We start from the raw sequence: 67,265 nt of genomic DNA, 5'->3' as shown, positions 1-67,265 counted from the left end.
TTTCATCTCAGGCTGGGAGTTCATGAATTACACCGGCATCTGCTTTCTTTGTCATCCGCTCGCTGGCTTGCCGGGCCTCCAGCAGAAATGAGGTTTGAAGCCTGGCACCGGCGTCGGTGCATCCAGAGCCACGGGCCACCGCTGAGAAGCTCTGCAGATATTTGAGATGCTCCGAAAAATCGCTCGTCAAGGTTGAAAAATAGGCTTCTATGTGGCACTTGACTCTTCTCGAGCTGCGAGGAATTTCTGGGATACCTTAACAGAAAAAAATATGCAAAAAGGGAGGAAAAAAAGAAAGGGAGCAAGAGGACATTTTTACTGTCTGATTTCTGGTTTAAGGGGGCACACCACAAGTTTTCCACATCAAAGTTTTGTGAAAACATCCCGGGGCTCTGGAGGAACATTAGTCAAGTCACAGAGAGTAACCGTAATGATGTCACTGTGAAAATGTTTCTGCACGGTGACCCGGGAGGACCAGAAGGCTGGTGACACATGAGATAGATGGCAGTAGAGGCTTCGGAGCATGCAGTCACCGCGAGCTGACACGCCTGTCTTACACCACAGCACACATTACATCCTTCTTTTCTTTATATTGTTTACTCACCTCTGGCATTTTGTTCTCAGAGCTGCACGTCACATAAGTTAATAACCCCTGCAGATAAATAATACCTGAATGTATTTCCCGAGCAGGGGTCTGGGTGCAGGGTTATCCCTCTGCACTTTGCTGTGAGATTGTCGCTGATTCATTTCCGTGCATCATCAGGTTCTGGAGCGAGGACAAGAAGTCCGTCAGAATTTCTCACACCGAGAAAATCTGTGGCGTCTGGGAGGGTTGCACATGCAGGATTCAAGACATCATCCAAGAAGTACTTCATCGGTAGGCCTGTGTTGAAAAAATCGATTCTCCAAATTGAAATCAATTCTCATATTAATTCCTAAAAATCGATTTGTATGTCTAAAGATCCATTTTTTTTTTTCATCATTACATTACAACTTTTGGTATTTTTGTGTTTATGCCCAAAAAAGAAATGTTTTGTTGGACATGATATTTTTGCCTTTAAATATGTTTATAGGTTTGAAAACATTAAAGTTTTCAGTTATAATTGCATAAATTATCTATATTACATTACTTTATATACTGTCTTGGGGTTACAGTTGCATAAAATGCTCAAAACCAAATTCTCAAAAATTAAAAACCCGAAAAAGAATGAAAATGGAAAAAAATAAAACCGGAATGTGGGAAAAAATAAAACCGATTTCATATCCCTCTCTCTGTTTGCTGCCCTGGATCTGTTTGGTAATTCTGCCCCACAAGATGTTTCTGAAAGCAGTTCTATCAGCATTCTGGGAGCTGATTGGTCCTTACAGCATCATTATCTGCCAATACTTGCTGTTGAATCTCAATATAATACTAGTATTAATATGTTGCATAACTACAGTCATATAATTCATGCAACAGCTGAAAAAACTGTTTTAATAACACTAACCCAAATCAATATCGGAATCGAATCGGATCATATTGAACCAAATCTTGATAATCGATTCTGAATCTTAAGAATCTGAATCAAATCGATTCTTGACATTTGAATGGATCCCCAGCTCTGGTCATCAGAGGTGCAGGGTTCTGTTTACAACCAGCTGAGATGGTGGATCCATTCAGTTTACTTTTTATGATGTATGGCATCAATATTGTATCACGATGTGGGATATATCTAATATAATATCAACAATAGAAGGGTAAACTAATATGTGTCGTACAGCACGGGCGCTCGTACTCGTGTCTGTAGGATTTTCCCTCACGCCTACTGGAGTTTATCTGCATGTGAGTTTGATCCAGCTTTACCAGAGGGGCGATCATTGTGAAACTTTTATTTCCTTACACTCATAAAACATTTTTTTTCTCTCCATAAACTTTCAATTCATCCCTGATTCCTTTAAAGAAAACACACATTGCTCAGAGGCAATCAAATGTTTCTGCTTTCTAACAAAATCACTGCAGCTAAAAAAAAAAAAAAAAAGGCTGCAGAGAGCCCGGCGTGAAGACGTGCACCTCACGGCTCCAAGAACCTCCGAATCCTCATTTGTGGTCGTTAATGTAAAACTGAAAAGCAGACATCCGTAACACGCCGTGGCTCCAGCCGGGAACACCCTGTTTGGGTTCATCATTTAGTGAGAATTAAAGGATCTGGCTGTGGAAGGTCGCCCTCATCTGAAATCAATGTTTGCTTAAGGTAGACGCATTACGCCATCACTATCCAAATGATTTTTTAAAAACTCCATCCGTCCCCACAATCTGCCTCTCGTTGAGGATGATGTTTTCACTCCAGTCTGGACCTAATTGCTCCGTGTAAACCGAGTCTGAATTACACGCTGTGGCACACAGGCTACTTGTAAAGCCACAGACGTATTCGTCAAATAGTTTGCCAACTTTTGTGGAAAGTGTGACTGAGGAGATTTTTTTTTTTTTTTTTTTTTTGTCTTCAGGTTATTTGAATGACCCAATTACTGTTTCAGAGGGGTTTCAAACATTTGGGACACCGGAGCAATCAAGAGTCACGACTGAGCATCATTAGCGGCGACTGGAATGGGCCCCCGAGCTACAGTGGGGAATAAGTGCGACATTACGTTTAGTTTTTTTTTCTCTTTTGTATCTGTAAATATGGTTTTACAATCATGCACGACAGGCTTGGAGAGATGCACGGACTACCAAGCAGGGAGAAGGAGTCTCTTCAGCATCCAGCCCGCATGCAGCTGATGGATACGGCTGTCAACCAACATGCTTTCGCTGTGAACCATAAGATTTTCTTGCATTTTCGATCCAAGTTGAATTAAAAAATCGTGCTTTTTGGTGCACAGATCCTTGCCAAAAGTCCTCGTTCATGTTGGAATAATAAAGAGGCATGTTTGACTTGGTCATTTATCCTGCGAGTGTGAAAACCTAAGTGAAATTTCTCAGTTATCCGTGTGTCATCGCCTCTGAAAATCCTGCTCCTGCTATCTTTAGCTGTTGAGTCTCCGGGACTTTTTTTCTCCGTCTTCGCGAACAGATGCTTGAAAAGCTCTGAAGTATTTGGGAATGCTTGGGCAGACTGACAGACAGCAGCGAGCTAGACTGGAATAACGGTTATTTATGCATCGCGCAGAAGGGAAGGACATTTATTTAAGTCAGATTTAAAGCAGCAAAAAACATATTGGAGTTAAAAAGTCAAATAGCAGGGGAAGCCAGGTCAGAGAGATACGACACCACATGGGATCAAAAATGTAAAAAAAACCCCACTCCTGATGCTTTCTTAATTGAATATTTTTTCTTATACCACACTAAATCAGTGCAGAAATCCAAACCAGCAGTGTCGAGTGCAGTTTTATACTTTGTGCTGATGTCTCAAAGAGCACAATCAGTTCCAGATAAATAGGATGCTCCATAATGCCCTGCTGATGATTTGTTGATTTGGTGCTATTCCCTTCAGTTACATGTCTTCCCCCCAGGTCCCGCGCGCTGATCACTTGATGAAAAGATCCTGATGAAAACCCTGGGATAATATCATTTTTGGTGGGGTGCCATATGGAGCTCTCAGGTTGGTTTCTGATCTAGCGAGAGAAACTCGGCCAGGCTTATAGTTCGCAGCTGTGCAGCCGCGAACGCGTGCCAATTCATCACTGTCTGCTGTGTGAGGAACTTGGCATTTTTGAGCATCTTTACCAGGCATTATCCTCCGACTGAAAATGAACATAACTGCCTGTTGGCTATCGCCGTCCTCTCCTTTCCAGTTCAGTGTAACAGCAAGAACAGAAGGCCCAGATGGGCTTCAGGTCACGCAGAAACTGCTGCGAATACAAAGCCGAAAAGTGGCCCGAGCATCATCCCATCACACTTTAGAGAAGCCCGCGGGGAGAGGCCGTAAATCAGCAGAGACGGAAAATAACTACAAACATGCTTCTTTTAAAAAGAAGTTGCAGTGACCCAATAAAGCCAATCAGCGTACTTCTTGTTCGGAGAGTCGTGCCGTCCAAGTTTCAGAATCTGAGCCGTGATCGCTAAGATTTCACAATTTCCTCAATTTCAAGGTGAGGTAAAGAAAAAAAGAATATTATCTGTTGATGTGGGAAGTGATAAGTGTGTACTAAACCCCAGAGCCTCCTTGTTTCACCTTAAACCGGCTACGGCACGCACGGAGACGACAGATCTGGTGAGTCGAGAGGATTTCATGGAAGATCCTCTAACGCTGCTCCAGGATGAATCCTCCTCCTCCATTCTGCTCTGCTTCATTCATGAGGATCACGGGCGTCAAATGACTGACCACACGAACCAAGGCTGCAGAAATAGATAGTTCCTACGAGTCTTGGACTTAAAAAGATAAAGAAAAGGCCAATGGTGGTTTGTGGCAGCTTATGTCAGTACTTTAACAAAGAGTCCCACATCGTGTGTGAGACCACTGGAAGACGTGCACAACGTGCACAACGTTGAGTTTCTTAGCTGGAACTCAAACTTCAAGAGTACAATTCAACTGGATAATTATTCCCAGCACACGGACACATTCGTCAGGAGATGGTTAAACAAAAAAAATAAATATTTATATACATATATATCCATCCATCCATCCATTATCTATACCCGCTTTATCCTTTGCAGGGTCACAGGGGTCTGCTGGAGCCTATCCCAGCTCATTTCAGGTGAGAGGCAGGAGTTACACCCTGGACAGGTCACCAGTCCATCACAGGGCCACAAATACAGACAAACAACCAGACACACTCACACTCACACCTAAGGGCAATTTAGAATCACCAATTTACCTACTACGTATGTTTTTGGACTGTGGGAGGAAACCGGGCCGGAGGAAACCCACGCAAGCACGGGGAGAACATGCAAACTCCAAACAGAAAGACCCTGCCGGACCTGGGAGTCAAACCAGGAACCTTCTTGCTGTGGGGCAACAGTGCTAACCACTAAGCTACCATGCTGCCTTATACATATTTATGTATATATCAAATAGGGAGCTATGGTCAAAGTTTTGGAAGACCATTCATTCATTTCAGTAAGCTGATGGCAGACAGATCAATAATTATTATTCAAGATGTCAATGAAATATTTCAGCTCAGAAACTCTGAAATCATAAGCAGCTCTTAGTTTTCCTTGGATTGATATTGAAAAGACTAATGTTTTGGTTTGATAGCTGCTCAGTTTTATTTTCTTGTTTCTCTTGAAGTCCATCTGCTGGCACAGTTTCCCTAGTATTTTTAACCATGACTGTGTAAACCGTGCAAAGAAAAAAGTTTTTTATTCTTCAATTTTAATGCCTATCAGGACATAAAACAATAAACTAAATAACCTCAATGAGGGATTTCTATTGGGGAACTACAACTGCAGATGTAAAACAGAGACATATGATACACAGTGCCATTATTCATTTTACAAAAACAAATGTAAAGAAGTAGTACAATAAAACCTCAGTGAACCTCTACTATTAAGTCAGATGAGACCAGCACAACAAACTACAACTACAATGGAGAACGATTATTGTGATGAGATACTTCAGAGTAATAAATGGGGGTTGATCTAAAGAAAGGGGGAGATAACAGAGAGCTCTGTTAGGAACATAAGGTACTATCAGGTCTTGCAAATATTGTGGAGCTAAGCCGTTTTGGGCTTTATACTTTATAAGTAATAACATTTTGAATTGGATTCTGAGTTTTACGGGAAGCCAATGGAGTGAGACTAACTGGTTGATTCCTGTCAGCACTCGCGCTGCTGCATGTTGGATCAGCTGGAGCCTATTCAGCAAATTACTAGGACATCCTGCTAATAACACATTACAGTAATCTAGTCTAGAAGATACAAACGCCTGAATTAGTTCTAAGAGAGGATTTTCCTAATCTTTGCGATATTACGGAGATGGAAGGCTTTTACAGACCTGATTAAAATATGGTTTAAACGACAAATCCTGATCGAAAACAACACCAAGGTTTCTCACAGTTGCACTGGAAGCCATTGCAACACCATCTAATCCCTTCCTAAAATGCTTGGGAGCAAAAATAATAACCTCTGTTTTATCTGAATTCAGAAACAAAAATTTTCATCCAGTCCTTGATGTCCCTAAGACATGCCTGAAGTTTAACTAACGGTTCTGTCTCATCCGGCTTCATAGACAAGTAGAGCTGCGTATCATCAGCATAGCAATGAAAGTGTATGCCGTGATTCTGGATTATACTTCCCAATGGCTGCATGTATAAACTGAACAAGATTGGCCCTAGCACTGAACCCTGTGGAACACCATAACAGACCCTTGACTGTTCTGAAGAAACTTCATGTACATGAACAAACTGGAACCTGTCAGATAGATACGATTTAAACCAACGTAGAGCTGTCCCTTTAATCCCAACAACATGCTCTAACCTGTGCAGTAAAATGCCATGATCTATAGTGTCAAAAGCAGCACTGAGGTCCAGTAGAACCAGTATGGACACTAATCAATTATCACAGGCTATACGTTGTTTCTGTGCTATGAGGCGTTCTGAACCCCGACAGATTGTCACATAGCTGGCTTACAATTACTTTTTCCAGAATTTTAGAAATTGGTACATAATTCGCTAATATCTTTGGGTCAAGAAAGGTTTTTTGAGGTAACACAATGAAAACGCAAAGTAGCACGGTGTTGCCCAAAGTTCAGGTATCAAGCTTTTGAAATGCGTTGGCAGGAACTTAAGAGAGGCGTTCATTCACCAGTGAACACAAACATTGGCCCCAAAGTGATGTCAGAGACATCAGTTCTGATTTATGATGGGAGACCTGTACTGTCATTTCTCATGCTCCTTGAGCTGATCTTTTACACGTTGAGTCTGATGAATCCTGTCATTGTCACCTTGGAATATATCTGAAGAAATGCTATTGCTGTAAAAACTTGGTCATTCCACATATTCAGGCAGTTCTTAACTCCAGAGACCAGCCTATCTTTTTCTATATTTGCTTATATATGCTTCAGTTTTGAATGAACATCATGCAGGAATTAGTTTAAACTGCTCAAGCCACTCGTTCAAATACGCTGATGTCATAGGTACAGTACCAGTATGTTGTAACTGATACATTAGTGAACATTTACTGCTGCATATCTACAAAAGATAAGTGGTTTGAAATTATTATTATTATTAGTAGTAGTAGTATTAGTATTTGCAAAATAAATGACCATTCATGACATACTGAGGACAGAAAAAAGGCTTCTTTGTAGGCATTTAAATTATGTTTCATGGACAAATAGTTATCACGCAAAGAATAATTTAATTTAAGCTGAAATGTGAACCGTACTGTAAATTTGTGCACATGTTTGCCATTACTCAAAAACGCTGACAATGATACACTCTCACTGAGATATAGGAAATGCCTCTCTTACTTCCAGCTCTGCTGCTCTCGGGCCGTCAGACACTTGCTCCCAGTGTTTAAAAGGACTCTCTTAAGTACCTTTAACACTGTTTTGCAGAGAGAAATCTCAAATCTAGCAACTTTATCAACCCACCCTGAAAGACGGCAAACATTTTCTGATTAGTGCTATATGTGACTAAAGTTCTCTGTCAAAGCTTGACGGTTGTAATTAAGTTACACATGCACCCTGTGAGCCGCAGCTGTCACGACCAATGAGGGACTTATTAACATTTTTGAGACCTTTATGGAAACTACAAGCATGCCGTGTCAGGGCAGTTTGTTACTTGCCCTTCATGGTGGGGAGGGTCATGTCGAGATTCATTAGTGCACGCTCTTAAAAAGTGCTGCAAAGTGCAAGCAGGATGAGGGGACAGCGGCGGTGAGGGATCGGCAAACATGCAGAGAGGGTTCAGGCCGGTCTGAGAGGAGGAAGCAAACGCTCCGGCCGACCCGGTGGTGTGAGCGTGCTCTAATGATATAAAAGTTAATCTCAGACTAAGAAAAGGGGCTGTGTTCAGGCCGTCGGTCCTCTGCGGCCACAGAGAGCTGCTTTCTGCGTGGAGGAGTTCTGAGAGGCCGTTGTGCACACGCATGTTTATGGTGGCAGCATCACAAGCAAACCACGCTGCTGCTGCCACTGTGCAACAGTCTGGGAGTTTATATATTAAAAAAAAATATTCTTTAGACACTGGAGGGGACGGAAAAGCCACTTCTAATATTTGGAAAGAACTTTTACTGCTCATTAGCTGCTTTTATGAAATATTGCACAAGAAGGCCTGGGGACATGTGGGATCTTTTAAAAAGAGGACTTCTAAGGAGCAGAAGCTTTTTAAAACAATTGAGTTAATATCTCCATGCACGACGTGCTCTCAAAAGGGCTGCATGGCCATAAAAGTAAGCGATTTATATTTATTGCTCTTTCAACCCCAAAATGTAGACAGACACATTTCACAATTGCGCAAATGATATTTCCACACATAAGTCTTGTGTGGTTGCATCCTTCTCTCTCGGCCGTGGGAATGTCTGGCCGAGCGCGGACAGGGTTAAGGTGAGATCAAGTGCAGCAGTGTGCAGGGACGCAACGGCCGTCTAAACAGGAGGGGCAGGATACCACCAGCAATCCTTCTGCAATATTTCCATCACTTTCATAAAGCAATGAAAAGTGTGGGATCTTGAATAGTGACCAGAAAAGCTGAATTCGGACGTAATTGCCGACTCCTGGTAAGGCGTGGAGGCACAACCTCTAATTTCCCTTGAGTAATGTCCCTGTGTCAGATGGAAAAAAAAAATAAAAAAAGTGTCCGTGTCCTTTTCTCAGAGGGTTTGCGGCACAACTAATACACTCAACTGTGGCTTTATGACCAATGAGCTTAAGGGCAAGGCCCTCCACTTCATCTTACTGCTTCCTCCCGGCCTCAGCCCTCGGCTCCGCGAGGTTCAGCGTCAGGATGAGAAAGGAGAGGGAAGCTGCACTTATTTGTTTTTTTTTTTTTCAAAGGTACTTTAGGCCTCCTGGGATCTGAAAACAACATGTCTCTTTCTTATGCTCACCTTATGCCCCGTTTGCTTTGGCAAAGAGAGCAGCAGGGGTTTAACGTTAATTTTCTAGCTGAAAGGTATTTCTCCAAAGCCTGGAGGTACAGCCACATGGAAGTGAAGTACGCTCTCTCTCTCAATTTTAAGGCTCATTTATTAAAAACAAACAGAAAACATCTAAAAGCGGAAGCAGCATGTGGAAGAACCAAGCACGCATCATCATTCAGTTGCTCGTTGAACCACCTTGAGCAGAAAGGTTTTTTTGTCTGATGACATGGAGGGATTTTGGCTTGTTCTTCCTGGCAGCATCAGTACAGCTTGTGAGGGTTTATTAATGCACAGCTGTCTAAATGTCCCGCTGCAACAATTCAGTCAGGTCGGGTCTAACACGTTGATTATTCTGGTTTTGGGTTATAGATGTGCAGGTGTGTTTGCCATCGTTGACTACGTTTACATGCAGTCAAAATTGGGGTTAAGGACAATATTCCGGTTACTGAAATATTGGGAATAATCTGTTTCCATGCGTGAGCAAACAGGGTTATCCCTGTTTACATGGTAATTGTAATATTTTGGGATATCTGGATCAAACCAGCGACGCACGGAGAACGTGATGATGCAATTCCCGTCATTTCTGCTTCTTCTTCCTGTATCCAAATCCAAAACAAATCCTGCTTCGCGCAACTTTTCGCTCACCGTTTTGTAAATCTGGCTATCCCGGTACTTTCTACCGTCTACAAATGCAGAAATGTTCATATCCTTCATTACATTTATGAAGTGATTAGTCTCCTCCTGGTCTTGTGTTTCTCCGTGTTTATAAGAACTTCCTGGACTCAAAAGACCAAGATTCCTTGTGAACAGAGCATGTGCAGAAAACAAATTTATGTTCCTTTTGATGAGGAAATCCCGTTTGACGTTTACATGACCCAATATTCGGGTTAGAAAAGGAGTAACCCAGGGGTCATATTCGGGTTTTTAAAAACTGGAATATGAGTAAATTCCGGTTATTCAAAGGGGTAATTGGTGTTTACATGGCCGTGCGCAACAGGGTTATTGCTAATATTCCGGTTAGAAAAGGGTTATTGACTGCATGGAAACGTAGTCACTTACCCAAATTTTGTTATTCAATGTTCATACAAAAGAGCTTATGGTCAACTCAATGACTCTGGGTGCTAAACAAGGCCAAATAATCACACCTCCACCCCCGTGCTTCACAGCTGGCATTACGTGTTGATGTGTTTGTATTTAGTTTCATCAATGTGATTCTTTACATTATGGCCCATCATCACCACCTGAGTCTCATCTGTTCACAGGACAATGTTGCAAAACTCTTGTTTCTTCAGATGCAACTTTATAAATCCAACAACTTACTTTTTCTTTTCAACACACTTGTTCTTTGCATGCGAGTCGACCAGAAAGCCAATCTCACTATCTCTGACCTGGGTTTGACTCCACCTACGGTCATTTTCTCCTTGAGATTTGAATATTTACAAAACTAAAAACTACATTAAGAATATTGTTCCTATAGATTGTATTAAAGATTAAACACATGAATTATCTATTCTTTCAAAGATCCTGGAGAAAACCGTCTATAGTTAGTTAATGGCCTTCATGGAGGTTTTCCAGTCAGCTTTTAAAACATCTCACTGTACCGATTTATACATTTTTAGCTACTGATTCTGGAGACTGTGTTATTTTTGTGCTTTTAGATTTAACTTCTGCATTTGACACAGAGGATCATGAACATTTACTTTCACATGTTCACCAGTGGGTGAGTATAGCAAACTGCATCAGTCTTGGTGCATATTTATCTTCCTGTGCTCCGTTTTCATTTGGGGCCTCACAGGGCTCAGTCTTAGGCCCCCTTATCTTTTACTTTTACTCTTTTATTGATTCTTACTAAGGGAGCATGGCATTTCTTTGCATTGTCATGCGGATGACAGTTTAGATTGTTTAGATGTTCTGCTTAAAAAGATTTAGGCCACTTCTTTTACACTGCTGCTCAAGTAGATGACATACAGGCCCAGATGATTTTTGGTGATGATTTTTCGCAGCACAACTGTAGACCTGGGTTTTTTGACCCTGTATACTGTATGACAGTGGAATAATATAATCTAGATTTTTTTTTTTTTTTAATGAGGCAAGTAGCCAAAAATAAAGCCATTTTTAGCAAGGAAGAATTTTGAAAAAGCAATCCCCACTTTCGCCAACCTTTATATGGGTTTAGTAGTTCCTTTATCACTTACTCTCAAATGGTTTAGAATGCAGTTGCAACTTGTACTGTAACTGTTTTTAGCCACAGCCTGTTGGTTGCCTCTACATTTTATTATTAATTAAAACAAACCCTAGGAGGAGGTCAGGTGATCAACTACTCTTGGAAATCCAACAAAACTTAGCTTTTCATTGTGTATTAGTTTTCCTGTATCCTTTTACCGTATTTAGTTTTATCTGATTTTATTGTTGTTTATTACCTGGTGTATTTTTATGAGCTGTTCTTTATAGGAGCTGGGTCCACTGAGGTTCTTTTAAAGTGCTTTATAAGTGAAGTTGGATTGGACATTTTATAGATATAGTTTGCACAATCAGAAAGTCTTCAAAATTTAAATATATGATATAATGTCTTCTGTGTTTTCATACTTGACTATTTTCTCAAGAACCATATTCCACTGGGTGAAATATAATCCGTAATTTACAGTAAAGTGCCATGAATACGAAGCTCTTTGTCTTTGTGTGCCTACATGTTGCAGCTCCCAGTGAAACATGTGGAACATGTTTCACGCTATTAAAGCACTTTAAACTTTAAATCAAAGTATTTTGTTTTTTCATATGAAATAAATACATTTCCATGCAGTTTAAAAGTTTTGGGGATGTCTCTTTATTTTTGGCGCCTGCGCTGCTGAAATCGGGGCGTCCCTTATTTCTATTTCTGAAAGGTGGTGGCCCTACCTGACAGTTTGGTGTCTGAGAACAGCATTACACCTTCTGTTGTAGGACAGAGTTAAAATAAGCACTCTTCCATGGAGGGAAAGTGTGAACATTTCTGTCTTCCGTTAGTTATGATGTGAAAGTCTTGGTAAACCAGAGTTGTGCATGCAGAAGTACTTGAAGATGGAGAAGGCGACATGTCAACAAACAAGACAATTCCTTGATTGCTTTTCTTGAGTTTTACAAATTAATCATTTCCTGTGTTGACCGTACAACTTCAGGAACAGATGTAAGAATGATATGAACCAGAATACTTTTAGGAGAAATGAGAAAAATGTGACGGAGCCGAGGATGTGGGTCAGAGTGATGGGAAGCCTCAGCAGCCACACGAAAAGAAAATGTTTTTCCTTTTTCTTTTGACATAGTAAATACTTTTCTTGACAACAGATCATGAAGCTTGTTTGGTGGCTTTAAACATTCAGAAGAAGGTTGCATCTTCACATTAACGAGCGTGTTCGGCGGCGTTTCCAGCGACCTCCGCAAGCAGCTGCTTTTGCTTAAACTGATTTTTAACCACATATTTTCAGTGTTTTTGTTAATTTTCATCTTTGCACGTGCCTGGTATTAATGCTGAAAGTCCCGGGAGATTTTGTGGCAGCTCCAGCGGTGGAGCGCTGAGCGTCGGAGCTAACTGGGACCAGGACGGCGGGATCAGGGGCCCAGACGTACGTGACGGAAGCCAAGCGTCTTCTGCTGAAAGGCTGCTGAGCCTGTTTATCATAAACAGAAGCAGAAGACAAAAACGACGAGACAAACCCAAATCAGCTGCAATGAGCGGCTCTCACACTTCATTATCAGTGCAAGGTGAACAGAAGGCAGGAGCGGGGAAGCTGTTCAGCAGCAGGACGCTCGAAGAAAGCAGAGCAACGTGCTGTTTCCAGCCCCAAATCCTTCATTAGGATGTTTTATAGTTGGTGTTTTGGTACGGAGACGGTCCCAGCAGGCCAAACATCTACAATATTGTAGGTTTTACTGACTAAAATAATGAGCTCGTTTATAAAATACATTTTACTATTTATAATAAATATCCCAACAAAATCCGAATCACTGTAAGCAAACTGTGGAAAATCTGGGTTTCAATTTATTCTTGCTTGCAGAGACACAACACACTATTGTCCTGCACATATTTCTTATCCTCTTATGCTAACAGTGCTTGAATTTATGGGTTATTATTATTGTATGGTATTTATACAAAAGATTTGTGCAGACTCGGTCTATACGGCTGTTTATCTACATGTTGCACTGCAGGTTGTGTGTTTCTCTGAGTTTGGATATGTTCAAATAACTCCACATGTATACAAAACATGTTGCACTGCAGGTTGTGTGTTTTTCTGAGTTTGGATATGTTCAAATAACTCCACATGTATACAAATTGTATCACAGGAGGCCGAACAGCAGAAACAGATGTGGCTGATGTTTAGATGTTGTGGTCTCTGTTGGGTTTCGTTAGAAATTCAGAAGAGGTGGCTCGCTCGACGCTTTTCACTCTGGACGACATTTGGGATCTTGGGCAAGAGAACAGACGCAAAACAAAACTTCTTTTTTTATTTCTGTCACCATGACTTCCAGGTTCTGGCTGTCGGGGAACGAGAAGAGGCTTTCCCCGAGTGTTTGTGTGAACTTGTGATGTAAATAATGAATTAAGGATGAAAGTTTCCGGCTTAGATTGAAGCAGAAGGACAAATAAATACAGCATCATTAATCAGGATAAAGAATTTTATTTGAATCCCTTCTCAGATGGTGATGAGACATGCTGAAGCAGTTGCGGTAGTTATTTGTAATGTTTTTTCTCACGGCTCTATCAGGGGAATCTTCTCAATACTATTATGGAGGGAAAACAGAGTCATTTCTGACTGGAAATTTGTTGTTATAGTTTCAACCTCCAGACAATTCAAATGTCTGAGCATACCGCCACATCTGGTAATTGTAAACAGTAGATGCGGATCTACAGTAGGTTAAGAAAAGAGAAGAGGAACGTGAACAAGGTCACGGTGAAGCCATCGCCGTTTGAACGGGCCTTCCAGGATTTCCAGGGCTGCCGTCGGGATCAGTATCTGCCCGGTTGTAGGATGTTGCACACACAGCTGGCAGCAGCTTCCTGGAACTCCTTCACATCAGAGCCCATGATGTGGATCAGTGGCTGTGGAAGTGCACAGAACAAAGGTTATATAGCTGGCAGCTGGAACTAATTCCCAAAGCATCAGCGCTTTCCAATCAACATTTGCAAAAAGCATTCGTCGACACACGATTAAAAATGTTTCTGCACATGTTGCTGTGTCACCGTCACACACCTCTGCCCACTGCCACCAGCCTGCGAGACGTGAACACACACACACACACACACACACACACACACACACACACACACACACACACACACACACACACTGCCTAGGAACGCCTGCAGACTGCCCTGGCACACATGTGCCTGTTTGTAAGCATGTGTGTATTCAGCAGAGGTGGTAGTAACGAGTTACATTTACTCCGTAAGTTTTGGGAAATGTTGTACTTTTAGGAGTAGTTTTGGATCACTATACTTTTGACTTTTACTTGAGTAGATTTATGAAGAAGAAACTGTTCCTCTTCCTCCGCTACATTAGGCTACGTTGAGCTGTTACTTTTCTTTTATCCCTTTTATCCGCGTACGCGTCAATCTCATGACATCACTGGGTGATTCTTTGGGAAAAATGTTTGTTTTTGCATGTTTTGTTACATAAACACAGACTCAAACACACACAGAGTTTCTATGAGTTCATGGGCTTGTTCTAGTTCTGCCTGGTTAAAAAAGAAAAGTACAAAGGCTTGAAATTTTGTGCTACTTGTGCTTAATTTATTTTTTTATTCTGTTATTATTTATTTATTTTATTATTTATTAAAGTACTTGAATTCACTTTAAGATTATTTTAATTTAAGCTATTTTTAATTTTTTATTCATTTTAATTTATTGTATTGATTTAATTTGCCTGAAGATGATTATTTTGTCTGTTTGAATGGTTGTGTTAAAAAAATAAATCAGACGTTACTCAACAGTTACTCAGTACGTGAGTAGTTTTTTCACAAAGTACTTTTTTACTTTTACTCAAGTAATTATTTGGATGACTACTTTTTACTTCTACTTGAGTCATATTATTCTCAAGTAACAGTACTTTTACTTGAGTACAATTTTTGGCTACTCTACCCAGCTCTGGTATTCAGTGTGTGTGTGTGTGTGTGTGTGTGTGTGTCATTTCCAAACCATCCCTCTGCAAAGGGGTTACAGCTGCATGCTCGTGCGCCTGTAAGTTTGCTCAGATGAAAGTGGTGCAGTGGGCAGGCTCGGCATTAAAAACCTGAGCATGAACCACACCACTCCACAGCTTTTCCGCCGCTCCAAAGGTCAGATTGTATCCGACTATTAGTGGCTTGTGTAATGGATCTCGTTAGATCGTATTGCAAGAACATAAGTTCGGAGCTTTTCAGAGATCTGCAGCTTTGTAAGTTTATTTTCTGGTTGTGTAAAATGCAAAAAAGTCGTTCCTGTTTTCAAAGAGTTGGACATGACATGGAGCCGAGCGGAGAGGCTCAGCCTGGATGTATGTATGGATACCGCTGAGTGGCATATGGTTCTGGGCTCAACTTCTTTTTTTTTTAATCTCCAGCAAAATTACTGCATTATGTTTGTGGGCGGCTGCGAGGAGAGATCAAAATAAAAGTAAATGTAAGCATAAATACTCGGGGGCAATTGATGATTCTAAATTTGTTCAATGTGTGCTGTGGTGAAATCACAATGGTGTGCCACAGAGGTTTCCAAAGCCACACTTGCAATTATTTTGGATAGTTTTGTTTATATCCATAATGAAGCAACGGCAACATTACATCCCTCAACCAAGCACTTGAAGCCTCCTGCTCCTAAAAATAATGAAGCTTTGATAAATCCACCGTTAAGATGACTGAGGCTCTTTTTAGCTGCGTTTATTAAAACCTTGTTGTTGTTCAGAAAATCAAAATGGATCTTTTATCTTTTATTTTTATTGCGATCTTTATAACAAACAGCATGTTGTTGCAGGCTCACCAGAGATGTCAAAAGTATTCACATTCATTACTCAGGTAGAAGTATAGATACTAGAGTTTAAAAATACTCCTGTAGAAGTTGAAGTATCAACTCAAGTTTTTTACTCAAGTAAAAGTATAAAAGTACTGGTTTCAAAACTACTTAAAGTATAAAAGTAAAAGTAATGTAAGGGAGAAAAAAGCCATTAAGGACAAAAGCCATTGAAAATGAATGTATCTTTGTATAATGCAAATATATTAAAGAACCATATATGTGTACTATTGAGCATTAACATGTGTTTCAGAGAGCAGGAGATATGATGACTAGTTGCCTATAAGTATTGTAATGGTGCAAAAAGTCAAACTTCAGAGGCATGTTATCATTTATCCTAACCTTTATTGGAATGTACATCCAAGTTTAGTTGCAGGAATCTGAGGGAACGGATGTAAGAACAAAACTGGACAAGAACATCTGAAACAACCACAACCAAATTCAATCTATCCGGATGGAGCAATTTAACTGGATAGTTTTTTTTTAAAGGCCGAAATGAAATAGAGTAACGAGGCTGTTTTTAAAATGTAAGGAGTAAAAAGTACAGATAATTGCGTGAAAATGTAAGGAGTAAAAGTAAAAAGTCGTCTGAAAAATAATGACTCCAGTGAAGTATAGATAACCAAAATTTCTACTTAAGTAAGGTAACGAAGTATTTGTACTTGGTTACTTGACACCTCTGAGGCTCACTAGTGGTGTTTGAGCCCCGTCTGGACAGTTCCCCGGGTTTCAGGGCAGCTATGCCTCAGCCCATCACAGCTGTCGCTGCAAGAGACCAGCCTTAATGATGTTTACATTTACTCACTGATTTAGAGTTTGTTTAATGCCGTCTCTTCCTTGTTCGAACACAAGTACAGACAGAATTCTTTTATCTTTGAAACACAAACTGAATTTAAACTTGTAAATTGAATTGAAGTGATGTTTTGCGCACGGATTCTGATCACTTCAGTGCTGCGGCTGCTTTTCTCCCCCCCACTCCTCCGCCTCCTCCTCCTAGGATACTGTTGTGTTCGTGATGTATGTCAAAGCAGAGCTTAGGCTGATCCCGACCTCTCTTCATGTTACATGAAATACTTAAGACACCACTCTACAGATTTGTGTGGTTAGCAAACAGCCCGAGAGGCAGGGAGAAGACATTCCCAGGATTTTCAGAGCTAAGATAAACAGTGAAAGGAAAACAGATGAAAAATGAGGTGAACCAGCCCGAGAGTGTGCGAGCACAAAAGGGCTGTGAAACTAAAACACGAGTCCAGTTCAAAAACTGAGAATGTAGCCCCTCTTCCTCTTGATTATAATCGCATCAACTTGCGGAAACACGCATGCAGCAGGCCAAGATGTCAGCTCCTCTTAATAAGCCAGAGTCAAGGAGTTTATGTGACACATATGATTTTTAAAAATAGTATTCATAACATCTCTGAGAGCAAATGTAGATTAAAAGGCTCCCGAAAACATACAGCTCTCTACACAAGTCTGTTTTGTGAAAAAGAGAGGATGCCTGAGAAGTGCCAGAGGCGGATTTTTTTTTTTTTTTTTTGCCAACCTCATAGTGTGTTATTCAAACGTCGCCAAATAAGGTGTCTCGAAGCGCAAAGCTAGGCTAAGATAAGTGCGTCTCTCTTTGCAGACGTTTTTTTTTTTTTTTTTTCTAGCTCACTCTTTCCCTCCCAGCTGGGATCTCCAGGAATATAATACACCACTTGTTAGATATTCCCCCACTGAACATGAACACTTAGTCAACGTTTGAAAACTGAATCAAGAGCGTCTGCACTCCGGAGAGCTCCGGTGAGTCCTGTCCTCCGAGACGAGACAGGATCTAAGGAGCGCGCTCCCCTTTTCCCGGTCTGGCTCAGGCGCGCAGGGCTGGGAGGCCTGCACATTTATTCTGTCACCCATGGAGGTGACGCGGTGTTAAGTGTGCTCTGCTGGACTGTAACTGTCTGCAGGAGCTCGGGCTGAAAGTCTCTCTCCTGCTCCATCCGACCCACACCACCCCATCCCAGCATTCCCATGTTTTAGACTCAACTGTGGAGGCAAATCATACAAACAGACAGCAGTGTTTAGCTAGGTTGAGGGGAAGTTAGTGAGGGAAGTCAAGGTAAACAACATTCCCTGCAGCCTCCACTGAGCCAGAGACTGTTGCTGCTGCTTTTTCTGGGTCTCCAAAGAGGAAGAGGAAAAGGAGGGAGTTTTTCAGATCAGCCACTGTTAGAGGAAAGATTCATGCCGAAGTGTGAGGCGAAGAACGCGACGGTGCAGAGGACAGACGCTTAAGTCAGAGACTCCAAAGCATCACACTCCACGGGTGTCAAAAACATGGTAGTCATAACAGAGCATGCAGAACACAGCTCCTGTATCATCTTCTCACCACACCCACAACCCCAAGTCATGTTTCATACAAACCAAATAGGAAACTGTGGAAGTAAACCTGCGGTGCTGCGCATATAAATATTGCTGTCTCCACATTCGTGTCATTTTTTTGCCCCCTCCACAGCTTCACTGCACACTTGTACTCCTGAGTATGTCGGAGCAGAAACAAATTAAGACAAATACTCACAGTGCCAGTGCTCAAATGTACTCATAGCAACAAAAGTGCAAATGTTTTTGTTTTTTTTTTTCATTTAGATTAGTAAAAAAGCTTAAAATACACATCAGGACCTGGCAAAAGCCAAGTTCTGGAATACCTTCAGTTGAAAATTGCCAATAATTACCATCCGCATTTTGTAATTTTCATCAATTTAGTTCACAAAGCCTTTCTTCTGAAAGGGGCTCTTTAACGCAAACAGCGGACTGAAGCTGTCTGCACAGATTTATGGCTTCAGCAAACAATCCCCAGTATTTTGGACGGCATGTAAAGCGCAAAAGAAAGGCATGTTGATTTAATGCATGACAAAAAACAAAGCACATCCATATAAAAGTGTGAGATACTGAGAGTGGACGTCAATTCAAACCATGGGAGTAATTTATCTCGAAGGCTAAAACTCCTTTTCTTGGTATGCATTCCCAGCTAAATACCACCCCCATTCCTTTCTCTTTTTTTACCTGAATAAGGAACCATGTGATTGAGCAGCAAAGTTAACCGATAAGATCAAATTACAAATTTCGTCCATTACATGAAATTAAAACTGATTCATTTGACATGTTTAAAACTCAAAGTACTGCATTTAAAAAAAAAGTTTAGTTTAAAACCAGAATTACAACATCTGGACATGCATTCAGAATGTTTTTCTGCAGTAAAAAAATACATAACGTTCAATGTTTAATTTCCCTGATGAATCTTAAAGAACCGGGCCGTTCACCATCCACTGTGCTGGGGAGGACAATTACTTTCAAAAGCAGCCTTGGAGTTTGTGAAAAAGCCTTCCCTCTTTTGAAATCGTATACTACACGTGGGTGAACATGCTTTGAGAGATTGTCAGAGGCACAAAAAAAACTCTTTGAAATACAGTTGCAATAATACAAGAGCCAGTCCAGAATTTTACGCTAAGCCGTAAATCAGACACGGGCCCCGCTCCGGCCCTCGATGAACCCTCTCCGATGCATTCAGAGCTGCTGCAGATATTGCTCTGAAACATCCTGTGTAATGCCTGTGTATCTTGAACCCACGGCATTAAAGGGCACAGTCGGTGGAGGAGATGGACAAGCTTCCACACGGTAATGTTTCCTCTGGGGTCAGGCGAGTAAGTATCAGCATCCCGCGTCCAGACTGGCTGAGTCCGGGGCCAGACTGAACAATGAGAGTGCCTGTGCTGTTTCCACCACTGAGATTAAGAACAAATGCAGTGCTGCTGCAGTAACATGGCCCTCGCTAATTAAGCTCTTTAAAAGTCCAAAAATACATTATGGAGTAGTGTTGCAATTCTTTACTGGTACATTAATAAGGGCAAACACGGAGACAGATTAAACAGGGTGGTATGAGTTTGCACATGCACAATAGAGTGTCAAATATAGACACCAAAACTGAGAGCAAAAAAAAAAAGAAGGGTTTGCCCAGTTTTTGTCATGGCTCAAACTACAAAAAGCATTCGACTTAACGACGTTTGCAAATTGGACATAACTCTTTCAGAACACCCTATGTTCAGTCCAGCTAACCAATTATGGCGAACGCTGAACCGCATTCACTCTAACAGCAGATCGAGCTAAAGTGCACCATTTAATGAACATGGGAAAAAAAATATCTGGCTGCAATGGCATAACCAACTTATAATTTATATCACAGTTGTTCTTTGGAGGGGCAGTTTAACACACTCACGGCCACAAATAGATTCCTCATGTGAAAGTCTCTCCAAAACATGATTCAATTAGAGAATAACAAAGCAGTGTTTTCCCAAAATTCTCCAGTATGGGGACACGGTCGTCTGAAACAAGACAAGGGTTACTGCATCATTTCAACATGAAGTCTGTAAATCACTGTCAGAGGCAAACATAAACGGTCTGTGTGGCTGAGCTTAGACGCAGTCTGACAGGCTCAAATGTTTTGCAAAACAATGCTAGTTCCTTTCTGGAAGAGAGCAGCCATGGTGAAAGAAAGCTGGCGGATGAAGTCCAGCTGAGAGAGAAAAGAATAAATAAATCATAAACAAAAATTGTTTAAGCCTCTAGCAGTTTTAACCCCGCTGCTTGGCCAGAAGCGTATTGCTGCTGCATGCTACCCTGGCGTCCAGGAATAGCTCTTAGCAACAGTTACCCCCGGCTACAGCCCTTTGACTTGGGCTGCAATGGCATCTAGGGTCTACCGTAGAAATGGCACTTCACACACACACTGAGCTGTTTGCTTTTCTGAATTCCCATGACGGCTAGAAAGCGGAGTCATGTTTCCGCCACGGAATAAAACCTACTTTGTTTCTGCTCCTTCGGTCAAAGGCTCTGAAAATAGTCACAGCTTTTCAAAAGTTTATTACTCAGTGTTTTCACACATCACTAGAACAAGAGTGCTGGGGGACCGGAGTACATATTCAGCACTGCAATTATGTTACATTTTCTTTTAAAAGCACCAAGTATATTGTGAATTACCAGCAAATAAACAGACTCAGACATGCTCTTATTATATATAATGTGCAACAAACCTCAACTACTCCTGCCTCGTACATGATGATACAGTTGCTGGGGTTTTTGGACATCTCGTGCAGGGCGACGGCCGCGTTCTCATGGATGCTTTTGCCTGACCGGAGGTAGGGCTGTTCAATTTTGCCCAAAAATAAAATCTCGATTTTTTTCTCTCAAAATCCGATTTTCGATTACGATTATTTTGTGAATTGACAAAAGGCAAAAAAATGATTTCAAATATGCTGTTTTTTTATTGAACATTTGCCCCATTGGGCTTTAAGTGCAAACTTTGCCCTTATTAAACCAAAAATGAATGAATAAAGTGCAAAACTCTGTAAAATAAGTTGAAAAAAAGTTTTAAAAAATATAATAAAATATAAAGTTTTATCTCTGAAAAAAAAAAAATCAGCAAATCAGCACTTGCAAACATACAGTAAGTTATATTTCCAATTAAATAAAACAAGACATTTTCTAATTAAACTAAACTGGGTCTTTGCATGCTAAAAAACAATGCAACCCATGAAGGAGGTAGAGGTGTGTAATGTCAGTCATTACATTTGCTATTCACATTTGCAAGTTTTTTGCAAGGAACATGAGCCGGTCTACCGCATCTGGCTTGAGGGATGCCCGGTGGCATGTTACAACGCCCCCTCCTACACTAAAGAGCCTCTCCGATGGGGCACTTGTCGCAGGTATTGAGAGGTATTTCCATCAATCATTAATATGGTATCAATCATTAATGTGTGTGCAGACAAGGTAAAAAAAATAAAAAAAAATAAAAAAAAAAGTGAAAAATCGATTTTACGATTTTCACGTTTTAACATCGTTCTAATTACATAATCGCGATTACGATTTAAAATCGATTAATCGAACAGCCATAACCGGAGGTAGGTTACCAGTTGTGCCACGGCTCCGGCCTCCCCAAAGGTCACACTGTTGCTGCCCCACGTGCAGCAGCGGCTGACGGCCTCAGTCACATAGTGACGCAGTCTGTCATCAGTCTGCAGGAAGGAAAGTAGGTTAATGGGTCTCAAATAACTCTCTTTATGATGTAAAAGCAACAAACTTTGCTAGAAGCTGTTGGTAGTATCTTTCAATGGCATTGCCATTAGGAGGATTTATGCAGAAATGAGAAGGAAAAGACCAACTTAAGGTCCCAATAAAGACGGTATTTGATACTGATGATAATTGTGGTGTTGGTGAACAGTAAAAGCTTGTTTGTTCTCCTGCAGCGAGGGTTTTCTTACTGTGTTGGTTAACTTTGCCAGCAGCGGGACAACCCCGTAATCCGTGAGGACTGCCAGGTTCTCCTTGTCTTTGGCTATTTTGGCAACGGCAGCACAAACACTCGCCAGCACCTCCTTGTTTGTTGACTTCAGTAATTTAACAATCAGTTCCAATCCACCGACGAGGGAACGCACCAGTTCTCCTGCATCCTGTAGTCAGAGAGCCCGTTATTAGCTGCTGCTTGTCCAAGAAAGAATACAGGAGGATGGCGAAGAAGAGGGGATGATAATCAGGAACAGAGAAAATCAGATGAAGCAAAACATATTCATAAAGAGTAGACAGCAAGTGAGCAGTTTGACATCTTCGTCAGCCTCTCCTACTCTTGCCCTGAAAATGAAACATAGAATTTAGAGTGAAACCATTTCCTCACATTGTACGCTCATGGATCCATGCTTGGAGTTCATGGCACAACTCAGGACCGCAGGACTCTGAGCCACTTGTGGGGCGATGCCTACCAAACTGAGCAAACCGCTGCTCAAGAGCTGGCAGAGACACCGGCTTCAGCGTGGTTTGGCACATCAAGGCCGCTGTTTAAAATCACAACTCACCATATCGCCACAGCCATGGAAGAATACATCAAGGTGGCCGGGTCTGTAATGATCAGTGCTTTGAAAATAGAGCTGACGTTTCCCAAAAGGCCCAAGTGTATGGATCACTGGATGAAAATCACAAAGTATGCTTCATTTAAGCACACTTCAACATCAATCTACATGAGCTGACGTATGGCATAGTACTGTACTGTAGAGCAGTGTCTCCCAACCTGGGGTCCGGGCCCCCCCTGGGCCTGGTGGGGCGCCAGAGATCTCTGGGGGGGGGCGCGAAACTTTGTCTGCTTTGAGGATATGCAGTTGTACAAATTATATTTGCAAATGAGTCATTCATAAGACATTGTTAGAAATAATTTATGAATGTCTTGAATATCTTTTGTGTTTTTTATACACTGGTGACAAACACAGGAAATTATTTCATTCCTTATTATTATATCATTACTCAACATTTAATCTACTCCGACAGGTTGTTAAAGGAAAAATGTAAAAAAATGTTGGTCTCATATTAAGAGACATTTTTCAGAAATATTTTTATGTCCTTTTATGTCCTTTTGTGCGAATTTTATACATAGGTGACATTGGAGAAAAACAAAGTCATATTTATACAGAGTAAACCAAAGAGAAATGTATCAAAAAAACCTATTTTTTAATTACAGTATTTTCTGGACTATAAGCCGCACCTGCATATAAGCAGCATCCGCTCTATTTTTTAATAAATAATTAAAAAAAGATATACAAGCCGCAAATATTTATGTTGTTAGATTAGATATTTACTACATGTAAAGAATGATTTTGAACTGTAAAACGGGACAGAACCAAGAGAAAATAACCGGTATTTATTTATCTATTTATCTGTTTGAAATCTGCTTCTACTTCTATCTGCTGAAGAAGAAGTAGCATATTCTTCTTTGCATTTATTTTGTCTTAGTTTTGATTCTAATTCTGGTTAGAGCGCCCCGAGCGGTGGAGGAAAAATCCACAGAATAGCCGCACCTTTGTATAAGCTGCATGGTTCAAAACCTATGAAAAAAGTAGCGGCTTATAGTCCAGAAAATACGGTAATGTTAATTTTTTCAAATTCAGACTATTTTGGTGCTAGATGGCACGGGTCGGGTGGCCCGGCTGGTCTTAGACACAAGTAGGGGGGGCTCCAAGGAAAAAAGGTTGGGAACCACTGCTGTAGATCACAGAAATCACCAAACCCATTGTGTTCCTGGCGTGTATTTTCAAATGAGTTTGATCTGATTCACGGCTAAGAAGCGGGAGCTGCTGCAGAGTCCCAGTGCGCCGCTACTGTGGGAGAGCTGGACGTACTGTTGCATTCTCCACTCCAGCCGAGAGCTCAGAGCTGAGATCAGGCCATGGCGCGGTGCGCGGGCCCTGTGAAGATGTGCCAGAGGACAAGCCATGCGCACAGTGCGGGCCAATGAGGCGGCTGCCAGAGCCAAAAAACGGACCCCCCGATACACAGGAAGCTCTTCCTCATGAATACTGATGAAGGCTGGCTGGGAGTCCCTGCGACAGAGGAAGCTCTCTCAAGCCACCAGCTGCGACAGACTAACCAGAATTTCTTTCATGGCCTGGACGGGCCCCGAGCTCTGAAAACCTCAGCATTATGAGGCTGCACACGAAAAGACCTTCCTCGCTAGCCTCTCTCTCGCTCCTCCTTTTACCCAGGATAAAAATCAAATAGAAAACACATTATTGGCTATGCATGATATCAATATGAGAAGAGAAAGCCAGTAGCAGACGCTGGCCCCCTTCTTTAAACATCGAAAGTTCATCTGCATCCATGCAAATTAATTACACACCCCATTACATGTAAGTGGGAGGGCTCAGGCCATGCGATTGGAGAACAAAGATAAAGGAATGATGCTAAATCTTTAAGGTACTGAGTCTGTAGACATTGGGGTTCAGGTTCAGCATGTGTCTCTGGAGGAGCAAGCAGCAGTACCCGTACGGCATATGCAGCAGATGCATTTACACCACAGCTCTTTCATAAATCCACTATGGAACCGCTAACTCAAACCACATGGGGTTTTTATCTAAATAACAACTGCAGCAGCTGTATCAGGTTCCTCAACTCGAGGGGCAAAAAGCAATATTTAGCTCTTGTCATTGCCCCGGTCCCAGAAAGAATTACCAGAAAGCATGTTCGTGAATTTCCCTCAAAATTGGCACGCTGACATCTAGACAAACAATGTCAAACTTTGTTAGCGCTCACTGGTCGATCTGCATTTCTCCTCCCACCATATGGTGGCCACACACTAACGCTACTTTGCTTTGGGAACAAAGAAATACACCCCCGAGACACCTGTTTTGGACCCGATATATCTGTTTAAGTTCATGTGATTGCTCCGATGACAAGCTGTTTAACCAAAATGAAAGTAACAACCTTACATACACACAAGACATTTGTCCCTAGAAACGATCCAAGTGACCAAAAAACTAATGTTACGCTGTGATTTAAAGGGGACCTATTATGAAAAACATGTTTTCTCTTGCTTTAACATATATAAAGTGGTCTCCCCCTCAGAGAAGGAGGAAAGCAACCAAATTCTGCAGTGTCTGTACAGCCGCCCGGATGAGCCGTCCAGTGTGATGTGGATCTACGAGCCAATAAGATTCTGCTCCCGTCGTTACGTAACCAAAATGCGATTTACATCGGTTGGTCTCCGATGCGTGAAACCACGCCCACAACTAACTCCGCCGGCCGGAGCTTCCGCCATTTTTCCGTAGCGGTGTATCGCGTCATTCAGGCAGCCAATCAGCACAGAGCCTCATTATCATAGCCCCGTCCACTCAGAATCCTGCATAGATAATGAGGTTAGAGACTGGGAAGATAAAGACATGGCTCAGAGGCTGAATTTCTCATATATTTAGCAAAAACAATCAAAAGCTTGTTTTTAAGACATTCAAGGCCTGTTTAAAATAGGTATTAGATGCCATAATAGGTCCCCTTTAAGGCTAATATTCTGAAACAAAAGCTCTTTCTAAACTTGTGGTTTTCAAATCCCACCACTAAAGAGTCAAGCGGCATCAATGATTATCTTTGTTTAGATGTTTCATATCAGGGCCAAAGTTTTCTGTGAAAATAATGTCCCTAAATTTTTGACTATAAACGCTTCTATCCAGAATTGTGCAGGCAACACGTATGGCTGTATAGTGGCTCCATATGAGCGGTGCGTTTATTAGAAAAGTGAGCTCACAGAAGCTGTCTGGTCCTTTGTGCTTTATGCGTAGATTGTGTGCCTCTGTAACAAGTAGCATGTTGAGGGAGGATTTTCAGCGAGGAAATCCGACGCCATGCCACAGGATATTATTCAGTCTTTCTCCCTGCCTACTCCCCCACTGCACCAATCCCAGTGTGCCAAGGAGGCTTCTCTGCTTCATATTAGCCAAAGGTTCATGTAAGCCTCCACTGACACTGCTCTGCCCCTGCTAACCTCCGTGCAGCAGCCGGCTGCAGGGAGCAGCTCTGGAGACAAGCACGCTGATATAAGCAGGATTTTGACTTGAGAGTTTGATAAGCTTCTCATTCTGAAATGACATGAACTCTGCACAGCTCCCTGATAATGATGCACAAGGACTAACAAACTAAAAGCAAAACATTCACGCACTTTGCCGTACCTTTGCATTTTCGATACACGGACAAAGGGCCCATGCAGCACTGGACTGAACATCTGCGCTGCGGTTTTTTAACAATGACCACACCAGACGGACTCCATCAAGCTGGTCGATGACTCTGAAGGGAGAGAGAATGAGAGAGACACAAGCTGAAAGGTTTCCTGAGAAGAAGAGAGCAGAATTTCAAGCATGAATGACATAAGAGCTATTTTTTTTTCCTAACCAGTTTGTTTTTCAGATACCCACGAGCAGCCGGCTCAACACAAATGCTGCACCGCCAAACAGGATCAAAGCATCAATCAGTTTCAGCGCTGGCTTTTTATTACGACTCGCCTGCATACACGCGCTCAGCTTCTTTTCCCAGCTCTGAAACCAGCCCAGTGTCTGCACGCTAAAATCACTGCAGCAGAAGCTCAGCGACGCTCCAGCACAAGGGTTAACTCACATACTTCATATATAATGCCACATACATGAATTTATAAATAGACACTGAGACAAACTTCTACTGCGTGTTGGTGCCTTGTTTTTAAAGTGAAGCCAAAAAGACGACTCCTTTCCAAATCAAACAGAGCCAGAGACAGGTCACTCTATATTTCATAAAGTCTGAGTGAAGTTTACTTAAGCATGAGCTTTATTTCATGTCAGATACATGACTATTTTCAAAACTGCAGTCAAGCTCCAAGAAGTCAAAGAATTACGCCACAGTACACCCGTTGTCTGGTATAAATAACATGTAACGTGTTCCCCATGTGTGCTTCCACCAACAAGGCCGACATTGAATGCTGTCATAATTACTTAAACACTCCCTAATCACAGTATCTCCGTGACTGGCAACGAACAAACACTCATCAGGGCCGTCCCTTGCGCCATCTGTCTTCCGTTTGCACATAAATCAGTCTAGAGGGATCAAAACATCAGACTCCAGTCTGCAAGGTCTCTTAAATCTGGACCAAAAACAAAAGTGAAGCATCATATCATTCGCCAAAAGAGCTCCTTCTTCCCATGAAGCAGGTATGAAACAGATTAGCAATGAAAATGTAGTTGACAGTGATGGATTAGAGGAGAAGACCGCAAACCTTGGAGGCATTAAACAACGTGTGCTCACTCTTGTAGCTACACAAGATTCATTGGAGGAAGTGTTACGTCATTAACCGCACGCTGCCTACCGGTTCGAGAAGGAAAACAAGCATTTCATGGAAAAACTTGAAAGTGATCAAAGTTAGTTTTAGGCTCTCAGTAGTTGTGGATGACTTGAATCTGAATGATGATGAAAGAGTGAGTATACTGATGAGTAAAAGGTGCTTTTTGAGACAAACAATGTCTTCAGCTGAAATCAAATCACGTTAACCGAGAGAATGTTGATGTTATTTGTGTAGTATCACACAAACAGTCGCCTAACAAAGACAAAGCCCTCTTTTTCAGTTCTAAGGACGTAATAAACAGCCATCTGATCGTCACCAGGTCCTAAAATCAATAATCAATCATCTTAGTAACCTTTTTTGCTGTATATTTCTTTAAAAAAGAAAAAAATGCAGAGTACCTACTGCAAATAGCTAAGTAATTCCTTACTGCTTCCTTGGCAATGGGGAGGATAAGTTGCAGCCAGATGCTGCCAATCAAATAGACTTGATAAAGTGATCATCGGCAGGTTATAAAAACATATGTTTTGGCAGTTTCATTGTTCTGGGACTTTCAGTTGTTAGTTGATGTAATACCACGGATAAAAAGGATATCAGCAATGATCTTAAGAGAGACAACTGCTGCTGCCCATCAATCTGTCATTCCACCATGAGAAAGATTATTTACAAGCTGTGTGAAAGAACTTAAAGTAGGAGTCTCTGGAAGAGGAAGGTCGACCAAGGTCGAGTGGCTGACTACAAATCCTAAATCCAGCTACTATGAACAGAACTGTGAAGATGTGACTGCGGGACGAATAAATCAATCAATCAAAGGGAGCTGTTGTACAGTCGTGTCTCTGTGATATTCTGAAGGAAGCACAGCACAGACATCCCGTTAACACCTCAGGAAATGGTGTTAAAACTGTTAAAAAAGGGAATTTTATGTCTCATTTATTGCTCTTGACAGTACCGCTTAGGTTTGCAAAGCTGGATCTGAATGAAACACAAGACCTCTGGAAAAATCCTCTTTTTGACAGACAAAACCAAAGTGGAGCTACTTGGTCATAAGTGTTATAGTGTCACATCCAGTGAAATCAGCAGAAGAAGTATCACCAGAAACACCTGAGGCCAGCTCTCAAACACGGAGGTGGGGCGATGATGATTTGGGCTTACGTTGCAGCCACAGGAACTGGGCACTTTGCATTGACAGGGTTGACCACGCACTGAAATGTGAAGACATCAGTCCTACAACTTAAAGGAGCATGAGGCTCCTTTTAAGAAATGAGACTCTCTAGCGCCACCCTTCGCCACGATGGCCATCGGGGGTACTGCAGCCAACAGTGAAGCCGGCACGGGAGAACGGGGAGAACACGCTTGCAGCATCATTTGACGTCACATCCGCAGGACAGCGCGGGAAATTCCGGTCACAATTGCAGCGCATTTTGCAGCACACAGCCTGTTCAAGGCAACGGAGAGATACACTAGAGGGCTCATTCTTTTTGGTTTGGAACGCTTCATCTGACATTATTACTAGAAAACTTAAAACGTATACAGATTTTTTTCATAAATCCTGCCTCAATCCTGCCTCATGCTCCTTTAAGCTTGGCCAAAACTGGGTCATAAACAAGGACAATGATCTCAAACACACTAGAAAAAGTAAAATAGCTAAAAATGAAAAGAATCAAGCCGTTGCAATGAACCAGACAAAGTCCAGACTTTAACCCAACAAGTCAGGCTGAAACCAGGAGTAGAAATAAATACATGAAAGCCAGCTTTGTGATGTGAGACTTAATAACGAATAATCATACGAATTTTGAGAACTTCAAGTTATTTCAGCCACATTGGCTTTAGGTATTGAATCACGGGAGCATTTGTTTTGTTTTGATTTTGTTACATTGTGTTTCTGCATTTTAACTTTGTTTACGTTCAATCAATAATAACCATGTTTTTCATTTGAAGATGCATTTATTTCATTTTGAGACCTGGTAAGAACTAAATGATTTCTCATTATGTCATTATATGTCTCATTATATGAAAAGCTTTGGAGTTTCTCCTTTTAAGCGACTGTATATAATGTGTAAGTTATCTGTACGTCATCTATCTGAAATTCTGGAAAGCACTTCTTGCAGCTTTGGGTCGGAGCATGAAGCAATCAAGTGTGAGTTATGTTAAATACTCAGAAAACTCCTGTACACATACACGTCTCAAAATAAGCCATGGCCACAAGAAATACAAAGAGCAGCTGTTGAAGTAAGAGGTCTGTTTACATCAATGCGTGAAGGCTGAAAGATTACATGGCGTGGCCTAAATATGCACACCATGAGAAAACAAAGTACACGGTGAACTGATGTAATAGATTTCTCTATTATGTGTGAAGTTTACCACAGTTGCTGGGTTTGTTTTGACATGCTTCATTTTTTATTGAGGTCCTTGGCTTTCCCTCCAAACAAATGTAGCAGGCTCGTACGAGGGCATTAGCGGCTAACGAACAGCGCAAACTCAGACGTTTAGTTATATATTTCTGTCCAGTGCTAATTAAAAAGGGTCTCGTAGTCAGTAAAAGCCTTGTAAAAGCAATGGGGCACAGATGGACGCGCCATAATGTTGTGCAGCAGAGAGACTGAGGTTAAATGAACAGAAAAAAAAAAGACTTCTCGGGAGAGTTTTCCTGGCCATGTAGTCTTGGACAGGGCAGGACTTTAGGTATGTTAGTCTGACCAGCTCAGTGACCGCAAGGCTACAGTTAAACACTAGGAATTAAACCACAACTATATTTAACACAGCAGGTACAATAAACAAAGCTTTTAAAATCTGTCATTAAGCTAGGGGATGAAAGCCTAACCTACCTGCATAATTACAAATTAAAGGAACATGAATTTCTTTTCGTATCAGCTCATGACAGCCTAATTATACTGCAGCCAGCACTTAGAATTAGTGTTATTTCTCTGTAAAAACACGTGACATCAATAAACGACCAATAATGTGCGTTTGCAGGTAATTCGGTGATGACAAATGATAACAAATGAGGCACTTTAATAACACTTAAAGCAGCACCTCCCATAAAGCTGTCGGCCTTCTGTAAACTAATGTAAATATTAAAATCCATGTTACCTTGAATATGAAGAAACAGAAACTTACGCTATTGTTATTCTTGTCTGTGGCACATGCACCTACAGCCTTGGTTACGTTCACCAGCAGTGCCTGGTCAAACGAGTGCACACACAGGACTAAATATAGGATTATGTTTCAAAGCAACTTTTTACGACGGAGTATTAGGGCCAAACTAAGAAAAAAAAATGTAAATTACGAAAATAAAGTCATAATAATATGAGAATAAAGTCATAAAATTACGAGAATAAAGTCATAATGTTGCGAGAATAAAGTCGTAATATTACGAGAATAAAGTCGTGATATTTTGAGAATAAAGTTGTAATATTAAATATATAATAAATATATAAATATAACTTCACAAGATGCTCAATATTTAACATTTTAACACAGGGAGAATACTGCTCTTCCTGTTAGAGTTCTCATAAATTAACACTTTATTCTTCTAATATTACGACTTTATTCTCATAAATTACAACTTTATTCTCGTAATGTTACGACTTTATTCTCGTAATGTTACGACTTTATTCTCATAAATTACGACTTTATTCTCGTAATATTACAACTTTATTCTCGTAACATTACGACTTTATTCTCGTAATATTACAACTTTATTCTCGTAACATTACGACTTTATTCTCGTAATGTTGCGACCTTAATTTCATAATATTACGACTTTATTCTCATAATATTACGACTTTATTCTATTACAACTTTATTCTCGCAACATTATGACTATTCTTGTAATTTTACGACTTTATTCTCATTATATTATGACTTTATTCTCGTAATTTCCAATTTTTTTTTTGTCTTAGTTTGGCCCTAATACTCGTCGTAACTTTTAAACAGTGTTAGTGTAAAACTGTACATACCTGGTTTGTTCCAGTGAGCAGGTTAACCAGCTTGATGCCTCCACACTTCTGGATGGTGACCTTGTTAGCAGGGATCTGAGCAAATTCTGCCAGGGCTCCGGCAACATTTACCAGCACTTCTTCAGGCTGATCAGTCAGCAGACCCACAAGGGACTCCAGGGCTTCGTGCTCCTGAAAACTTTGGGTGAAGAGGTGGAAACGAGGCTAATGAATTCCAAATGTATAGTTTTAGTCGTCATCGAAACTTAGTGATGAAAATGAAACCAGAAAGAAAATAGCCGACAACAGTCAACATACTGTACATGCTACTGATTCTGTTATGATTACTTAGCGCTTTGAGTTAAATGCCAACATAAGCAATGATGTAATGTTCCAGGACGAGTTAAAAAAAAAAGTATGTAGGCCAAGCTGGCTGGCTTTACTCGAGCTGGTTTGGGCTGGTGTTAACGGTCTCTGTGTCCTGCTGTCTGTGGGGTGAGATGAATCCTCATTCTGCAATCACATATCAAGTCCCAGATAGAACGGGCAAATGGAAAGAAAGAATATGTGATGTTTACATTAAAGTTTTGATCTTCTTAAAATATGCAAGCATTGAGATCAGTCGTTCGTTGCAATGTACCAAAACCAATCAGCAGAAGAAAGCAACAGCTGTACTGCTGCATTCAAGTGTCTTTCAACATTAGAGACAAGACTTCATCAATGATCAGTCACTGCTGCACATTAAGCTGGAGACCAGGGGCCGGATTCACCAATATGTTCTTAAGAACGATCTTAAGAAATGTCTTAAGATCTAAAATTAAGAAGTTCATAAGAAAGTTCTTAAGTGCAATTCCTTAGGTCTTAACCGTCAGTCACTCACTAAACATGGAGAAGGAGAAAAAGAGATGCATAACCAAGGTTATGGTGGATGAGATTAATGTGCGAAAAAAAATACTATTGGGGAAAATTAATAATAATTAACTAACACGCTAACTAACATGCTAACAAACAGTTAACAGGCTCTTTGTGTAATTAATTACAAAGTATATCCTCGAACTATGACCTACTAGTCTAAACTTGTCTAAAATGTGTTGAAAAAGGTGATATTAGAGTCTTACCTTTTCACAGAAGACATTTTAAGACAGGTCAAAGTTGTCTTAAAGTTAAGAAAAAAGTCAAGAACAAATTTGAGAACTTTTATTTCAAGAATACCATTTATTCTTAAGTTTTTTCTTAAGAGGAAACTTAAGAAGAAAGTTGAGAAAATACTTTTTTGGAGAATATGACTTCTTCTCTTTTTTCTTCTTAAGACTGAACTTAAGAAAAGAATTACACTTAAGAAGATTGTTTTTCTTAAGAATGTTTTGTGAATCCGGCCCCAGATCTTTTGCAAGCCATCAAGAGTTGATCCTTCTTCAGTGAGAAAGATTATTCATACAAGAAATCCTCGAGACAGTTGACAGTTGTCTTCCCAGGAGTGGATGTTGCAGCAGCTTCACCTCCAGGTCAGATCATGCTCAGAAAACCCCCAACACCTACACGGCAGACTCTCAGTTAGCACGTTAAATGATGAAGACATTCATGTTCCTATTAGAAATAGCCAGCGTCAGTATAGTGTGTTAAGCTGCCAGGAGAAAGCCTGTTCTTTTCTGAGCAGCTCATGGCAGCACTGCTAGGGGTTGCAAAGTTGCATCTGTAATGACTTGTGGAACAATGTGTTTTGGACAGATAAGGATGTGACTGAATGGACAGATCACAGAGGATCAGCACAAACAACTCATCCTAACTGTTAAGGGTGAGGGCTGATGGTTGTGCTTGTTTATGCATTCACCCGGGCACCTTGCAGTTATTAAGTTGACCATGAACTCTTTTGAGTCAAATGTAAGGCCATCTCACCGACAGATAACGCTTGACTGAAATGAGGTCATGCAGCAGAACAATGACCCCCAGAACACCAACAAAGCTGAAATAGAACATTTAAGATGTTGCAGTGCTCCAAAGTTCAGATCTCAAGCTACGGGACCTTAAAATAATTGTGCATAGCTCAGTGAACTGAAGCAAAGCTGTACACAAGACTGGGCCGAAATTCCTCCACAATGATGTGAGAAACTGATAAGATTATACAGGAAACAATTACTTTAAGTTATTCTAACTAAAGGTGGTTGTACACGTTACTGCACCGCAGGAGGTATTCATGTTTTCACATACCGTTTTCTGGATCTAGCATGTCATGTATTGTTTATTTGAGGCTGAATTTGCCCAATGTTTTAAACTCCTGATACGCAAAACCTTGGAGCTGAACAAGGGTGCACTTTCTTTCTCACATGACTGTAGGCACGGTGCTGCAATAGCAGAGCAGGCACTTTTCCCACGGCTCCTCACAGTTGTCCCTCACGTTTGCTTTGCATAACCAAAGCTTTGCTGCGGCTTGGAAGCTTTTCCTCCCTCTTTAGCTGTGATTTTGCCTTGTTTGCCTATACTATAGAGTGGTAAACTATAGTAAACATTCAAAAGGGATATAATGTGGTTTCCAAAAACCTCAACAAACCTCTGATGTACAGTTAAGTTCTACGGCTGTTTTTATTCACAGTTACGGTTGCTGGCATTACGGCCCGTAAGCTATTGTAGATGGCCAAGGTCATTTGGATTTGGTCAAGGTCCACCGACAGACAGCCTATTCTTGCAAGTGAAAACACTGCTAATGAACAGAGGAGCTGCCAAAGTTAACTTCAGTGAAATTTAGCATAACGAAAAACAATGGTTTTCCTATGTCTTCACTGAAGTGTCATCTGCACTTTACTGCAGTAGAATTATCTTGTAATCACAGACATAACTTTGGATAAATGAGCAGTGTGTCATGTCTATTTTTGTTACGCGAGCCCAACTGAGGTAATTAAGTGAAAGAGTAACATTACACAAAGCTGCCTGAAGCAGCTTCCTCTGCAAACGCTGGACTGTACATAACTGAGCACTCATTAAAGCATGAAAACACGTGAACCACAGTGGAGCTTCTGTGTGGCACATTTTTATGATGGATGCTTTTTCGTTACTCATTCATCCTGCTGTCATCGCGCATTTGAACAAGTGTAGAAAATTAAAAACACTGTACTATGGTGCAATACGTTGCAACGGCGAGAAAACAGATCATTATCATTATGTCTTGAAGTTAAACAGATTGATCCATTTTATCTGAAAAGGAACACCAGAGGGATGAAAAAGGAACAACTGTGAAGTGAAAAGTGTAATTTGGAGGGGTAATTATGGTCTGCTCATCACAGAGCTGGAACAGAGGTAAGATGGAGGGGGATCCAGTGTTTGGATTCAAAGCCCACAATCTTGACCCCAAGAACTACTGCCCTGGCAAACGCAGTTCAAGGCTTGGCAGTTAGGACTTTCCGTTGCAGATTTATTCCCCTCAGTCTGTTGTTAAAGTTTTTTTTACAGCATTTTTGTGTGTCAATAACACCTCAGTACACAGACTCGAGGGGCCGCATGGATGCATCCATAAATCTGCCTCAAATAATGTTTTACTGTTTCTGAGAAGGCTTTCTACTCAGGCTTTTCCTCATACAGTAGATATAACTTTGGCCGCAGTATCGTGGGGCTGCAGTGAAAAACATAAGCCTATGACAATGGGATCATTAGACATGCACACTTATGTTAAGAACGTAATTATGTTTCAGGGTATCGATCAAACCCCATTTGGATGCGTCATTAATCAGGAAAATGGCTAACATGTGCTGCTACTTGTCTCGAGTGGAGGTCCTCCCGACCTGTCTACTGTCCAGACCACACAAATCATTAGCTACATAAATCAGAAGAAAAACCTGACGTTTGTGATAGGCCGCAAGAACTATTTTATTTGACGATGAAATTAATGAAAAAAATTAGAAAAAACATTCAACGCTGCATCCAATGTTTACCCAAGAAAAAAAATATATGCCAAAATGATTTTCACTTTACTGCACCGCTCTGCCAACGACTGGCTCTGAAAGAGCGTGTGTCTCTAAAACCCTGTTAGCTTTAGCAGGCTTTTATTTTTGTTCGAAATCGTTGCATCTCTTCACTTTAAGGATTTAAAGAAGCCGGCGAGAGCGCATTAAAAACAGATCCGCTTACACATTTGAAAGGGCACTAAAAACATTTGCAGTGCATCACGCTGGTTTCCTCCTGAAGAGGAAGCCAATTTTACAGTCATTCACACCGAGCATTGTATATCACCCAGAAAACTAGGTTTAAAGTGCAGGAATTAAAAACAAGATGAGAACACTTCAGGTTGTGGTCTGAGCAAACCTTCCCTGCCTGGTGACATGTTTGGAGTGAAGGCAACTGAAATGTTTTTCTTTTAGTGTGTTTCTAAATGAGGTGTCTCTAAATGTGACTTATCTGTGATTAATGGCATCATTATTAAGCTTTATATTAATGTTATTGTTAGCAGTAGCTTCACTATTTTACATAGCAACAGTGTGACAAGTTATTAAGTATGGCAGCGAGCCTGCGCTGGCAGCATGTGTGTAATGCTGTCATTTTACTGGCCACTGCACTTGGGATGTTTTATCACCACGCCTAGAGTCAGAGGCCTAAGGAAGAGTATTAGGTCCAGGCAGGAGAAAAATATATAATATTTTAGAGGAGGAAGATTTTTTTTTCATTATGCACTTTGAGAAAAAAGTCGAAATGTCAAGAAAAAAGTAGAAATGTTGAGAAAATAGTAGAAATGTCGAGAAAAAAGTAGAAATGTTGAGAATAATGTTGAAGTACAATTTCAAGAAAAAAGTTGAAATGTTGAGAAAAAAATCAAAATTAACACATATCACACATATGTAGTTGCATAACTTCAGAAACGTAGCCTTAACGTTCCACTCCAAGGATGTAAGTTAGTTAGTTAGTTACGGCTGCTGCTGCAGAGCTGTCAGTCGCTCTAACTGGATTTGATCAGCCAGAGGAGACATTTCCACTTTATTCACCAAATTGTATTTCAACTTTATTCTCGACATTTCAACTTTAGTTTAGAAGTGCACAATAAAAAAAAATCTTCCCCTCTCAAATATTTTTTCTCCTACATGGCCCTAATACTCTTCCGTAGAGGATTTCCTAGGCCTGCTACAATTTTGTTCTATTAATTGTTTTCAATTTAATTTAAATGAATATAAATAAATTATAGTTTAAAAGTTTGAACTTGTACCGTCTCCACAAGTGGTCAAATGACTAAAATTGTACAACAATCCCATCTTTTACAACGTCTCTTTTAAAGAAATGCTGATCGAGCCATCTTAAAAGTCATCCCTCTGCTTATGTGAAGGAATCCTCACTTAAGTCAATGTGGGAGGAAACTTCCAGTTTCATTCTATCAGATACAAAGTGAGGAAGGAATCATCATGAGAGCTGCGGATAATTTCTAGGGTTCCACTGCGATTTCAAGTGGACATGAAGCCTTGTCGCATCATCTCACCTCAGCAAAAAGGTTTCACATTCTTACTTACGTTAAGACTACGACTTATCAATTTCTAGGCCACAAATAATAGACTAAGATTTGAATTAATTAATGTGTTATTAGTGTATTATATAATTGCAAATGGATATATATTTAATTTCCAGCCTCTCACTGAACAAGAAAAAATAAATAAAGCTAAATAAATAAAGCTTTCAAGGGCACTCTCGTGGAAATGTGCTGGGGCTGCCATGGCAGGGTTTCTGGGCATTATTTATTTAAGGAGGAAAATTACTGAATTAAAAACCATCTGACACTGAAGTAGAGTCAGAAACCCTTCCAGAAGTGTCACTTCTGACAAAAAAGGCCTAATGACACTTAAAAATAAGTGCCTGGCTTACATGACAAATGATTAAAGACCCTGTCACTCGCTTTCTTTCTCTCTCTCAGTCAAAAATCAGAATCCCAAGGCAGATTCTTCCAGCGTGTCCACAACTGGTACAGTGCTAAAGTGCCTTAAGACATACTGTATTAGCAAGGCCCATAAAGTCTGCACATTTACTTGACCCTATGTTAGCAGTGGAAAAGTATGAAATCCAAAGGCAAACACTCGCATAAAAGATCAGAGCGGATACAATCTGTATAAAAACTTGACATTTTACACAAATAACCACTTCAAGCGGACACAATAGCAAAGAAAGTGAAGATATAACAATGGTGGAAAGTGGAAAGAGTGACATAACTAGTCATGACTGAGTGAGAGCCACGTATAAAACGAACATATGTGATAATAGCATGACCATGGTAACGCAGGCGAGTTGGCTGAACCCTTTGTGTTCTGTCGCCATTGTTGCTATTAATTTTTTTACATACTGCAAGACCGCTGTAAAGCACATTAGCTTAGCCAGCACATGTTCAAAAAGTTATAGGCACATGTGGATAAAATGTCCAACTCCCATTAAACCCCATTTTACACGGAGACTTGTTAGAATGCTGTTTCCTATGTATAGTGAGTGATTTGTCAAAGCTGTATATAATCTATATGTAATCTGTTATCACAAATTTAAAAAGATACCGTCATGGGTTGAGAGGAGGGTAATGTATCTCACACATGCAGAGGTGTCAAGTAACGAAGTACAAATACTTTGTTACCTTACTTAAGTAGAAATTTTGGTTATCTATACTTCACTGGAGTAATTATTTTTCAGACGACTTTTTACTTTTACTCCTTACATTTTCACGCAATTATCTGTACTTTTTACTCCTTACATTTTAAAAACAGACTCGTTACTCTATTTCATTTCGGCCTTTAAATAAAAACTATCCAGTTAAATTGCTCCATCCGGATAGAGTGAATTTGGTTGTGGTTGTTTCAGATGTTCTTGTCCAGTTTTGTTCTTACATCCGTTCCCTCAGATTCCTGCAACTAAACTTGGATGTACATTCCAATAAAGGTTAGGATAAATGATAACATGCCTCTGAAGTTTGACTTTTTGCACCATTACAATACTTATAGGCAACTAGTCATCATATCTCCTGCTCTCTGAAACACATGTTAATGCTCAATAGTGCACATATATGGTTCTTTAATATATTTGCATTATACTAAGATGCATTCATTTTCAATGGCTTTTGTCCTTAATGGCTTTTTTCCCCCTTACATTACTTTTACCTTTATACTTTAAGTAGTTTTGAAACCAGTACTTTTATACTTTTACTTGAGTAAAAAACTTGAGTTGATACTTCAACTTCTACAGGAGTATTTTTAAACTCTAGTATCTATACTTCTACCTGAGTAATGAATGTGAATACTTTTGACACCTCTGCACACATGGTATTCTTTAATCCCCCCCTATATGAGTGCAGGTGTGTGTGCGTACATAGCCACGTTCTCCGGGCTGAGTGAACATTTCCAAATGGCCCCGGTGGCAGCGGCCAGAAGCTGCTTGTTGTCCACTTTAGCGAGCAGGGAAACCAGTGGCTGCAGGCCTTTGTACATGCGCACCAGGTCACGGGTTTCTTTCTCGTCCGCACACTGTAAAGCAAATTAAAGGGAAGAGAGATATATGTTAATTTAGCCATGGGTTGAAGCCAAAGCCAGAGAGGTGCGGTCTAAGAGGAGTATTTTGGTCCAAGTCTAGTTTTTATAAATTCGTGGTCGTCCTTTGTTCACAGAAATATGCTCTGTACACAGAGCCAATGAAGAAACAAGGGGAGGAGAGGTACCTTGAAGATTGCACTGGCACAATGCATCTGCAACTCATTGTTGTTACTGCTGAGGTTTTTGACCAAATCCTTGATCAGTCCTCCAGTGTGAATGGCAGCCCTGTAGCTCTCCTGTGGTAACACAAAAATACATCAATCACATAACCATGATTCGGTTATATATCATATTACTAATCTCTATCTATCTACAAGTTTATAATCTAACCATCTTGCATTCAAAAGTTTTTTTTCTACTCTCAAGACCCTCCCCACCAATGCATGTCTTTTGCAAAGTTGTATTTGAGTAAACACAGGATTTCTGAAACAATGTTCTTTAGACGGAGGAGACCAAAACTAGAGATGCTTGGCTCTGATAAAAACAGCATTCCAGGACAAACACCTCATGCCAGCAGCCAGGGACGGTGGAGGAGGGCTGGTCGTTCGGGCTCGCTTTGCACCATTGAACCTGGGTACCTGGAAGTCACTGTAGTTGAACATGAACTCTTCTGTTCATCAAAGTTGAACATGAACTCTTCTGTTTATCAAAGTTGAACATGAACTCTTCTGTTTATCAAAGTTGAACATGAACTCTTCTGTTTATCAAAGTTGAACATGAACTCTTCTGTTTATCAAAGTATTTTAGAGGCAAACAGGAGGTGGTACATTTGGGATCAAAAACTTGACTGAAACTGGATAATTTGTCAATGCAATGCCCAACCGCACTGAAATGCTGTGGTAAGAACTAAAGCGATCTGTGCAAAATCAAATGGCTGGAGGCCTAAATTAAATGAAGCACAGTGTAAAGAAGAGCCAACATTTCTGAACATCAATCAGAGAGACTGCTAACATCGTGCAGAAAATTATCATTTCAAGTCATTGCTACAAAAGGTGGTTCTAAGACTATTGAGTGTACAGGACTGTCTCAGAAAATTAGAATATTGTGATTTTCTGTAATGCAATTACAAAAAAAATCATGATCAGCAATATTAAAATAATAAAAGGCTTGCAATATTTCAGTTGATTTGTAATGAATCCAGAATGTATGACATTTTTGTTTTTTTAAATTGCATTACAGAAAATAAAGAACTTTATCACAATATTCTAATTTTCTGAGACAGTCCTGTACTTAGTGCTTCATACATTTACTCTTTCGAGTTTGGCTTAGCTTTAGTGAAATACATCTTGACAAGTTGTGGAATGTATCTAATTTTTAAAACTTGAAGAAGGCAGGATGAATCGGACCTACAGGTTTTATTTCACCTGACATGGTGGGAATCTCAAGGCCAAACTCACCTGGACAGCACATTCCTGCAGGATGCCCACCACAGGGATGAGCACGTTCTCGTTTGGAGACTGCAGAAGACGCCCCAGCAAAGGGATACCCCCCGCTTTACGAATGGCCTCCTTGTTCCTTCTGCTCCTGCTGCAGCTCCACAGCACTAAGGCGCCACATCGGGCCACCTCAACATCCATCTCCTGGCTCGTACTCAGCTTGGCTGGGTCAGGGATGCAGCCTAGCAGCTGCACCTGATCACAGAGAGTCCACCAGACATACATGTGGATAAACACAAACACTAAAATGCAGGCGGATAAGCAGGAGGACCATGTTTAAGTAGAAACCTTCCGTCAAAATATTTAGAAAAACTCTGTGAACCTGACATGAGCTCAAGAACTCTCCAAAGTGTGCCCTGGAAGGTTGAGGTGATAATGGAGAGTTCCAGATGGGAACAGCAGGTTGTTGGCCATGATTAAGGGTGTAATTAAAATTCTATTACTACTGGGTCTGCAAGGATGAAAACAGCAGAGATGCAAGGAGTGGAAAACTGTCAGGACAGATGTTGATGTTAGGACTGAAAGGCCCGGTGTGATGGTTTATGGCCATCATTCAGTGTTCTAATCCATAGTTCCTGGCCAGTGAGACAGAGCAGGCAAAGCTATTACACACTGCACAGTTCAAAGGTGGTCTTGTAGAATAGCGTGAAATTAATCTGCCTCCGTGAGTGACTTGCACATGAGAACATCCGATTTGAGGCTGAGGAAAATATACAAGCCATGGAGGCTTTAATCATAGGTCTCTCTGTCAACAAACATGAATGCAGGTCAGAGGATGTAGGAGACATTCTATCTGCTTTACCCACTCTGGGCGCTGGGTAAAGCAGACTGGATACTGCCTGGCATCTGTGCACCATAATAAAGTGCACTATTATAGGTGCTTAAACTTGAAACAAAACAAAATTAGTGTTGTCAATATGGTCTCAATTAAAATAAAATAAAAAGTTTTCATGTAAAATAAGATATAAGCTTCAAGAATGCACATGCAGAGATCATGTTGCAATCTAAAAATCTCTCCTGCTGCACTGGCATTAAAGAACATGCAGTATTAGCTTGAATTTACAAGTTTTCTGTACGTATACTCACCAGTTTCTCGATACCACCGTGCTGCCTGACAGTTCTTCTTGCTCTGCGGAACCTGGCCATATTGGCGAGGCTCTCAGCAGCTAAGGCTTTGACCTCCTTGGATGTTGAGTCCAGAATCTTCACAATGCTCTGCAGCCCTGACATGTCTACAATGCTGCGCCGGATTTGCGGATTGTGGCATATCTGTTTTAGGATTTTGAGGGATCCGATCTGCAACCCAAAATCAAGGAAAATGGGCTCAATAAAAAAAAAAAATTGTTTCTACATTTTCACTGTCTTATGTCATTGCAGATAAGTACAAGACTGTCATGTTTTGCGTTGTCAATTGGATTTGTGTAGTTAATAGAGGACTGGGTCTGTCCAGTCCCTGTACATACAGACTCTGGTCCGCAGTGCTGGTACTAATTTGGATTCATTCTGTGATTGGACTCCGTCAGGGGTGCCGTTTGTCACCGTTTCTGTTCATAGCCTTCATGGACAGAATTTCTAGATGAGTTAGGGGATGAAGGGAGTCAGGTTTGGTGGCCAAAGGATTTAATATCTGCTTTTTGCAGATGATGTGGTCCTTTCGGATTTATCAAACCATGATCTTCAGCTTTCCTTGGGGTGTGACACGGCAGGGATAAGAATCAGCACCTCCAAATCTGAGAGTATGGTTCTCAGTGGGAAAAGGGTGGAATGGCCTCTCCGGGTAGAGGCTGAGGCGCTGCCTCAGGTGGAGGAGTTTAAGTATCTCGGGGTCTTGTTCACAAGTGAGTGGAGAATAGAGAAAGAGATTGACAGGTGGATGTGTGAAGTATCTGCAGTAGTGCAGACTTTGCGTTGTGGTGAAGCAAGAGTTGAGTCAAAAGGCAAGGCATTCTGTTTACCGGTTGATCAAGGCTCCTACCCTCATCTACATTACGGTCATGAACTGTGGGTAATGACCGATAGAATAAGATTGCGGCATGATATTAATTATGATCACATACTTCGCTAAGAAATGCATACTTTTACTTTGGAAAGATGATTCCCCTCCAACTTTCAAGTTTTTTTTTTGATAAAATTTCAGTTTTTTTACCATTGGAAAAATTAACTTTGGAAAAATACAACCGTGGTCATATCTTTCAATAATTTTGGTTTCCATTATTTTCAAAACTGGAGAATTTTTCCAAAGGGGACCAATGAGTATCTCTATTTTCAAACTTGTGCCTTATATCAGGGTTTATACAGCAATCCTTATGTTAAATGTAATACCAATTAAATACCTTTTTCACTACCTTCAGATTTAAAAAAAAAAAACTGTCACAACATTAAGTGTTAATCACGAACCTTTTAACATTAATACAGATTTTGAACTATAGAACACTATACAGAACAGATTTATAGACTCATTGATGTTGACCAGATGTTTCAAATTTATTTCACTTTGTGAATAACAATAAAATAGACTGCTTAAAATGTAAAAGGTAAAAAATACCAATTTAAAAAAAATAATACCTCTGCCAGTGAATTTAACACTTTTAATGGCCTTAAATTTGGCAATTTTCATTTATCACTTTTTAATACTTTTTAAAACCCCCCGGAAACCCTGTATATGTATGTATGTTTTTATGTATGTTTGTATATATGTATGGATATATATATATATATATATATATATATATATATATATATATATATATATATATATATATATATATATATATATATATATATATATATATATAGTTTGATATCGCTGTTGCTGCCATTATTTTTTTTATTTTTTATTTTTTTTATATATATTTATTTAATTTTGTTCTCCCTTAATGTATGATTATTTATTTATTTTTTCCCTAGGGCAATTATGGGGAGGGTAGGAATGTGGGTAAAATAGAAATCGTGAATGTGAAAATGTGAATTGTGAAAATTAGTGTGAAATAAAAAGATATTCAAAAAAAAAAAAAAAAGAATAAGATGGCGGATACAAGAGGCTCTCCCTTAGAGATACGGTGAGAAGCTCAGTTATCTGGTAAGGACTTGGAATAGAGTTGCTGCTCATCCACTCCTAGGGGAGCCAGTTAAGGTGGTTAGGATGCAGCCTGGATGCCTCCTAACCCCCGGGAGATGTTTCAGGCATGTTCAACTGGAAGGAAGCCCTGTGGAAGACCCAGGATACCCTGGAGAGATTATATCTCTCCAGCCTGGGCCTCTCTGCTCAGGCTTGAATGAGTTTGATGAGAAAAAGATAGGTAGGTTGTTTTTAATTTAGTCAACAAATGTGTGGTAAAATCCCTGAACTGTACAAAAACAAGATTCCATGCAGACTCTACATTTTTCCCTCTACAGTGCAAAATATGATTCTCAAGAAGGGCAAGGAAATAAGTCTAAAGTGAACAGCTGCAGTCTCAAATTCCTCTGCAATCTTTATCCAGAAAGAACTTAACATAAGAATACATTATTTTATCAATTTTTTATTGTTTTATTGGAGTTTTTTTTTTTTTTTTTTTTATTTCCACACTATCTCGGCATTTTCTTATTTGGACTTTTAATTGGAAAAAGCTATCTAACAATGGGTCAGGTCAGTCAAACATTTGAGCTTTGTTTTATGATAAAGAAACTAACGTTTCTACAGTAACATGAGGCCTCCATCTGTGCTGAGAAGCATTGAGCAATATCTAGAAGCCAAACATTCAGCTGCATTTCCACTAAAAGTAGACAAGCAGTTGTAATAAGACCAGGTTAAAAGGCACCCGCACATGTCATTGCTGCTGAATAATGGCGACCCTGTTCCTTAAAAGGCACGCTCCCTCCCTAACACTCATGTTCTGCAGCTAGAACACAGGATGGCACACACTAGCCGGCTCTGGTCATGTTTTAGCTCCTCACCATGGATCTGATGTGGCCGGTATCCAGCAGGTTAAGCAGGACTTCAAGGCCACCTGTGTCACGGATGGCCAGTTGGCATGTCTCCTCCATCAAATTCAAGTCCATCATGGCGACAAGAATGAGCACGGTGCCTGTCTGGTTGGCTGCCTGAAAAAAAGTAATGCCAAACATTAACAAATAAAAATGATAAAAAGACAGCTGAAAGAGACATTTAGGAAGAGAAATGTGTGGATACAAATTTCCAGTGATTACTCTCCCTGTGAGCTCGCCCTCCCTCCCTCGCACCACTACTCCAGGATCTGTTGTTTTCACAGCCTTGTCCATATTTAGCTGTGAGGCCCTAAACACTGATGGAAACTAGGTATTAATTTTTAACACTGCACGGACAACAAGTGGTTGAGGGAAGAAAAATATCTGTTTTCCTTAGTTAAACTCATGCCACTCTGCACACATGAGGCAGGAAATTGAACCGATTAGGTTTTATTGCCACTTAACGACAATGTGTTTGCTGAAAAAAAAAAACCCAGAAAAGAAAGAAACAATAGAGGGATTTAAAATAAGGCATGTGTGGTCAAATGCCACACATGCCTTATGCTATACTTTAGTTACAGAGCCTGAAACAGCTTGATTGATTTGACCTAAATTTAGTTTCCGAATTCCTGCTTTTACCTTTTTCAAATGCTCCTTAGTTATGGTCAGAGCTGGGTAGAGGAGCCAAGTAAAAGTACTGTTACTTCAGAATCATATGACTCAAGTAGAAGTAAAAAGTAGTCATCCAAATAATTACTTGAGTAAAAGTAAAAAAGTACTTGGTGAAAAAACTACTCAAGTACTGAGTAACTGTTGAGTAACGTCTGATTTTTTTTTTTTAACACAACCATTCAAACTGACAAAAGTACAAAATAATCATCTTCAGGCAAATTAAATCAATACAATAAATTAAAATGAATAAAAAATAAAAAATAGCTTAAATTAAAATAATCTTAAAGTGAATTCAAGTACTTTAATAAATAATAAAATAAATAAAATAACAGAATAAAAAAATAAATTAAGCAATAAATTAATAAATAAATTAATTATTTTTTAACCAGGCAGAACTAGAACAAGCCCATTAACTCATATAAACTCTGTGTGTGTTTGAGTCTGTGTATATGTGACAAAACATGCAAAAACAAACATTTTTCCCAAAGAATCACCCAGTGATGTCATGAGATTGACGCGTACGCGGATAAAAGGGATAAAAGAAAAGTAACAGCTCAACGTAGGCTAATGTAGCGGAGTAAGAGGAACAGTTTCTCCTTCACAAATCTACTCAAGTAAAAGTAAAAAGTATAGTGATTCAAAACTACTCCTAAAAGTACAACATTTCCCAAACCTTACTCAAGTAAATGTAACGGAGTAAATGTAACTCGTTACTACCCAACTCTGGTTATGGTTATGTGCGTTAGTCTGCGTGTGATGTCTTAAATGTGGATTCATGCAGGCAGCATTAAAAATACCAGGCTCGTGGCTTCTGTTAGAGTTTCTACTACTACTACTATTATTATTACTACTACTACTACTACTACTACTACTACTACTACTGTCATTACGCAGATGCTTTTATCCAAAGCGACTTACATCTGAGAGAACAACACAAGCACAAAATCACATAGTTCAGGTCCAGAATGGATGAGAACTGGTCAGACTGCTGAGAGTCCAGTTGGACGCAGGTGCTGCCAGTGCTAGAATTTTTTATTTTTTTTTCCTTCGCCCAACCCAACAGTCCCTTTATATAAGAAAGCTACGTCTAAAAAGGCACCATCTTGTCATTAGCGCATGCAGCTTACTCAGTGCCGAGTCCTGCAAAGAGCTGGATCCTCTAATTAATTCTGATGAGCAGAGAAGTTTACTATACAGAAGTGCTCCTTAAAGAACTGCAAAAGTACTGTTAAAGGAGCTTGAGGCCGGATTGTGGCAAGATTTATGAAAAAAATCTGTATACATTTTAAGTTTTCTAGTAATAATGTCAGATGAAGCGTTCCAAACCCAAAAGAATGATTCCTCTAGTGTATCTCTCCTTTGCCTTGAACAGGCTGTGTGCTGCAAAATGTGCTGCAATTCGGTCCCGAATTTCCCGCGCTGGGCGGCGAATGTGACGTCACATGACGCTGCATGCACGTTCTCCCCGTTCTCCCGTGCCGGCTTCACTGTTGGCTGCAGTACCCCCAACGGCCGTCGTGGTGAAGGGTGGCGCTAGAGAGTCTCATTTCTTAAAAGGAGCCTCAAGCTCCTTTAAGGCAAGCTTCAATGTAATGTTTATGTTTTTTTTTTAATATGACTATATTTAGTCCGTATCACATTCAACTCCATAACAAACTTTGTTGACATACTTGTTCATCTTGAAAGGGAGGAAATCAGTAGTCGTATAAAACTGGATTTCATGGCACAAAAATGCAACGGTTAGCTGGTGTCGGACTAAACCTGCTACTCCACTTTGATATGTGACACTGACGTATCTGATCCAAAATCTCCTGGCAGGAGAACAATCCAGATATATGCCACTGACAGAATATCATTAAATACATTCATCTGAGTGAAGTTTCATGAGATGATCTTAATTATATATTTCACAACCAATTTATGACTTCAGGACCATCCAGAAAAGACTATTTGAATCCGGCAAGAGATCTTGTCTTTCTGTAGAAAATTGACCATCACTGTGTGGAAGACTGTGCCAATAATCTGTTTGATGTAGATTTTGGAAGGGGCCAGTTCATCAGCGTAGACCAAGACCACAGTCTCAAGTGGTGTTTGATCATATCTCCCTCACAAAGCAGTGCTCTGACACAGCAGGATAACGGGCACATGTGTTCCCCATATTATGACGCTGCCTCAAATGTGAACCATTTGCCCATTAACAGCAGTGGATCTACTGCTTCCTTTGTCTTCTCCATTCTTACTCTTCAAAGGATTCAGCAGGCGAGCTTCGTACCTTGTAAAAACAACACACACAAAAGTGATAGTTTGGAATGATAGCTGGGAGAAGAAAAAAAACAGATCATGTGCTTTCAGTTTTGGTTTCTTTGGTCTTGAGGTATCGTCCACATTCTTCAAGACGTTGACAATCTCTGACAATCTTTTATGGTGAAAGATCTTTGCCTCTTTGAGTGGGATAGGAGCAGATGCTCCATGTGGGGGGAAAACGATACAACTATCTAACCTCAGAACGAGAAGCCTTTCTCAATGTCTGTTTGCTTAAAACATGTTTTACATGTTTTAAGCAAAGTTTTTATTTGCCTGGTCAACGTCCTTTGTTTTGTTGGCCAGCATGTTTTGTTTAACATGCTGGCCAACTAGACACAATCTGCAAGCTCACGCAAGCTTCTGATTTAAACATATGTACCTGATAGTTACTCAAAACCACAAGGAGACCTTTGCAAAAAATAGGTATAATCCATGATTATTATGATTCATTAGGATGGGAATATGCTTGAATTAAACAGAAGCTTTTTTGGGGGGGGATCAAGTTCAGATATATGAGAATATAAATACACACAGGGAATTTTAGTGTTTCTTGTTGTATTTAAACGTAGCACAGCATTGGATGAGGGGGATACACATGGAAAAACAATTACTGGTTTGTTTGCAGGGATTAATTCAACAGTTGTTGACATTCAGACACCTGGAACCAAACATGGATTAATGTTCATGAACAAGATTTCTTGGAAATCTATCCAAGCAGCAGTAAAATCTGTACAAAAAAAGTGGATCATTTGGATAACTCAAAGACCAGCACAGCGCTTCATTAAAGCCCTATATAGTGTTGCTGAAGAGCACATACTGTACATAAAGAATATCATCTTGCAAATAAATATGTGGGGGGAGTGAGGTGGGGGTGGGGGTGGAACATGTGGATTATGAACCAGTGAATGATGCAAAAGCAGTTCACATGACAAAAGTGTCCCTAAATAATCCCTAGCGTACAACTATTGTCATCTTATAGAGGGAATGCGCATGATGTCACAGATGTGACTTCACAGTGGGTTTACGCCCACTGAGTGTCAGAAAGACTGAGTGTCAGAAAGACTGAGTGTCAGAAAGACTGAGTGTCAGAAAGACTGAGTGTCAGAAAGACTGAGTGTCAGAAAGACTGAGTGTCAGAAAGACTGAGTGTCAGAAAGACTGAGTGTCAGAAAGACTGAGTGTCAGCGTAAACTTTCAGTTTGAGCAACTGGAAAACATCTAAAATGGGAAAGAGCTGTTGTGCGATCGACTGTACTCATAGATTTAGCAAGAAATCAGAGTTATAGTTTTACAGACTGCTGAAAAAAGAGCTTAAGAGAGACAAATGGATCGCTGCAATTCACAGAAACAACTGGATTCCAGGCACCGAAACGTGGATTTGTAGTTCCCATTTTGTATCAGGTAATGTTGGATTTTTGGGGTAACTAACATTAAACAGTCAAATCATAAAGTTCGGTGTCCTCATCACTTTAATTTTTACAACAAATCCTGCCTTGAAGTCGGACCAAGCATCAAGACTTTTGTATGCCTTCAAGCTTTGGTTCGTATATTTCACCGGCGTAGAAATTAAGTACATATAAATATCAGGAAACTGGATTCGTGGCCAAATATTAATGTCCATGAACCACTGGTTCTTGGTAACTGTACCAAATATTAATGTCCATGGACCACTGGTTCTTGGTAACTGTACCAAATATTAATGTCCATGGACCACTGGTTCTTGGTAACTGTACCAAATATTAATGTCCATGGACCACTGGTTCTTGGTAACTGTACCAAATATTAATGTCCATGGACCACTGGTTCTTGGTAACTGTACCAAATATTAATGTCCATGGACCACTGGTTCTTGGTAACTGTACCAAATATTAATGTCCATGAACCACTGGTTCTTGGTAACTGTACCAAATATTAATGTCCATGGACCACTGGTTCTTGGTAACTGTACCAAATATTAATGTCCATGGACCACTGGTTCTTGGGGTAACTGTACCAAATATTAATGTCCATGGACCACTGGTTCTTGGGGTAACTGTACGGGTCACTGTCAAGTCCAACTGCCTTTAATTTAAGCCCATAATCGGCTGTTATCCCGTCTTCTCCACTAGTTGCAGCTGTTTTTGCCACTCAGTGTGAGTAGTGACGTCAAGTAAAGTGACGTCAATGCATACCCTCTATTTACACTTCCTGTACTTCTTATTTACACTTCCACAACGTGCGATCAATAAGCATTATAATGACAGTTTCTCCATCAATGCTCAAAGACGGCTTTGTAAAAGTTATACTCCCTTGTGTGGTGCAACTGGACTGTCAGAACTGGACTAAACAGCCATGAGGTCCATTTGTGAACTTGATGTCAGCCACATAAAGATGCTTTACACATTTTGTCTGCTCTCCTAGTGCAGGTGCTTCAGTCTGAGCCACTGAAAGGCCACCACGCTACTGAATGGAGGTCTTATTCTGGTGCGATTCCTCTGAAGCGGCAGACTGGCCTGCCTGAGCCAGTCCAGGCCAGCCAATAAATCACAGCAGTAAGTATGTGGGAGCAGGGGTTAACAGGGCTGTCAGTAGTGCCCTCTTTACCCATTTGCAAACGGAGTTTTGTACGTGACTTGGACATCGCAGGAGAAGGATTGATTGTGACACTCACATATATAGAAATGCAGTTTGTTTGCAATGCCGGATTGATGACAGGTGGACAGTGCTTTGTAGATCTAAGAGAGGAGTGCTGGGTCTTGGCAGTTGAGCAAAAGTGAATTCATAAGTGTTCATACCTCTCTGCAGCCTACAGTTGAGTCAGAGCAAAAGCTTTTAATGACAAGAACAAACCCAGCTCTATTATAGGAAGAGTACTGGAAGAATTGGACAGAATGAATGATTACTGGTTGTTTTTAACTTCATATTTGACATCGGATCTCCTATAACATAAAACATAATAACTTAATAGGCCTCACTGTCATAACATGATTTCAGTGCGAACTGAACAAACGTCTCGTCATGCCTTTGAAGTAAAAAGTTGCTTTATTCAGGGGAATGACATGACGCAGTTATTCTTGTAAGAAAATTCTCTAGATTAGACATGTTGTAAATGCATTATAAGCACTAAAAATGTAATGTTTTGGCCAAGTGCTACATTTAGGAGGACAGAAAAAAAACTTGACTGAATATAGTGTGATATAATTAGTGAAAACTGGCTTTCTTTTGAGAAAATGTGGGGATCCTGGCTGTTATATATTGCAGTCGGAATTAGTTTTAGTGCAGCAATTAGTAGTACAGCCCTCTCGAAGCGAGCACAGGGCAGTAGTACTGCTGTTGCCCAGCAGAGGGGGTGCAACTTTGATGAGGGTGGAGGCTAAAACCATTTGTTTCAAAGTGAGTCAAGACACTGCAACAGTTTGTCACTGTTATATGCGACACTTACAAAGCTCTGGAGACAGTAACACTTGTTCATTTTACTTTTTGCTCAGTTAAAATGATGAAATGTTTATACTAACATTTTTATTTGTTGTTAAGTAGTAACTTATTGTTCATTGAACTTTTTTTTTTCCTGGAACAAATTGTTTTGTGTTGACGAGCAACATAAGTAACAGGAAGTAGTAATTTTTTTTCTTCATTAAAGAGGGTCACAAATCCTTAAATCCTATTATTAACCTCCTTAGTTTCTTCAGTAGTAAAATAATCCTCTCAAATACAGTAGATATGAAAAAAGTCGACATATGAAATTGCATATTTCTAAAATATAAAGACAACATAAATGTCAGACTCAATATTTTAAATTAAAGAAAACTGAAGAAGCACCTTTTTCCTTGATCCCATCAAGTGTTTGCAAATAAATCTCTATTAACTTCAAGTTCAAGTTCTTTCAATCTGTGAGGGGATCTCCTGTGTTCAGTCCTTTCTAGCTCATTCCAGAGGTTTTCAATGAGATTTAGGTCTGTGATCTGACTGGGCCTTCCAGGACTTTGATTTTCCTTTTCTGAAGCCATGTCTCTTTTGATTTTTACGCTCGCTTTGCGTTATTGTCGTGTTGGAGAAATTCCTCTTCATCTTCAGTTTTTGACAGAGGACAGATGGCTTTGTGCTGCAATATCTTGATGTGTCAAGTTATTAATTTCCCCATCTTTACACATTTTTCTGGTCCAGCTGAAGGGAAACAAAATGCTTACCCCACCATGCCTCACTATTGTCTTGGTGTTTCATTGGATGTTTCTCTGTAGGTTTGAAGTGACTGAATGAATCCATCATTCCATCCTCTTGTCAGCCAATTCCTCTCGCTCTTCCAGGGAAATACCAAGGTGCTCCCAAGTCAGCAGAGACACACATTGCCTCAAGGCATCCTAACCAGAGGCATCTGGATGCCACCTAGCCTTTCTAGAGAGGTGTCTATAGGAGGCATACTAACTAGATGCTCCGTCTCTAAGGGGGAATCCAGCCACCCTACGGAGGAAACTCAGCACCTTGTAACCATGATCTCATTCTTTGGTCAATCCCCACAGTCCATGTCCACAGGTGAGGGTAGGAACATGAATCAACCAGTAAACGGAGAAAGTTCTCACAAGTTTACAGAGTAAGTAAGTAAAGGAGAGCATTGTCTGCAGTGCTACGGCTACCCCCTCAAATCCATCCGTCAATCTCCTGGTCCATTCTTCACTCGCTCATGGACAATACCATGAAATACTTCAACTCCTCTGCTAGAGAAGAAAATTATCCTAACCCCAAAGAGGGCATTCCACTATTTTCCAACTGAGAACCACAGCTCATATTTGCTTCACAGTCGGCTGCAAACAGCTCCAATGAGAGCTGACTAACAAGACCACATCATCTGCAAAAAGCAGACACACAACCCTGGAATAACCAAATCCAGCTACCTCTTCTCCTTGACTGATACACACCCTCCAGGCATCATAACCAGAGGCATCTGGTGCCTAGAAATTGAGCTCATAAAAGTTATGAACAGTATCGGTGGCAAAGGGCAGCCCTGACGGATTCAAACTCTCACCGGAAACAAATCCAACTTACTAGCAGCAATGCAAATCAATCTCTCGCCTAATTTGTACAGGGACCAAAAATCCACGAGAACAGACTCTGTGCCCCATATTCCTGGAGCAACCCCCACACAACCCCCTTCAAGTGGAAGGACACGGTCAATTACTGCTGTGAGGACAGTTAAGAGTCACCTAACTGCAAGGGCGTAGGTTTGCATCAGCCCCCGAATCTCGCGCTCACAAGGCACGCCGATTTTCTCCAGTGGCCAGCCGCGGTACTGCAACAAAAAATCCCATGGGGCCCAGAAAGCTTTTTTCCCATAGACCGCAATAGTAAAAGAGAAGCCTCTAAAACTGTTCACAGGAACCTCCAGCTGTAATCACCGGCAATTACTAATCTTTGTATTCTATATTTTTAAGTCATGGACTTTATATCCGTCAAAGATGTTTTCTAAGGGCCAGAAAAGTCGAAGAAAAGTCTCTTTCTGGGCGTGACGTCACGGCTGACGTCACAGCAGTGTCCGTGCATTCCACGGATGTATTATATTAATATATATTATATAATTATATTATATTAATACATTAATAATATATGTAATACTATACATGTAATAATATACATTAATTAATATATTATATTAATACATATTATATTAATATTCGCGTCATTGCATCATGGGAGGTGACTCAACTGCGCATGCTCTATGGGCCCGATAACGCGGAAGTAAACCCGGAAGTCAGGAACTTTTTAGCGTATGCGCTGAGTGAGCAAAATGCATTGAAATGAATTGGCGGCCATTTTCGATGTACCATCCAGTTCTATTAATAGCCTACATCCATGGTTTGCATAGGGACGGTAGGGACATAACACTACCAACTTTTCAGGAGGCTCAAATTGTCCCCACCAACTTATATGCAACCTTACTTGCATTATATAATGAGTTCCGATATAAAGGTAATTTAGATTGTCTTCCCACATGTTGTAAGGATAGAATTAACCCTACCATTATTAAGTGAATTATTTTCATTATGTTCAGACTTACATTTACCCCTTTTCACTTGCTGAATTTGCCGGTCCATTTTTTTCCTCAAACGCACGTTTGATTGGCTGATGACTTGACCCCCCCCCCCCCCCCCCCCCACACACACACACACACTCACACAGCCCCGACAGAAATCATGCCGCCTCCTCCGCCCCCTTCAAGAGGAGGATATTAGGAGTTTTTGTCAGCCAGCAGCAGCAGCAGCAGCCACTGTAAGTAATGTAAAGACGTCAGTGTAGGACAGTGTAGAAAACTCGGGTAGGAAGCTGCTTAGAGAAAAGTGTCCTCCTGTGTTTTCTACTCTTTACGTTAATTAAACTGTGAGAAATGTAGTGAACTCTGCTGGAAACTATAGAACCAGAAAAACGTGAGTGAGAAGCTGCTGAGAGAGAGAGAGAGAGAGAGAGAGAGAGATTTATTTTAGTTTTTTCAGTTATATTTAATTTATTTAGACAGACAATGTTGAGTGGTCTTAAGACAAATGTTTATTTTTTGCATTCTGGATAGTTAAAGGAGCTTGAGGCTCCTTTTAAGAAATGAGACTCTCTAGCGCCACCCTTCACCACGACGGCCGTCGGGGGTACTGCAGCCAACAGTGAAGCCGGCACGGGAGAACGGGGAGAACGGGCATGCAGCATCATGTGACGTCACATCCGCAGGACACCGCGGGAAATTCGGGACCGAATTGCAGCACATTTTGCAGCACACAGCCTGTTCCAGGCAAAGGAGAGATACACTAGAGGGCTCATTCTTTTGGGTTTGGAACGCTTCATCTGACATTATTACTAGAAAACTTAAAATGTATACGGATTTTTTTCATAAATCCTGCCACAATCCGGCCTCAAGCTCCTTTAAGAGATTATTAATAAGTACACTTAATAAATTTATTGTGTAGGCTATGTTAATATAATTTAAATTATGTTCAAATATTGCAATTTAAATTGCTAATAAAATCCTGGAGTATTCTGGAAGTTTTCAAAATGTTTCTTTAGTAGTTTTTGAAAACAAAGGTTTGAATCGAACCGTGTATCAGGTGAACCAATACACATGAAAGTTAATATAAGTCAATACAGATTTATTTTGCATTGATCATTTAGCCTATCAATTAATTAGGTTGATATTCGTGACAAATGTAGCCCTGACCCACTGTGTTGCCTCACAGCAAGAAGGTTCCCGGTTCGACTCCCAGGCCCAGCAGGGTGTTTCTGTGTGGAGTTTGCATGTTCTCCCCGTGCTTGCGTGGGTTTCCTCCCACAGTCCAAAAACATGCATACTAGGTAAATTGATCATTTCTAAATTGCCCGTAGTGAGTGTGAGTGTGTTGTTGTTTGTGGGGACTGCGGGTGGTAACTAGCATTTTTGCTAAACCCGGTGTATTTACACTGCTTAATGTAGTGTACATTAATATGCATTGTCCCGTCTAAATAAACTTTGAAACCCCCGTTCACCCAATCTGTTTGGTCTTATTAATGTCCCGTCCCCAGCAAAAAGTGTACATGCAGGTTATGCTGTTATGTCGTCCCTACCAATGTTGAGACCAAACCTACGCCCTTGCCTAACTGAAAGGGTGTGCCGACTTGTTCATTGGGAGGGTGTAAGTTTTTAATTACTTAAAATGGCCCCAATATTTAAACATTGCTTATTTCCTCTTTTTTTTCTTTTATTAGTTGGTGTTTTAGTTTGTTGTCAAATTAAAGATGTGTTTTATGTTGCTGCTATATCTACCATTATGTTTAAAAATAAATTTTATACCCATGGTCAAACTAGTCCTGGGAATGAAATATATTCATATCAATGAATATATAATTTAGATAAAATAGTCATAGCAGAAACTGTAGATACACATATAATGTTTTCATAGGCTGGACATTGCAGATATAAGGATGATAAAAAAAAACGTTTACTTATGCTGCAATCCTTAATTCATTACAGATCAAAATAAGGAGTTTGTATGTAAAATGTGTTCCATGTTATTGTGCTACAGACATCTGCAGAACGTCCAGACAAACACACACATATACATAAACATATGTTTGTAAGCAACTGACTAAAGGCTGCACTGAGTCCATGTAGCACTCATACAGGCACCAATCTGTACTCATGCAGGTACAAAAACAAACACATCACACTCCTGGGCAAAGAGGGCCAATGTGTTTGGAATCGGCAATTCCTACATAAACATCATTAAAACACAAAACAGAACATCCATGTGTCACTTTATGAAAGTGTTAAACTTCCTAGAGTACAAACGGCTGTCTATAGTGCGATGGGGAAAGGGGAAAAAAGATCCCCTCCTAAAATAAAACAGATATTTAACTTGGCTCCTTCCAAGTTTCGGCGTCTGATGGTAATGATATTATAAAATGACTACTGGACAAACCCCATAAATAACTTTGCTGTGTGGTTTCCAGACAGATAGAAAGCTGGGACATGTTGGTTATAGAAGTGATGCATCTGTTTTAAGCAAGAACACACACAAAACTCGAAAGCACTCACCACAATCCCACTGAAAAGTATAAAACATACAAACCGCTCTGTGCTTTTTTTTATTCGAATTTGCCTTCTTCATATCGTTTACATCTTCTTTTTTCCTTTCTGGAAACAGTAAGAAGCTGCTTTTAGAGTGGGAATTTCCTTCTATTATTTTCTATTTTTCTAAACCAAAAATACCTACTTAGAATTGCACTTGACTGCAGAGTTTTCTATAAAAGATTTCTTTGGCTGCAGTGTGCGTGATCTTATTTAGCAACATGCTTTGGAAGTCTGGAGCCAAATGGTAATCTCAGGAAATCCTTCAGTGTTTCATAAACAGAAATGTTTTAATTTTCCTGATACTACACACTGAAATAACAAAAACAAAACAAAACATTTTTGTCAGCTGAATGAGCAGTAAGGTATGTTTACGGCTGAATAAAAAAGACAGTTTTGCAAAGGGGTTGCTTTAAAATAATCTTTCTAGATGACACTGTCTTGATAAAAGGATAACAGGGACCACTGAGGAGAGTAGGTAATCACTGAAAACAAGTAGTCAGAAGAATCCCCGCCAGTCTGGGTCACTGGCGTTCGTCTTCCTCTTCTTTTTTTTCCCATGTTTTGACACATTAATATTCACCACATGCCCTGTCAGATCTATCACAGGCGTGCTTCGTTTGTGCGTTTCCGCAGTGCGGGCAAACCGTGCATACAGCTGCTGCTGTCAGACAGCACTTTCCCCTGTGCCTTGGCTTGCATGTGCAACCACACAGGCCAGTGTCAGAAAACAAGAATCCGTGAGCCGAGCCAAACACTTCAGTAAGCATCTTCCAACAAAGCGCCGCCTAGAAACGGGAGCAAACTACGCTTCATTTCATTTGACATCCTTTTTTGTCACTGAGTGTGCCTTTATATAACAAAACCATAAGAGGCAGATGGAATGGTGTGAAAGGAAAATTACCTGTAATGAAAGAGCCTATGATAAGTATATGGCATATTCATCACTAAATATTGTTTTCCACAGCTTGAAGTTCTCTAGAGAACATAGCTGTTGATTTAGGTCAGAATCAAAACTCTTGAACAGACAGGGAAACAGCTTGGACTTTACTTTCTCCCATCAATCACAGTGTGCATTTGCTTTCATTTGTGCTAAAATGTTCATTATTTCTGAATAAAACCCATCAAAGGAAGGAACCAGCCGTGTTCAGGGTGACGTCATACCTTGAGATACTTCACCAGCTTGAATATTTTCACGTTTTCAGGGCGCAGTTCATCGTCATCTGTATGGCGCTCTGGCTGCTCCTCCTCTTCTTCACTCCCGCTGGAGCTCTCACTGAAATGTTCCTCAAGCAGGGCATCTTGTGAGGTCGTCCTGAACACAAACGGGCAATTAACAGCACACTTCCGATGGCGGTTAACAGTGCACATATGTAGGTGTGGGATAGCCCATACACAGCTGGATAAAATGATGGGATTAAATATCTGCCAATGTTTTATCTGGACTTTTGAATGGATAATGTGCCTGGTCTTCCCACACAAAAGTAAAACTAATGATTTTCCAATTTACCTTTTTAAGATTAATCTTCCGCACAATGTAAGCATCAGGAAAATAAAGATTGGAGTAATGTCACGGGAGGACTGGAGCTGTCATCATATTCAGAGCAAAGAGATTTGAAAAAAAACTATTGATGCAACCAGAAATGCAGGTGGCTTTTTAATGTTGCATGGGCTGCTTTTATCACGGAAATTGGGCCCTATGGAGCAATGAAATTTGGTACACGTTCAAATGGGGCCACAGAGAGGCAGTTCCCATGTACATACACAAATAGCATTTCCAGGGAAGCCCATTATCAGAAAGGGTAAACTGATATGGTTGTTTTTTTTTAACTGAATGCAGAATGAAAAACACTAAATGGAATCTTTCCATCAATCTTTCCGGGCCTAAAGTGACCTAAGCACTGTGAGAGGATGAGTGTGACTGGGTGACTGCAGTCATCTGGAGTCATTATTTCATGTTCTGAAAATGATGAGCACCAAAGAATGCAGTGTGCAATGGTGTGAGTCAGCTTTGTTTATTACGCTTGCATTCTGAAGACATTGGCAGATTCAAATATGGAGACAGCTGAAGAGCTGGAATTGTCATAAACCAAAGAGGAAAAACCCTTTTACACACTGTAGGTTCGTGTTCAGCACAGTGATAGAGACAAGATGCAAATTTCACACTTGTTAGAATACCATCCACTTCTTTTTATCAAGATCCAAACCATATGCACAAATACAGCAAACTTTGCAATTTCAACACAATATTAAATGACTCAAAAAGCCAATAATCTCAAAGAGTTTTTTGGTTTTTCTTTGTGGACCTACTTTGCCAGTCCAGAGTCAGGTTTGGCATCATTGTCATGTTAAAACACAGCTTTGTGATCAGTCTCTTGAGGCCTGGCGTTATCATTTTGTTGTGTTTGTAATATCATTGGCATCTCCTGTCTGCCTTTTTCCAAATGTGTAGCCCTGTTTCAGTCTTTCACAACCAACACCACACATGTTGCATCATGTTGCTCCCGATAGTCTTTGACAAAGTAATTAAGCACTTTCTTTGTCCTTCTGGATAACAGGCTAGTATATAGTGAGACCGATTTCTTTTTAGCCCTGGAAACCTAATGGTATGTTTTCAGAGAAAGCATGCTCTCTGAATGATGTCATCATTTGTTTTGTACTTGTTGAGCCATGTTGCATTAGTCACAGCACAAAAACAAAGTGAAAAAAACAGGTTCTTTGATGATAACATTTGTGCAGTTAGCCTGAATAGGAAACTCTCTCTACAACACTCTTTGTTGCTGTGGCTTCAGTAAAGTGACATTTTTTTGCATTTCACATAGGTATGTTAACTTTTTTTCACTGTACTTTGCCAACTGTATATTAAAAGAAAACAGACAATACTTTGCATGTTTTCTATTAGAGATAGAGTGAAATCTTCTACATGTCTTGCCACAGATTTGGTGTGTATTGCACGTTCTACCATCTGTCGAGCAAGAAGGAGCCTTTGTAGATTCGGACGGGGGAGCGTTAATTCAGAACACTTACATTTTCTGGGAGGCCAGGCGTGCAGGTGAAGAGGACGCAGAGAATCGTGCTTTCATCTTGCTCTTGACTCCTGGTCCCAGCCTTTTCTTCTCCTCTCGAGCATTCCTGCTGGTCTTCCTTTCCTCTGTTCTACGATAATGATGTGAAATAAGAGTCATTATGCCTGCTTCTATTTTGAAAATGGTTATTTTTCTAACATAATCATTATTTAACAATTCCAGACAAGGGCTCAACTGGCATTTTTTTTTAGCTATGGAAATACTTTTATCTTGAGCCAGTTTCTCCTCAAAATGGGTACACTTATCAAAACATACAGCTGCAACAGCTCAGCTCTTACAAGATCTATTTATCAATCAAAGACCATATGTGATAGATCGTTTAGATTTTTTTTCTAATACTTTTCCCTCGGTTTCGCATCTTTGACAGGGTGAAAAGGGGTTTACAGACAGCAAAGTATTTATAAACTCAGAACGCTGCCAAAATGGGAATAATTTGCATTGAATTTTATAAACTATGCATTTATCTCTCGATAATGTGTAACCGCTGGCAGACATGCAGAGCAGATGTGACAAAGGCTTGGCATCACTGTCAGCTAAAGCGCTTTTAGCTCTAGCCTGAAGACATTTCAGAACACATCTTATGAGATAAATTCTCACATACCCACGTTCAAACAACAGACCAAGATTATTCCATCTCGGACATGGTTCATATTTCTTCTCGCCGCCTGCCTTGTTCCGCGTATGCTGCTGTCTCTCGGTCTCATGCACATTCTTTTCTTGATGCTCATAAGACCTCTGGAGTTGCTCTTGTTCCTCTCCATCAACCAATTCCACATGCTGCATCTTTTGTGCTTATTGAAATATTTCAACTGCAAAAACCTGCTGGTAAGCAGAATAGGCAGACACTGAAGGGTAGGGGGAAAGTGTGCAGGACTTTCACAGAATAAAATGCATTTTTATGGGTGAAAAATCGATGTAATCTGGCTGTAAATATCTCTAAATTGAGCTTATTAAAACAAAATGGTCATTTTGACGGCCACTACTAAACCCCTTCTGAAGCTGTAATTTTCCGCCTACTGAATGAAATGATTAGTCTTGCTTCATAATCCGAGAGACTGAGCATGTTAATGTCTAACAAAGTGCCGCTTATGTCACTCCAAGAACAGGCAAATGAAAATGCCAGATCAGCATTAAGTGCAAATGAAAAACACACAAGTCACATTAAAACCCCTTCACAAGAAAATGCAGACCTGCATAAGAACTGAGACTTACACAGACGAGGTCCCTCTTTGTAAAGTGGCTGAACAATGTTGAAACGTTTACCGTTTCTCACCTAAGACCTCACAGCTTGGCTCAGAGTAAGTAACGCCTTTGTGTCACTGTAACTCAGGTAGGATTATTTGGGGGTGATGGGGGGGAGGGGGTTCAAGGTCTTAATAACCAAATTTACAGCATACACAAATGCCAGCATGAAACATGTGAACAGTTTGGAGGCTCGGGAGTTTTAATCACAGACACCTGCTTGGGGAGAAACAGCTTAGACTATCATTGCCTTTTGGGAGCTGAACATTTTTAAAGGAAGGGAAAAAAGAATTAAGATGTATATATATCTGAGTTCCTGTGCCAGCTAGAGCCATGCGTGCACGATCACTTTTCCAAAGACTTGTTTTTCATTATACATTAAGTGACCTGCGGTTGGAAACACACAAGACAACTTACCTAACCACAGACTCAAGTCTGAACATATTCAGAACTTTATTTTATTCTATTATATGTATAAAGTTAGATTAAAGTTACTCCCTGTCTGTGTACAACGTTTTTTCTCAGTATATGAGTCAAATTATAATTTGCGTTTTGTTTGTAAATTTGTATTACAAAAAGCTAGAAAAGAGATTAAAAGGAGATGTATATCTGTTGTGGGAGTTAAATTCTGGAATGAAGCTAAAATAGATTTACGAATGTGCAGCTCATTTTCAGTTTATAAAAAAAAGATTTGTAGAGCAATCTTTCAAAGTTACAAAGGTTAATATTTGTTTTTGTTTGCTGCTGTTCTTTGATGTTTATGTGTATACATATATAGGTGTGTATATGTGTGTGTGTATATATGTGTATGTATGTATGTGTGTATGTATATGTATGTATGTATGTATATATATATATATATATATATATATATATATATATATATATATATATATATATATATATATATATATATATATATATATATATATATATATATATATATATATGTGCATGTGTATATATATGTGTATATGTATGTATATGTTTTTTTATATATTTTGTATATTATTATGTGTATATAGAAATATATATATATATATATGAAGGCATATAAAAGGATATGTATGAAGGATATATATAAACCTTATTGGTCCTCCTTTCTGTTTTTTCTGGATTAGCTTTGCTATTGTTTGTTGGTATGTAGGACAGGCATTAATATAAGCACTATGCTTCTGCCTGTGCCTTTTCAGTCACTATTTTATTTTGATCACTATTTTATTTTGATAATGTTTGTGTTCAATGTTTGTTTGGTGAAGTGACTGAATAAAGAATTTCAATCAAATCAATCAATATGTGAAGAATATAAAGTCCACAGGCTTACAAGAAGAAAACACTCCACATTTCTTGACAGGCCACTGTTTAAAGCCCTCACAAGATGCCCATCTGCATCTTGAACTACAGGACCTGACTGACACCTGAGATCTCAATACTGAAAACTTAGCAAGTGATTTATCATAATTTATTTTGTCTTCTTTTTTTTTTAACATGCACTTAACTTGCTGAAAATGAAACCCCAACTATTTACACGCGTTTGCGGTAGACTAATTATTTGATTGATACTGATGGAAAATCAGCAGGCCGGTAAATTTGAAGCCAGTGGCCATAAAACATCTGTCAGTGGCAGGATTCAAGCAGCTCCGGCTCACTGACTACAACCGTGAGGCAGTCGACATTAATTTGGGGATGTGAATAACAAAAACAAATGTGCAACCCAGGGAGTGTTTTTTTTTTCTTTTTCTTTTTAGTCAGGACCTTATCCATGCAAATACACGGCATGCCCAATTTCCAATCATGCAGTGATGTCAAAACGAATCCACAAAGTAAAAAGACAAGGCAACTCTGCTTCCTCCGTGTCTTGCAGACTTCATCTCTTTCGGGCTGCCAATGTGCATTTGATTGAGGCTGTCTAAGCTAACGAGGCCGCTAAAAAATAGTCTTGCTTCCTCGCACTGAAAATGAACAGATATGCAAGGAGATTGGGTGCTGTTATCTTTGGCCACGGCCTCCTGGGTCTGGGTTCTCTGTTTTGAAATCAGGAAGCTGAGCCACAGGGAACCGAGACTGTATTTCTGACATACAACTTTGTTAGTGCTTTCTTGAATCAAAACTGGAAGACCGTCCATAAGACTGACAGCAATTACTTAGTATTTCATACAGATGATGCATATTGTAGCATTTGATTGCTGTCATCAGCAATCAATCAAATGGATTTCAAAGCAATGGGCTCTACCCTCTTCAAATGCTATAAAAAGAATTAGATCCAGCTGATTTGTTAAAAATATTCTGCAGAGAGTTTAAACCAAAGGTTACAGAACAGTACGTGCTGCACATACCAGAGGAATGAAGGAATTCAAAAAAGTATGTTCCTGACAATGATTTGCGCCTCAACCGCTCAGTCATTTTCAGTGTAGAAGTCAGTCATTCCCAGCTTGTTAAGACTTTAGGCATCAGTCACACGGCACTCATAAAACATAAAAGCCTTAATGTCTTTTCTTTTCATAGTTTAGTCATGGAACTAATTGTTGGTTTCAATGAATTCTTCACTTAACCCACAACAACTGTGGCAGATCTTTCAACAACTGTGAGAAATGATAGCGATCAGGCTATGTGATCGACAACAGTTGAATAAATATAGGGCACATATGTAGTCTATTTGTAAAGAATTTAAAGACTATGGCCATCCACAACCATGTTTTCCTTCATTCATTTGTGTTTGTTTAAGAAACAGCAAAAATTGAATAGGTATGGAGGAGTTCAATTTGGATTTCACTAACTTTAAGATCTTCCACTGAACCGATATGTGTGGATTTACACAGTAGGAACTGTGTGGTACATACATTTTACACTGATAAAATAATGGTGAAGTAGTGGAGAGGAGAGCCGGTCCAGACAACTACAGCGACATGTGCAGAACTTTATGCTCCAAGTCACATCAAAGTGCTAATGTCTTCCTACCTCATCATGATAGTGCTGGTTTGCTGATGCATGCAGCACATCAGTGGAGGACAATTAAAATACAAACATGAATGTAGTACTGTAGTAGGAAATATGCTGTGGTGATCTTCCATAGTGCTTAAATAGTTTAGGCAAATGGACTTTTACAGTACATCTTCTTTTTTTTTTTTTCCTTCTTTTTTTTTGTTTTTGTTTTTTTCTACCTTGTCTGCACACATATTATTGATTGATACCATGACGGTAGAAACCAAAAGTGTATATATGTGCATTATTACTATATTTAATATATACATATATATACGCACACATATGCGTACACATACATAAATATACACATACAAACCCAGTGTTTTTTTTTTTTTTGGGGGGGTGGGGGGGGGGGGGGGGGGGGTGGTGGAGGTGACGACATCCACTGCCAATCCAGGAAGCAGGAACACACGGAGACACACGTCAAGCACTGGAAATCTGCAACAAAAAACCACAAACAAAGCACGAAACTGGCACGGAGCCAACCAAAACAATAACAGCAATCGACCCAAATCTTGAGATCTGATCGCAGTCTGAGCTAAGCTATCGCCATCGCTACCGCTACCTAAACCCAAAGACTAGAGAGCCAGCATGCAGGTGAACAAGCCAGTGTGTATGTCTATGTGTGTGTGTGTGTGTATGTATATGATCATGCGTTTTTTTTCCTTCTTGGGGATTTTCATCCATCTGAAAAGTTTCTTCAGTTTTAATCGACATATTGGGAGTTTCAGGTTCTGAGCTGTTTCTGTGCCAATCACACCTTGAGAGTCAATGAAGTGACATAATTGTCACTCAGTAGGTTCACTGCCGTAAGTCAAGCTACAGTTACAGCTTGATTCAATTCGGCTGTCCAACTAATATAACATTATACAGTTTCAGTCAGACTCAAGGGTTAACATAGAAGTCTGGCATTTTTGGCATTTTTAAGGATTCTTTCATGTATTTATTGACTTAAGGTTGAAGTGAGAGGATGTTTAAAGAGAATGAATAATGGAAAGCTCCGTCCTGATCACAGGCCTGTGAATTTGTGAGCAGCAGTAAGGTGTGAGAATGCTGATGGGGAAGTCTTTGTAGATTTAGAGAAAATGTATGTCAAAGTGCAAAGGGAGGAACAGTGATATTGGGTGAGGAAGTCTGGAAGAAGAGTATATGGGACAGGGCGTGTGTGAGGACAGTATAACAGCAGTGAGGTGTGCAGCAGGAGTAGCAGATGGGGCCATCAGCATCATGATCAGCCCTGGTGTAGAGGTGAAGAAGAGAGTGAAGGCAGGGTGAAGAGAGGGAGAGCAGGGAGAGAAACTAATAAAGGGACAGGAAGTAAAGACATCAATGATGGACTGTTGGCATTTAGCTTGGTGAAGTGAAGACAACTGAAGCTCAATGTTCCCAAGGCCTCAGACTGATGCTGAATAACATTTACCCGGATCAACCAAAGCTCAAAGCTTGACAGTGAGGTTAAAACCAACAGGATGGTAATTCTGAGCCTGTTTTGGAGAAAAGCAGTTATATCTAAGTGGTTACTGCAGTTATTTATCCGCTGCCAGAGTATAGAGGGTCTGCATTGAAGTCACTTCCCCAATGGACCTTACTGGCACTGAGTGGTAAAAACAGCTGCAACTAGTGGAGAAGACGGGATAACAGCTGGTTATTGGCTTAAATTAAAGTCAGTGGGACTTGACAGTGACCCGTACAGTTACCCCAAGAACCAGTGGTCCATGGACATTAATATTTGGTACAGTTACCCCAAGAACCAGTGGTCCATGGACATTAATATTTGGTACAGTTACCAAGAACCAGTGGTCCATGGACATTAATATTTGGTACAGTTACCCCAAGAACCAGTGGTCCATGGACATTAATATTTGGTACAGTTACCAAGAACCAGTGGTCCATGGACATTAATATTTGGTACAGTTACCCCAAGAACCAGTGGTCCATGGACATTAATATTTGGTACAGTTACCAAGAACCAGTGGTCCATGGACATTAATATTTGGTACAGTTACCAAGAACCAGTGGTCCATGGACATTAATATTTGGTACAGTTACCAAGAACCTGTGGTCCATGGACATTAATATTTGGTACAGTTACCAAGAACCAGTGGTCCATGGACATTAATATTTGGTACAGTTACCAAGAACCAGTGGTCCATGGACATTAATATTTGGTACAGTTACCAAGAACCAGTGGTCCATGGACATTAATATTTGGTACAGTTACCAAGAACCTGTGGTCCATGGACATTAATATTTGGTACAGTTACCAAGAACCTGTGGTCCATGGACATTAATATTTGGTACAGTTACCCCAAGAACCTGTGGTCCATGGACATTAATATTTGGTACAGTTACCAAGAACCTGTGGTCCATGGACATTAATATTTGGTACAGTTACCCCAAGAACCTGTGGTCCATGGACATTAATATTTGGTACAGTTACCAAGAACCAGTGGTCCATGGACATTAATATTTGGCCACGAATCCAGTTTCCTGATATTTATATGTACTTAATTTCTACGCCGGGGAAATACACGAAGCAAAGCTTGAAGGCTTACACGCTTGGTCTTGATGCTTGGTCCGACTTCAAGGCAGGATTTGTCGTAGAAATTAAATTGAAGAGGACACCGAACTTTATGATTTGACCGTTTAACGTTAGCTTCCCAAAAATCCAACATTACCTGATACAAAATGGGAACCGCAAATCCACGTTTGCAGCGATCCATTTGTCTCTCTTAAGCTTATTTTTCGGCAGTCTATAAACGATAACTCCGATTTCTTGCTAAATCTATGAGTACAGTCGTTCCCACAACAGCTCTTTCCCATGTTAGATGTTTTCCAGTTGCTCAAACTGAAAGTTTACGCTGACACTCAGTATTTCTGCCACTCAGTGGGTGAAACCCGCTGTGAAGTCATATCTGTGACATCATGCACATTCCCTCTATATAGGGAAAGTTTACCATGTGGTGGAGAGACAAACCCACTTATTCTGGCTTAGAGACTTTGCGAGAGTCAGGAAGCAGGGGTTCCTAGAACAACTTTAGGAACAACTAAGGCTAGACATGTTGGGGATAACGTAAGAGAGGCTAAATTCAGCTGGTTTGGAGACATAATGATGAGGAATAATGGAAACATTTGTAGAAGGATGCTGGAGATGGAGCTGCCAGGCAAGAGAAAAAGAGCAACACCTAAGAACACATTTTTTGCACAGTATGTGCGGAAAGAGGATGTGGAGTTGATTGGTTAGATGGAAAAAAAGTGATCCGCTGTGTGAATGCACTGACTGGCCCACCTGCTCATCATGTGAATCATTGGGGTCATTGTCACCTTGGAGTTGTTTGCAGACGGCCTCCATGTGAGGTTATTTTTCAAGAATGTGTACATACAGTATGCACATGTGAGAGTAGTCAAATAATCCATGTTAAACTAAAAAAAACATTAACACTCCTCTACAGCAGCTGATACAGATACACAGCTGGTGGAGCGTATTAACTATACTTTGAGGATCTGATGAGCCTGTCATGATGACACATTTTCCAACAAACATCAGTGTGAGTGAGAAAAAATATATATTATTTCTAAATGATTAACAGATTTTTCAGAGCAGATGGAATCTATTACTGAGGCGATTTGTTATGTCGTCAAATTACTAAAGCAGGAAACAGCACTACTGAATAAATCACGCATATTTCAATGTCTGGAAATGAGAGTGTGTATGTGCATCTGCGTGCGTGTGTGTGTATGTGTGTGTTTGTGTAGAGGGCAGGTGATGGCAGGGATGGGGCTTTGCTGTTTTTGGTGTTGAAACATTGATGCGGTCGATTCAGAAAGTTTTCAGCACAGTGACAACCAGACACTAGCTCACTGGTGTGGAACAGCGCAGACACAGATTACAC

General features: G+C 40.2%; 1 protein-coding gene across 1 annotated transcript; it reads right to left on the bottom strand.

The window, feature by feature from the left end:
• Positions 1-13,976: 13,976 nt before the first annotated feature.
• On the bottom strand, positions 13,977-57,338 carry odad2 (outer dynein arm docking complex subunit 2). The gene is made up of 13 exons (XM_061714053.1): positions 57,224-57,338; positions 44,497-44,643; positions 41,647-41,856; positions 40,522-40,755; positions 39,250-39,360; positions 38,904-39,058; positions 31,614-31,791; positions 30,768-30,834; positions 26,519-26,631; positions 22,301-22,489; positions 21,936-22,054; positions 21,074-21,161; positions 13,977-14,069 (listed from the first exon to the last, which is right to left on the bottom strand). The coding sequence occupies exons 2-13, from the start codon at positions 44,602-44,604 to the stop codon at positions 13,977-13,979; spliced, it is 1,665 nt and encodes a 554-aa protein (XP_061570037.1). The 5' UTR covers positions 44,605-44,643; positions 57,224-57,338.
• Between the last annotated feature and the right edge of the window lie 9,927 nt (positions 57,339-67,265).

The sequence above is a fragment of the Cololabis saira genome, chromosome 22 (genome assembly GCF_033807715.1).
Source record: "Cololabis saira isolate AMF1-May2022 chromosome 22, fColSai1.1, whole genome shotgun sequence".
In the NCBI taxonomy this organism is placed as follows: domain Eukaryota; kingdom Metazoa; phylum Chordata; class Actinopteri; order Beloniformes; family Belonidae; genus Cololabis; species Cololabis saira.
Note: the sequence above shows the minus strand (reverse complement) of the source record. Positions and strands in the feature narration are given on the sequence as shown.

What these genes read in the sequence shown, in the direction of transcription:
- odad2 (XM_061714053.1), bottom strand. Translation starts at nt 44,604, where the DNA reads ATGATGGACTTGAATTTGATGGAGGAGACATGCCAACTGGCCATCCGT. An exon ending in TGCAGGAATGTGCTGTCCAG is followed by an intron (nt 39,361 to 40,521) that starts GTGAGTTTGGCC and finishes GTGTTACCACAG; the next exon opens with GAGAGCTACAGGGCTGCCAT. An exon ending in AGCCCGGAGAACGTGGCTAT is followed by an intron (nt 31,792 to 38,903) that starts GTACGCACACAC and finishes CTTCACCCAAAG; the next exon opens with TTTTCAGGAGCACGAAGCCC.